The 72,089-nt window shown below is 37.6% G+C and overlaps 1 protein-coding gene across 1 annotated transcript; it reads right to left on the bottom strand.

Moving 5' to 3' along the window:
• Positions 1-32,236: 32,236 nt before the first annotated feature.
• On the bottom strand, positions 32,237-69,981 carry LOC122790350 (P2Y purinoceptor 4-like). Its single transcript, XM_044057866.1, has 2 exons — positions 69,889-69,981; positions 32,237-33,977 (listed from the first exon to the last, which is right to left on the bottom strand). Exon 2 carries the CDS (start codon positions 33,927-33,929, stop codon positions 32,967-32,969), a length of 963 nt encoding a protein of 320 aa, XP_043913801.1. The 5' UTR covers positions 33,930-33,977; positions 69,889-69,981; the 3' UTR covers positions 32,237-32,966.
• Positions 69,982-72,089: the final 2,108 nt, after the last annotated feature.

Below are 72,089 nucleotides of genomic sequence, written 5' to 3'. Positions count from 1 at the left end.
TGTGCAATAGTTATTCTTTTAAATTTGTGGTCCTGTGACAATAGCCAAATTACTGCAGGGGAAGTAATCATGGTAACAAGGAGGAAGCACATTAGGATGGTGTAGTCATCGCATATAATGTTACAAGTCACAAACAGAATGAAAACAGAAATGATATGAAAGTCACACAACATTATGAATCATGTGAACATTGTATTTGTATGTATTCATATTTAATACTGCAGCTTTTTAATTCATTTTTTATGCAACTATAGTTCACTTTTATTAGTGCTAATGAGTGAGTGCAAGTTTTAAGATGTGTGTTTACAGTCACGGTAACTTATTGAAGTTATGTTACTTTGACAAGTTTCAGCTGATGAAACCCTAGGTGCACAGCATAAACATTTCATTAATTCAGCAACATGTTGATGTCTCTTGTAATTAGATAAAGTCAGTCTTACTTATCTGCTGTAACTGTTGTCAGATGCTCTTCATTCTACATTGAAAAACACATTTCACACTTATTCAGGATATAACTTTGTTGGATTTGCCTCTGCAGACACCCCCACAAAAAATATGCAAGCAATAATGCCCAACAGGGTGTGTGTCCAGGAGTGTTATGAGGCCCAACGCTGCAGGTGGAGGGCCTCTACACCCCTGGGTGGGAGTTATTTGCAGAGTAACACACACTGGAGGGCATTATTGTGCTTAGAGGGCTGTCTGTAAAATTATGTTTTCTTTGCTTATTTTTTTATTACTATATTATTTTTTATATATATTTTTGATGTAAAACAGTTCCCCTGCCAAATGTTTCAAAGCTGCTGTAGTATATGTAAATGGTGCTGGAGGAAACATTTTATATCCAAACAATAATATATAATATATTTTTTAAATAATATCTAGATATTTACTTTATTTTTAGGGCCCTTACTCCTAAAAATGTGTTGTTTTTTGCCAGTCACTGGGGATTGAAGTCACTAAATAATAACAGATATTTGACTTGCAGGTTTTATTTCCTTCAGAAAATTAATTTTAATACAAATCCTGTTATTTAAGCTATTTTGTAATTTTATAAGAATAATATTTACACTATGTTCCTATTATTGAGCCTTTGTTCCCAGCTTTATCCAGATTTCTTGAGCTAAAAAATCGAGAGATATGGACACCCCTTTACTGCTGCTGTCACTGCTCAAGCGATGTCACTCTCTCTCTCATACATACAAACACTTGTACTTCAGAAAATGAATACTAACACCAGCCCTATTATTCAAGCAACTTGGTCATTTCTATGACAGCAATATTTAAAATATGTTCCTATTTTGAGCCTTCCTTCTCCCTTTATTTAGGCATTATCCAGATATCTTGAGCTAAGAGGTCGACAAGTATACAAACTTCTTAACTGCTGCTGTTTTCCCTCACATACACCTATTTTTCATGCAGACAAGCACATACACGCTTACACACAGACAGAAACATAAACACACATACTTTTTTCTGTTTCATTTAGTTTTTTTAACACTCGCTAAACAGCAAAAGTGCTGCTTTGCAAATGTAAAATATTAGCTCGATCGATCTTACTCTGACTCACATGCACGCATACACACACACACACACACACACACACACACACACACACACACACACACACATACTTTTTTTTATTTCTTTTACATTTGCTAAACAGCAAAAGTGAGCATAAAATAATGGCAATCATTAGGTTACTTTCAATCGGAGCACCACAGCAACATGATATGCCGCCATGAAGTGGGATACTCATTTCTCAGTGGGCATTACCTGTAGATTAACACTCTTCTGGAGAACATTCATTCTGCAGTCAGGGTGTCAATCTACAGGTCGCCAATTCTCTAAAAGTAATATAACCTATGGGAATAATACAGGTGCTAGAGTCCCCATGTGTTCAAAAAACTGTTTTGAAGCCAGGGACTCAAGCTCAAGTGCCTTGTAGTGCTTGTAGGCTGCTGCTTACACTCAAACCTGAATATGAATAGAGAGGGAGAAGGATTTTAAGCTTAGGGAATAGGAAACGAGTTTTAAGTTTAGAGAGCAATAAAAGGGTTTTAGGTTTGGGAATCAAGAAGGGCATTCCTCATTAGGAAGTGGAATGGGTAGTCTTAGGTTTAGGGACTGAGAAAGGTTTTAGGTTTAGGGAGTGTGAGGGTAGTTTTAGGTTTAGGGGGCAATTGGGGAATTTAGGGTTGTGGAGTGAAGATTTAGGGTAAGGGATCAAAGACTCAGGTTGAGAACTGGGTGGGAGTTTTAGCGCTAGAGTTTAGGTTCTGATATGGATATACAGTTGTATACATCATGTATGGGAAGGACTACATACAAACAGGAGATCAGGCTAGTGGGAGTTCAAGTACTTGCTTTAGACAAGTGGCAGTGAACTAGCATGCCGTGTACTACTAGCATGTGAGCACCTTTGGTAAACCTATAATCTACAATAAGTCAAGGACTATAAATGGTTATTGCTAGAAGTACCTAATCATCCTGACTGCTAACGATGCACTACACTTTCATTTTCAGAAAATGAAAACATTTAATGAGTATGATGTTTTTTTTCAAAACTGCATGAGCTTCTGAAAATGTCTGGTTATGTAGTAATGCAAAAATGATTCAAGAATCTTTTACAAAACAAAGAAACACACTTTTTAAACATCCAAACAGAATGGTAAGAATAAGCCAGATGGTATCCTAAATAAATTGTAGCAGCAAGTAGAGTTGGTAGCATTATTCCTAAACAATAGTAGTTGTTAAAAATTATCCACAAATAGCACATGCATTAAAAATGTTTACAGATGTGCATATAGCCTAAACCTGGCTAAGATTCCTTTTGCAGAAAATTTTTGATCAAGTTGTTTTCTTCTGCAAGGAGCTTCACCCCACTGACCCACACACACACAAACATACACTCCACAATATTTAAGGGCTGTAAACACTGCTTTTTATTGTAATCATCTCTGTGGAGACTAGGGTTGCCACCTTTTCAAGTACGTAAAGTGGGACTTGTTGTGGAAATGTAAGATTTTGCAGGACAAACTATACCTACAGCTGGTGCAAAGGACAGAACTTCACCTTTTTGCCAAAATAAAAGCTTATTCTTGTAGCATTTGAGTTGCTTATGCTGTTTCATATAATGCTTAGGTGTTTCAGATAGAAAATAATTGTGTTATGCAACTATTAGAGAAAACTTAGGAAATATTTTTGTCCTAAAATCTCAGGACATTTGCTATTTTTTAGTTTTTTTCCACAGGACTCAGCTGTCCAGATAGGAACTGTCCTGTGCAAAGAGAACAGGTGGTAACCCTACTGGTCACTGCTTCTCAGTGCATGAAGTAGAAAAAAAAATCAATTAGTTCAGTCCGGTGGCAAATTATTGGGCTACATTTCACCAATTTGCCATTTCCTGAATTTAGAATAGGGACATTCAACAGCTTTCCCCTTTAAGAAAACTAAAGGAATCTTGCTCTTGAAAACAATTAATACCTATAAACATTTGGTTAATGCTAGAACATGCTGAAAACAACAGTTTGTTACATATCAAATTAATATTTGCCTTTACGTTTTGTAGTATATGCTACTATGTTATATGTAGCCAAAGAAGCAGTTATGGAAAAAATGGAAACAAATACAATGAAATATTAAATGCATCATTCCCTGTTGATCTACCTATTAAAACTGTGGCATTATAACATATTCCTGTTTTTCTTTGTGGTAGTGGCACTTAAATCTCATTGGAAAAGCAAGAATGATTTTGGATATTTAGTTTAAAAGCATGATATAGGTCATTTAGTACAATTCCAATAGTCTTCTAAAATAGAGGTAAAAATCACCCTTTGAAAGACAGCACAGGCAAGTGTGCAATGAATATTACAGAATACAATGACATCTAGTGGACTATTCACTGAAAGCACATTTGACTGTCCACAATTCACTGAAAGCTCAATTCACTGAAAACACAATTCACTGAAAGTTATATATGGCCTTTTCCCCACTGTAGTGCGACCTTGTCCTTGTTACAGTACATGTTCAAAAGATGTATATATGGTTAAACTCATAATTTAATCTAGGTTTATACAAATCCACATACACAATAATTTACCATTTTTTTATTGAAGATATATATTTTTTTTAGATTTGAATAAGGATACATTTTATCAGTACCAGTAAAAGAGAAACTGAATAACTTTGTTACACTGATGTCTAGAAAATCCATCACAAACAAATAAGACTTGGCTGTAAATCCAACTCCATTAACAATTATTGTTAAGATATCAAAAAAAATCTTTAAATTAATCCAGGGGAACCTTCTGATACCAACTAGCAATTATCTAAGAAATAATGTCATTCTCTCTTTGGAATAAACATTTAGAAAGGAGTTCAAAATACAATTCTCTCTCAAAAAAAAACATAAAATATCTGCATCAATGAGGGCAAAAGATGCTCCCATGGCAGGTCCATTAACCTGATGGCTGTTTTTATTCTATCTTTCTATGTGCTGAGATAATGGGCAAAATATAATAGATTCACCCTTAAAAATGCAGCAGAGTTTAAAGAAGTGGGCCGGTAGCATAAGAAATGCAGTAGGTTTGCTTTCCTGATTGGTTGTGTTCACTGATACCTTTCTTCGATTGACAGTGCAGTCAAATCAAGCGGACTGATGATTTGTCTGTATACATATATCTACATACACATATAAGTGTCATATCCACATCTACATACATACAGCAGGCACCAATATACTGGAAACTGACATTGCCTGAAGAGCTACTTTTTCAAAAATGTAATCTTCTGAAATTAGCTGCATTTACTTTATTTCTTAAGGAAGAAAAAACTTACTTTAAATATATTTTTATGATAGAGCCGTGTCCCTCCTCCAATCAACAACCAAGCTTGTTATATGCTTTTTCCTTCTGTGCCGTACAACTATGAAGCCCTGATTCCATAGACCTTGAGCTTGATCTTGCTACATGGGATCCAACCTGCCTTCAATAGAGATAAATGGAGGAACTATCATTCAGTCAGTCAGTCATAGAGGAGCTCTTCCACCTGCATGATGTCAGGAAGGGCCTCACCATCCCCATGGGCCAAGGGGCACGCGTACTCCCAGACTGTTGATATATGAAGACCATACATTTTGCTCTCTCAGGCCAGAGGACAATGTACTAATCCCTCCCCCCATTAGCAGCCCATATCATGTCAGGTACAAGCTACAGAGGCATTTCTAAGGCTGATGTAAGCACTACATAACTCTGAGGTATTCTATGTCATCCTCTATGGATGTGCTCCCTCTGTCACACACACACACACACGATAACATTCCTGATCTGTGGTCAGCATGCTGGTCTCTGCTTGCTAGGGAGTAGTGGCTAACTGGGAACCACACCTCTTTTTCCTGTGATTAATGAACTGACTACATCTGCTCATCTCACCCCCTCCCTAAACCACCATTTGTCTCTTCCACTGCCTGAAAACATTCAAACTTGGGGCATGTGGGTAGTAGTCATAGCTTTATCTTCATATGCCAATTTGCCAGGTATTCATCAAACAAGAGTTTTACCTGGATTCTGGCCAGAATGTTGGAAAAGTTTTTACCAAGACTAATACACAAATTCCAACAGTTATTCTAAAAGAGGCAGGAAGGAGGAACTGATGTACTATTTATGGACTAATGTCCAGCAGATCTGCACTGAGCACAGTTCTCCAGTGGCAACAACCTTTACTGATTTTTGAAAGGTGTTCAGCTCCTTATCCTGGGACTATCTGTGAGGCACTGTAGAGAATTATGGGATTAATAGATGACAGCTACTATATGAGGACCCCTGGTGCAGGTAGACAGTTCTACTGCTCATTACCAATTCTAATTATTAACAGGTACATAGCAAGGCTGCCTCTTATCACCTTTACTTGTTATACTGTGATACTATTTATAGTGATAAAACTAAGAGATCAGCTGTATGTATGCTGGCATTGTCTTGGTTTGCCAATGATTTTTTGCTGTGGATTTTTAAGTTGGAGTTGCATATGATGAAAATCCTCACCACTGTTGAAGAGAGTTTAGTTGTAAACTGAGATAAAACAGTCATTTTCCACTTAACATCATCTAGTGTAAAGTCTACTGCAAACTTTGCTATTTAATGCAATGTGTAACATAAACTCTTAAGAATAGAGTTGACTTCAAATTTTGGTCAGATATTTGATTGGAATTTAGATTCCTTAATGGTGAAATGATTTAATTTCACCTTTCTGTCTTAAAGCTGCAGAAAGAAGAATGATTTCACTACCAAAATGTATTTTCCTTTGTCATCACCTTCCTAATTTTGCCAGTAATATATCAGTTACAAATGGTAATAAGTCATTTCTTATGAGAAGCAAGCTATTGTAGGTGCAGTCATTTCTAAACAGAACAGAAAACTATGGGTGGGGGTGGGGGTAAAGTTCAACTAGGAATTGATGGATTGAACCATGATTCACATATAGTAAAAATGTTGAGGCCATAAAGCTTGATCTCCCAGTGGGGAAGGTTCTGAGGTCTTGTGCAAATTCTGCAGCTGTGGGGCAAGTTTAATACTTGAATCAGGTGCCCACTTAAGGTCATTGGGGCCTGTATTTATAGTGTTAGTATGGGAACTGGTATATGTTGTCATAAGCTGAACACCTTGAACAGAAATTAAGATTCAGCATATTTACCCCACATTTGTGTAAACTCAAAGGTATTTTATATTAGTAAGGTGGTGAAGGGGCAACCACCATACTAGGATATTCTGGATACAGTCCCCCAAATTTCTTTATTTTACAACACCTACAAAAATTGAATCATGATTAGTCCATTTACGATGAGTCCAGCTTGCAGTAACCTGTCATAATTCCATTTGGGGGGGTGCGCTGGTTGTGTGATACCAGTGATGTGAGATGAAAGAGCAGATGAAATAATAGACCGGGTTTGACAGCAACTTACAGATGTTAATCTTTTGTCAGTAAATACAACATCTGCCTATATTAGTTGAATTGCAGCGCTGCAGGACATTTCAATTATGATTTGCTGGGAAGGGGTATCACTGCCTGTGTTGTACTAAGGCAGCCGGTAACAGGATGTGGAAACAGGTGAGGCTGGTATAGAGCATCTCTGTAAGTGACTCAACATACAGACAGGTGAGAAGTAATATCATGTAAATGAAGGTGTGCTTTTTAAAGCTATATTTGTGTCATACTTTTCTGTCATCCTACATTTTAAAAGATTTATAAGCATAGAAGCAGCTGAAATATATATTATTTAATTGGGAATGGAAGCGTGACAATATCAGTACTCCCGTCAGTTTAAAGCCATCACAGAGTTGTCATTTGAAAATACTGCAATGGCTGCTGTTGGGCTGTTGATAAAATCCATCGATGGGTTTCAATATATTTTGGACTATGCCACTAAATACCCTGAAGCTATCCCACTAGGTAAGGCTCGTGCTAAGTCTATATCCAGGGAGTTCATTTTGGTATTTTACAGGATGAGAATACTAAAGGATTTACTCACTGATCATGTAACCATGCCTCTCAACTTCTTCACTCAAGAATTTTTGACAAAGCCAAAAATAATAGTGGACAAGGGGACAAAATCAAGGACAGATTTTTAGTATTACTTTTACAAATTTAGACAGCTTGAAGAAGTCTGTGGAGATCAAAGCACTTGCTTTTATGGAATGAAGTGTGGTTTTATCAGCAATTTTATTGATTTTTTTATTTTCTTATTACTTGGATCAAGATGATCAGCCATTTTATTTTGGTTTTATAAACCTATTTTGTGGAAAACTTAGAAAGTTGTTAGAATAACAGGTTAGATTTATGTCTGGATTATTCAGTGACTGCAGTACTCAATAACTTGCCAGGAAATCACACATTTTATGAGGAACACAACAAAAATATGTGACAAAAATCTACATATTCTGTGAAATTCTGGTAGTTGAGAGATACACAAGGGACTTAATTTATGTCCTGAATAATGTATCAACTTTATCAGTGATTTAAAGTCAAGAAAGTAAAACCTTAGCAAAACTTCCCCAAATGGACAGATTGGTTGAACATTTCAAATGAATCCTAAAATTTATGCCAAGAAAAATTATTGAGGAAGATTGCAAAAACTGGAGCCATTTAACACCATACCCTCCTCTTCTCCATTTGCGAAGTACCACAATCCTCAAAAGAGTTCAACACATTTGAGTTATTATATTGTGTGTACCCTCCTGAACTATTAGATATTGCCAGAAAAAAACTTGTAATGATAAAAAAAAAAATTAAAGTGTCATAGGACACTATGCCAACATACAAGTTGGCTCAACATGGTGATACCCCAGTACTGGAACACAAGGAAACAGACAGATCTACACACCAAGGACTGCACAACAGAACCACAGTAACCAGATGATTTAACTCTAGAGACCAGTTTTATTCCCCTCAGCAGACATTTTTGAATAAATGAAGGGTTACATCTGAAATAGTACAGAAAATAAATGAGGTAAATTACAGAGTTATACAGATACAGAAGAGGAGACCTGAACAGATATACTATGTCAACATTCAAGACCTTGGAAGTGCAGGTCTATGTAATTCATTTAGCAGCAGAGGCTAGTAACTCTAAGAAAGAAAACTGACGTCTCTGCCTGCAGTTCAGACAGACAGCACACTATCTGAGCCACAGGAAGAAAAAGTAGAGAGAGTTTCTGTTAAGGAACAAATAAGTATTTTCAGAACTGCCAGACAGGAAAACTTTGATTCAAGACAATATTGAGACTAGTCCAGGAAAGAAAACTAGAAGGAAGAAGGCTAATACCGTGAGTCACAAAGAAAAGCAGTGTAAGGTGAAGTAAGAAAATGCATCAGCTTGAGGGTAATGAAGAGTCCAAAGGTGAGCGAAACCGCCCCATAGTGTTAGTCCCCAAACCTGATTGCACGATCAGATTCTCTAATGATTCTAGAGAGCTGAACAGCATTTCAAAAACTTGACAGCTACCCAGTGTCAAGGATAAATGAACTCATAGAAAGGGTGGGGAACACATGGTTCCTGTGTACATTAGAGCTAACAAAGGGATACTGCCAGATCCTTCTAATGGTAAAGCAAAAGAAAATCTGGATTTTTCAATACCAGAGAACTTATTCCAATATATTGTCCTTCCTTTTGGGCGACATGGTGCTGATGTGACCATTCAAGGATAAAGGGACAGAGTCAAATATTTTGCCGCTTGTAGGGCTCCCACCTATCTATCGTGCAAGCCATATTGGACTCTCTGAGGCAAACCTGGCTAACTGTCAATTCCTCTAAGAGCAAATTAGGCATGATATATGCATAAGAGAAGTAAAATATTTAGACTATGTAACTTGTAGTGAGATAATTAGGTCCAAGAAAGAAAAAATGTGAACCTGTGAAAAACTAGTGTATTCCAGGCAGTTAGAAGAAAATGAGAAGGTTATTGAGTTGCCTGGGTACTATCAAAAATGTGTACTCCATTTTGTATGAATATCATGTCCTCTCACAATCTGACAAAAGAAAAGAAATAAAGAGGACACTGAAGACAGATGGGGCAATGTTATCACAGACCTTTGATGGAATTGAATTTTCAACATGCTTCTCATTCATAAATTGAGCAGAGCAGAAACCAAGCATTCTACCACTGAAAGGGAATTCTTGACAATGGAGTGGGTGCTTTCTTTGTTAAGATATGACCCTTTCAGAAATCATTTGCAATGGTTACAGACCATGGTCTGTTGGTATGACTGAACATACAACATGATGGGAACACAGAGATATATAATGTGGTACCTACCTTGCAACTGTTAAAATTAATGGTGAAACACAGACCAGGCCCAATTCACTATAATGCAGATGGCACACCTATGGCTCATAGCCTATCTAGTAGGCCTGAAGTTGAGGGCTCGAAGCTTGGGGGGTCAGTGTAACACCATGTGGCAGTTCATACTAGAATACTCTCTCAAAACTATGCACATTTTTTGTATACAAATGTTGTAGCCAGAACTATGTTGCTTTACACACAATGTAAATATTGTGAGTAAAGGCTACAGAATGAACTGTTGCTTTCAGTAGTCAGGTACAATTGAGTATTAGGCATTGAGCAGTCAGGTACCATTGAGTACTAGGCACAGAGCAGTCAGTAACACTGAGTATTAGGCACAAAGTAGTCAGGTACCATTGAGTATTAGGCATAGAATAGTCAAGTACCATTGTGTATTAGGCATGGAGCAGACAGGTACCACTGAGTATTAGACATAGAGCAGTCAAGTACCAGTGAGTATTAGGCACAGAGTAGTCAGTAATACTGAGTATTAGGCACAGAGTAGTCAGGTACCACTGAGTATTAGGCAAAGAGTAGTCAGGTACCATTGAATATTAAGCATAGAGTGGTCAATATCACTGAGTATTAGGCATAGAGTAGTCAGGTACCATTGTGTATTAGTCATAAAGTAGTCAATACCAATGAGTATTAGGCATAGTGTAGTCAGGTACCATTGAGTATTAGGCATAGAATAGTCAGCTACCATTGAGTATTAGGCATAGAGCAGTCAGGTACCACTGAGTACTTGACATAGAGCAGTCAAGTACCATTGAGTATTAGGCACAGAGTAGTCAGTAACACTGAGTATTAGGCACAGAGTAGTCAGGTACCACTGAGTATTAGGCATAGAGTAGTCAGGTACCATAGAATATTAAGCATAGAGTAGTCAGGTACCACTGGGTATTATGCATAGAGGCTTTCTCCATGGTTCACTTAATAGAGCCAAGTATGCAGTAAAGTGATAAATAAGAATATTGCTATAGTCCTACCAATTCAAAGTAAAGTTGGCCTCTTGTAGAGGGGGATTGTATGCCTGGAAATATGGTTCTACATAATGTACTTCATTAAGAAGAATTGTTGTGGATTATACACAAGGAAACATGGACACCTTCCTGAAAAATACTTCAGAAAGAAGAGTTACTTGGAAGCAACTATGTACTGTGGGCATTAAGTCCTTACCCAGAAGGGAGTCTCAGGATTTTGTGTGAGATACTGCATCTCTTTGTTGTGACTGAGACATTGAAGCTTTACAAGAAAGAATTTTATTGTATGTTTTTTGTTTAGTTGTCATTTTAGAAAGCTAATTCCTTTGATGCACTGGTCTACATGAGAAGAGTTTCTACTAGTAACTACCATTTGTCTTTACAATAAAACTTTATTTTATGAACTTATAGACTTTGATGCATTAACATGTCACTATATACATATTTAGCAAGGGTACAGCTAGACATACACAGTGTATTTAAACAAGTATATTTTTGAGCATCTCTTGCAACCTTTATTACTCAAAGAGCACAGAATTTTTAGAACTGGTTTAACTAATACATTATACAGCTATATAAAACATGCTGCTTATGTGACAAAAAGGAAAAAAATTGCTGTTCAAGACCAAGAAGGAGCAGGTGCCCAATTGGAAGCAATGTCTCCTTAACCTGAACAAGCAAATAAGAGCACTAGTGAAATCCTCCAAAGCAAACTTCAAGTCCAAATTGGCCACGTCTACTAGAGACAATCATAAGGCCTTCTTCACATATGTCCGCAACCTCAAAGGAAGCACACAGATCTGTTCAGAACTGGTGGTCAAGGACACCACATATGCAAATGCCGTAGATACAGCAAACTTGCTGGCTGACAGAGTCAATGAAAACTTTACCCCTCTGTCCCCCCCATCAGTAAATCAAGACATCCCCAGTACCTGCCCCCTTCCCCTTATATCTAGGGAACAGGTCATCATTGCTCTCTCAAAGGCAAAAAAATACAGCCTCCATGGGACCTGATAACATCCCAGGCTGCATCCTAAGTGAACTCAGGCCGGAACTTGCAGCACCATTAGGCACCCTATTCAACCAAAGCCTGAGTACTGGCTTCATCCTAGCTGAGTGAAGAACAGGCACTGTCATCCCTTTACATAAAGGTGGAGCATCCACCGATCTGGGAAATTATAGACCCATCAGCCTAACTAGTCTGATCTGCAAGGCCATGGAACGGATTATGATGGACCTCATTAACATTGGCAACCTCCAAACACTTGATCCCATACAGTTTGGCTTCATCAAGGGGAGATCATGTCTGCTAAATTTGGTCGTCTTTTTTGAGACAGTCACCAAAGCCATGGACGAGGGGAAGATGGCCCACACTGCCTACCTTGACCTGGCCAAAGCCTTTGACACTATTCCCCACTCGGGCATAATAGATAAGCCCTCTCAACTAGGCATCAATCCATATGTTACCAGATGGGTAGCAAACTGGCTCACTGATAGAACCCACGTAATCAAGATATGGGAAGCCACCTCAAGCAGTAGACCCGTAACAAGCAGTCTACCCCAGGCTTCGGTCTGGGGCCTCTGTTATTTGGGATATACTTTTCTGAGGTCAGGTGCAGGCCAAATCTAGTGGGCCATGGCTGACCAAGTTTGCAGATGACTGCAAGTTGGCTGCTGTCATCAATTCCCCTAGTGATGTGGACATCCTCCAAGAGGGTCTCACTCAGACAAATGACTGGTGCCAGAAACATGGCCTCAAGCTGAATACCAAAAAATGCATCATCATGCCCTTTGGAGAGAGTGACATCCCCACAAATTATCACATTAATAACAACGTCCTAAGCACTCAATCAGTCGTGAGGGATTTGGGGACCCAGGTTGATAGCAGCCTGACTTTTGACAACCATGCTGCTTCCATGGTATGGAAAGCCTTCTACATGGCCCACCTCATAAGTAAGGGTATTTCATCCAGGGACAAGGAGGTCATAACATCCCTGTATTCTTCCCTTATAAGGCCCATTACTGAGTACAACATCCCATTCGGCATGTACCTCACAAAGCACATGTAGCAGCTGGAGAGACCACAGAGTTCCTCACCAGAAGAATCCAGGGCTTCAAACCATATACAGATAGGCTAAAAGCCCTATCCCTCTACTCAGTTTCATACAGACTCCTCAGAGGTGACCTCTGTCTGGCATACAAGGTGATCATGGACCCCACCTTGATGGGACTGCTGCATATCCTCACGTCAAGCTGCACTTGAGTAACCCACTTGCTCCACCTCAACCTGGTCTGTGACATCAACAAGACGTGTTGGCGGGACAGATTTGTGTCCCAGGGACTCCCTCATCTATGGAATGGACTCCCTCTCCACATCAAGCAGAGTACCTCTTTATCCCTTTTTAAGCACAACCTAGATAACGGGAAAGATACCCCTGTGATTCCACCCATGTCCCTGCTGGACAGGAGCATTGGGTGCTGATTTGTCAAAATATGGGCTAAACTCTTGGCTAGGCTTATAAGGGCCTCAGGGCCAATAGCATAGTAACCTCCTATGATCCTATAAGAATGCACCTTTAAAATATCTGTTTTTATGGTTATTAAGTTCCAGCAATTGAAATAAAGTGTCCCTTTCCTATGTACAAAGAGGCAAAACATTGTGGGTGGAGTACGCTTTATAAATGATAGTCAGGTGGGGGGGCAATAATATTAGGTCTGAACAAAAATATACAATTCTGGCTATACCATCTTCTAGAAAAGGTTTAATTTTATCTTATAATCATGATTTTTTTTCTCTTGCAACTTGACATAAGTAGCTGTCAATTAATTGTACTCTCTGTGCTGGTATATGATGTCTACAATCAATGATCTTACTAGTACAACATCATACAATCAATGATCTTACTAGTACAACATCATAAATCAATGGTCTTACTAGTACAACATCATACAATCAATGATCTTACTAGTACAACATCATATTTACCCAGTGGTTTGTCATTGCAGATTTTTAGAAAACATTCCCAAGCAGGTATTTTCATGTAGATTTGTGACTTAACCACATGATGGCACCATAAGTTTATAATTTGAATACAGATGCCTCACTTTTAATTTATTTTAAGTGTTAGCACAACAATGGGCTGAGCTGATTGTGAGCAATGTTACCTGCACAGAGGCTGAAGATAAAGCAAACCTACTGGCCAATAAATTTAGATCTAACTTTACCCATCTCTCCCATACTTATATCCTTCCAGATATAGCAGAAACCATCTCACCTTCAGTTATCTCACAAGATCAAGACCAAAAACCGCTATCAAAAGAAAATAATATTGCATTGATAGGGCCTGACAACATCGCTAGATGAATCTTAAATAGCATGAAGCATGATCTAGCCACACCCCTAACAACAATATTCAGTCACAACCTTCATACATGTTTTGTACCAAGTGTATGGATAACAGCTACAGTTATTCCCCTGCATAAGGGAAGACCTTCCACAGACCCAGGCAATTACAAACCCATAAGTCTGACCACCCAGATATGCACAGCCATGGAAAGAATTATCATGGGACTAATCAAGTAGGACATAGGAAACCTCCTAACATTGGATCAGTCTCAGTTAGGATTCATCAAGAGCTGGTCATGCTTATTCAGCCTGGTGGACTTTTGAAAAAGTCCCCAAAGCAATGGATGAAGGCAAAACAGTAAATACAGCATACTTCAACCTGACAAAAGCTTGACATGATTCCCCACTCACGCAAGTTTGTCCCAAACAAATAATTGGTGCAGTAATCATGAACTGAAACTAAATGCCAAAAAACTGCATTGTTGCATCCTTTGGGAAGTCATCCACCCCAGGGAACTACCACATTGACAATACACCCCTAAGAGTTTACCAAGTTGTTCAGGATTTGAGAACGTATGTGGATAGTATCTGCTATTGTAAGAAAGTTCTTCTATATTGCATAGCTTATAAACAAAGGGATTATGTCTAAATCTAGGAATGTTATTGTCCTCCTTTAATCAGCCTTCATTAGGCCAATAATTGAGTATAATGCCCCTTTGGCGTATATTTATCCAGACACATACAACAACCTGAGCATCCACAGAAATATCTTACTAAAAGGATACAAGGAATAAACAACATATCCCACACAGACCAACTGAAAGTCCTGTCACTATACTTGGTATCCTACAGACTCCTAAGTGGTGGTCTGTGTCTGACATACAAGGCATCCTCTGACCCAGTACTGATGGATGTACTGCTCATCAACAAGTCAAATGACATCAGAAATAATCTAGTGATCCAAATCTCTGATGCAACATCAACAGAATGGTGTGGAGGGACAGGTATATTTCATAGAGTATTAGGCATGGAACAGACTCCCCCATCCACATAAAGCAAACTTCATTCCTGTCCATATTCAAGAGCAATTTGGATATAAGGATAGGCAAGTAAATTTCCAGAATCAGATCAGTACAACTCTAGTAATAAATGTGTCGATGTAAATGGTTCAAAATTGTATATATTCCATGCAAAAATTGCAGGTTACCAAGCCCACCAGATCAGATTACAGGCCAGCTGAATTAAAGACAGTACTGTATGCCATAAAACAGTACGCTAAATATCAGTTTAATATTTTAGTGACAGTTTATGCAGTTACAGTTCTTACTATTTATCCATGACAATTGTAGACAGTAATGATAAATCCTTACAGTATTCAGTAGTCATCTTGTTCTCCTTTCAGCTGCTCCTATTAGGGGTCAGCACAGCAGACCACTGGTCTGCAGAATGAGTGGCAGTAGAGTTTTACAGTGTTGAGTTGCCAGCCCAGCATGCAACCTTCCTCAGAAGGCACACACATGCACACACTCACACTTAATTTAGAATTAGAGTTTAGAATGTCCAATCCATCCGCAGCATGTCTTGGGAATGTGGGAGGAAACCGGAGCACCTGGAAGAAACCCACGTGGACAGAGGGATAACATTCAGACTCCACACAGAAGGTACCCCACATGAGAATCGAACTGGAGAAACTCTTGCTATGAGGTGACAACGCTAACTGCTGTACCACTGTGATGCCCTCTGCAGTATTCAGTAGTACTGAAAATAATTAAATGATGTCAGCTAAAGGAATGGCTATGTTAAGACAGTGGGTGGAGATCTACACAGAGAACAGTATGTCAGGACTTGAGGGTCAAAGAATAAACGCAAAAAGTTCAACAGTTAAGATTAATTTTATAGAGGTGCAGAAAGTTCAACAGTGGTTAAGATTAATTTTATAGGGTGCAGAATGACAGAAAAAAATGCCACTGACATTTCTGTTTGATTTCATAATAAAGTTCCAGCCTTTCTATTTCATTGTAGTATGTTATCAGTTCATTTACAGATTTGCAAGAATGTATTTATTAGTAACATTAGTTTAGTTCACTACAGTACATTATCAGTTTGCCTAACGGCTTACAATAATTTATTAGTTGCATATGTTTATTTAATGCAGAAAAATGTAAATAAAGTCAGGGCAACAAAGCAATGTTATCAGTTTATAATTGTTAAAGCTGCAAATGTTATTTTAAGAACCTGATACTGTTTTTTGTATATTTTTTTTTTGTGCTTTGCAGAAATAATTTCCAGGTTAATTTTAAATACAGTCAAGAACATCAGTCACCCAGCCTTGCACAAGGAGTGGAAAAAGGGAGGTTTGGAAAGCCTAAGCAAACAGAAAAAGACATTTGAAAACAATCTCTATTACCTCAGCAGTGACTGGGACAATGCAGAGTAAGGCCTAAACTTGGCAAGAGCTGTGGCGCACATTTCAACTATCTACAGAAAATCTGTGTACAACAGATGTCCATTTATGTAAATTAGAGTTAAAGCAAGTATGTAAATGTTCTCCTGTTTTCAGACAGTCGTATAACAGTACTAGGTTTCAGTTTATGTTTTTATCTATGTTTAGACAATACAGACAGAAAAAGGTACTAACAGTGTTTCCAGAACATAACATTTATCAGATTTCAGTTATGCTTTTATGCTTTTTCTATTAGTTTGGTTAGTTTCCGAATATACACAGCAATTTTAGATATTCAGTATAAATATGTATCACTCTAATGTAAATTTCATTCAAGATTCAGAATATGATGGTCCTACTCAGTTATGAGTGTTCAGTAGAGTACATTTCAGTCAAATTTCAAAATATAACATTAGTACTCAGTTATACATTTCTAACAGCATTAGGTAAATTTCAGTCAAGTTTCAGAATATGAGATTCATACTCAGTTATGAGTTCAGTATAGTACATTTCAATGAGATTTCAGAATATAGCATTCATACTCAGTTACAACATGGAATTACATCACACTTCACATTATTCAGTCATTAGTTTAAGGATAAAGTGACAGAATTATTTGTGACAGGCTTATTAAAATGAGTTATTTAAAGAACAGGTAGTAATAGCTATTCAATATATTCAAGCATAACATGGCAGGCTTAAAATGTTACAGATTACAGTGCATTTTACATAATTATTGTACATAAGTTAAAAGGACACTGACAGGGTATGCAAAGGTATAGATCTGAAATACAGAAAACATAAATTGTAGTAAACTATTATAGCACATAAATATGTACAGGATATTTAAGACAGAAGGCAGATGTATTACAGCACATAGATTAACAAATTTAGCTGAAAATGTACAGACACAAGGTAATACAGTGCATGGTAATTATGCTTCAAGACAAATCATAAAGGTATCCCTCTAGTGCCAATTTCGGTCTTCAGAAAATAGACATCATGCTTGATAGACTCTATAATGAAAAATAAAAATGGACTAAACAGTACAATGTTTGAAAAATTAAATCTCTGGACAACATGGAAAGGTTTCATTCATACCTCTCAACCTGGAAGCATCAAAAATCTGGATAAAGGCCCATGAACAGAAGGTATGACTGGCCAAAAATCTGTACGCTGATTTACATAAAATTTGCATACATATTTATGTAGCCTCTCCCATGCCAATGGAATTGTCAGATACCAACATTCAAATGCAAATTAAAGAACAGTCTTCTTGTGTGCTTTGTACATTAACATCTCAGAAATATTAATACCTGCAACAAGGATTTGTACACTGTTCCTCATGATTACCAGAAAATAGACATTTATTAATTATTTTTTTATGGTTGTAGAGTTCAGCAACAAAAATACGATAAATTGCAAAATTGTACCATCAGGACTGATGCATACATTTTGGATGCAAGGTATGGTTACACTGCTTTCAACTAAAATCAGGGGAAAATCTGAAATGAAATAGTAACACATCAAGAAATAATGAGGGTCAGAGACACCTTTAAAACAGTAGTGCAATTAACATGAGATGTTGATAGAATAAGAGAATGAGAGTCAATAATCATCACTGATTTGCCAGAAAACCACACATTTTATGAGGAACAGACCAAAAATATGAGGCAAAGAATCTGGACATTCTGCAAAAATTTGGACTGTTGAGAGCTATGGTTAAACTGTAAAAGAGGATGGACTTTTCCTTTAATCAGTGATAATAACATACAACTTGCCCTCTGACCACTCTAATAATAAACTAGTTAATTAAATGGGCATGTGTTACTCTAGGTAGGCAAAGCTTTGGGCTGTGCTTACTACTGCACATCCTGTAGGGTAAATACATCCATATACAATCCTGTAAAAATGTATTAATTTGTACAGACGCCCAAAAGACTTGTACATCTAAAAAAAACTTTGCTCTCTGTATCTCAATAATTTGGGACTAATTCAACAATTAAACTGCATAAGCAGCTATACACAGCTAGTAGGTTTGATAGTGTAATGTGAATTGTACTGTGTCGCAATTATCCTACTTCCTTTTAATGGTTTAACTCTGTATTATGCTAAACGTGACTTCAACTAAAGCTTATACCACAAAAAGCCGTTCTAACTGTAAACGAAAGAAACCAAGGTAAACTATTGGGTCTTATGGATATTGCCAAAGCATGTCATTACTGAGCTAAAGCAGAACGCACTGCTCTAAACACAAATATCTACAACATCTAAAAAGAATATGCAATATGATCACTTAAACACAAACCTTCAGTTTCAAAATCTGCCTACATACAACCAGTAGAAAGTATATACTCACTAACAGGTGCAATTAAGGAGACATTCAGCACAATTAAATTATTCTCACTTGTCTAAGTTACCTTGCAAGAGAGATTGACAAAGACTAAGAAACACATTTAACAATAAAGCACATCTTAATTGCAGAAAAGGTGGGTATTCAATTCATTCAATTCCATCACAAACAGTGCAGCAAATTCCCTTATACATAACTGTAGAAGACATATTAGTCCCTTACTACTTCAGTTTCCACCAAAATCTATTATGCTTTTTTTTCACAGCAAGGGACATATACAAACAACATAATGTAAAAACAAAACAAATAAAAATCTTACACTGTAACACTTGTTCTGGAGAAATAGTTTTCTTTAACAACTTATTATAGATTTCATTGATCTCAGACAATATTAGAATTAGATGAATAAATTATGTGCAACAGTTCACTACCCGCTCATGGGCCAGGCGTCATTTGCTAATCTCACATTTGGAAGAGTTTCTTTTATTTTTATTTTACTAGTAGTAATTCTGGGAATGGTCAGATCATCGTCATTCCCAGACGAAAAAGCCATGGTTCCCAAAGATATTGAAAATAGATGATGGTGTGCTGTATACACAAGGCCAGACTAAGCAAACCACGATATTAAACTATGCTACTCTCTCATATAAAACAAAAAAAATCTAAAACTGAAACCAGGAATGTAAAACAATATACCAGGAAAAATATAATAATACTGTAACAGGACAGACTCTGCATTGCAGAAGTAGTTGGCAGAATGTAAGTAACGTTAAACTGTAACGTAAAGAGCTTCGCTCACTGCTGCTGCTATTCCAATTCCAAACAGGCACTTTAAACACAGTCCGAGTCTTTGACAGGCTGGCAGTCATCACTCATGCCCCTGCATGTTGATGATGTTGCGAGATATACTGGCGATACGTGACGACATCAGCTACAACTTCAAGTTGTAAAAAAAAAAAAAAAAGAAAGAAAAAAAAATTGGGAATTAAAGGGGCCACTCGGGAATTTGTTGCACCCCATTATTTTGCCCTCAAAACCAGTAAATACTGAGGAATTCAGTACAGTTGAGCAGTATGGTTTCATTTGCTATCAAAGAAAGACATCATGGTACAATAAGGCACTAGTTCATAAGGGAGAAAATATAGGCAATAGTCAGTGTAATTTTACCATTACAGCATACAGCAATAGGGAAGAAAAATAGGTGGGTTAGCAATTTGTAGTCTGTCTAACCTGAATGGAGACTCACAGAGATAAGTTGAGGATGTGTAGGGCATTTTCTTCAAGTTGTTTCTGGAACAGCAAGTTTGAAAGAATTAAACTACAGAATTAAAAGGCTCTGATTTTCAGAATAATGTGCAGTTTTTAGATACATCACAAGTGCATCACAACTTTAGATTGAAAAACTGTAAAGACTATTATTTATTTATTTGTTTAACATTTGTTTGTCGGGGAAGTCTGACTCGGAACAAAGCCAATTTTCAGCGGAGGCTTGGGGAGAAATGCTCCAGACACATCTTTGAAACGTGGGAGGAAACTGAGGCATCCAGAGGAAACCCACACAAATGCAGGGAGGACATACAGACTTTGCACAGAAGGCATTCCACTTGAGAATCGAACCAGAGAACCTCTTGCTGTGAGGTGACAACACTACCACTGCATCACTGCGCTGTCCAAATGAGGTAATCACTGGAGCAGGTATATTTCCTGCGTATGAAGCTGTTAAAGCTATTTGGAGTCAATAGTGCCTTTGAGATAATTTATTAGGACACATCTGCAGATCATGAGTGAGGTGGTATAAAGCCTATATATTCGAACCAGATTACAGTAGTTAGTAATACAGATATAGGTTCATAGGTTCATAGATTATTACTAGGCTAACTGCCCTTGTGGGCCATTTTCAGCCTAGCCAATTACTCCATGTGAGAATCAAACCCTGTACCTTATGTTTGTAAGGTAAACACCTTAATCATTATGCCAACCTCCCACCCTATGAGTTAACTACAAAAGAAGGTTGCTGTAAACTTTTGTCAGGGACCTCCGGGGGAGCTGTTCAACTGAGAGTTTCACTGTATTTTTAGCGAGTTCACTATAGTATATTAAGGTAGAATAACAGGCCTGAAAATATAGAGTCAGACTTGTGTTTTCATGTATCCATTCCATTTATGGGAAAGACAGTCAGTAGAAAGGAAAAGATAATCTTACTGGCTAAGTATGAGATCTGCAGAAATAACAGTTCTCAGGGAGAGCTACAGAATGTCCCTTTCTCAAGGGAAAGATATGTGTACTTGCAATGGAATGCCAGATAAAGAACAGACTATGAGGCACATGCAAGGCAAGCCTTAGAAACCAAGGCTAAAGAGGCATGCAAAACATTACAGGGTTTTGGTATTATTAGGAAATACTCCAGACACGGTTAGTTAAGTTAGCTTTTGGACTGATATGCAAAAGGTATTTGCAGTACAGACACTTTCAGTTTATATTATTCAGGAGAATCAGAATATAAGTGCAGAAACTTTGGATATTTATCAGCACTGTTACTGTTATCCAGCATTCCAGAATTTCTACAGACTGTTATTGTTTATCAGCACTCTTAATGGAGACAGTATTCAGATATTGTTAACATATAATAAAGCATTTTTAACTGAACTACAGCATGTGCAGAATTTATTCTGAAAAGTACAAAAAGACTTGGCCTATAAAGGAGAAACTGATACCTGTTCAGCACAAGTTTGGTAATTGCTAGATAAAGACATTCATTCCAGTCTCTTTTAAGTTGTTTCCAGTATATTACAGTCTTAGCAATTCTTTCAGCCACAATCAATCAATCTAATGAAGATTAATGTATATGGGTCTATGTCAGATGATCAAGTTTTCAGAAACCCAAAATTCATACGGTCGGGACCACATGATCAAGTTTCTGAAAACTCGAGCATAAAAAAAAAAAAATAGAAAAGAATACACAAATCTACCTTTTTTATGTTTTTCTCCACCATGGGGAAGTTTTCCCTTTTTCCCACTGTAGTGTGATCTCTGAGTTGCTATATTTAGTTACGGGTGGTGTGGGGGTGTAGCCTCCCACTTTAGTGGGTCTTACTTGCTTTGTTGTGTGTATTTTGTTCTGGTAGCAAAGTGGTTCTGTTCCCGGTTAACGTTTTTCATGGTTTGATGGTTCACAGATATGTGGTTTCGATATTGTCATCTCGATGATTTGAGTGAGTGGTCTTTCAATATTTTAAAGGAGACCCATATATATATATATATATATATATATATATATATATATATATATATATATATATACACACATATACGTACTTATACACACATACATAGCAAACACACACACACACACACACACACAGAATGCAAAAAAGCAGCCACTTCAAAAGACTGAAAAACCTTAACCAAAAATGCCAGTCACCAACAAAAAAAATGCTGACACTAGTAATAATGACACCTATTATTTCCCATAATGCACACCTATGAAAATTATAAAACAAAGCTGCAGCTCCCTAGACCTTGATCTTATATATAATCAGCTCCACAGTTACACAAACACAAAGTAGAGATAAATGTCCCAAAAGAAAGGAATTACTGCTGACGCCCAATTTGAAACCACACTGGCAGCAGTTTTGCGCTACAACACACTCACTACCATTCTTTTTCTTCTCACCTCTCCAAATAGAACTGCACGTATTAGACAACTCACCACCTGTTTGACCTTCTTATATCCCGAGGAGTGTACAATCGACATTTTCTGTAGAAGATATTTCTTGATTAACTAAAACCCAATTCACCAACTGAAATGTCACCATTGCCCAATAGTTGACATACCACTGCTTTGGCGTATGCTCCACTGGTGTTGGCACACTGAATACACACACAAAAAATATCAAAAGTAAACTAAAGCAAAGCTATTACTGTCCCAAAACTAAAGTATACAGCTGCATTTTGCAACTGGAAGGAAAAACCCAAAATGGTTGACCCTCCACTATACCAACTGGGGAGGGGGGCCGCCTGCTTCACCTAATGTTCATAAACTAATTCCAAAGTCACACAGCCACAAGAGAAATACATAGAGAGAAGCACATTTTTTTCTGTGATTTATGTTTTCTTCTTGCATCAAATAAAAAGTGCATCTGGTAGCTTCTGATGCCAAAACAAGCTGTGCATCCAGTGGACTACCCTGCTACTTTTAGGTTACTCATTTGTCAGCTAGGTTCATGTCAAACTTGAACTGCTCATAAATAAATGTATAGAAAAACTTTTTTGTAATGTCAGCATTGATCACATTTTTTTACTGATTCTGGAAAGTTATTAGAAACACAAAGAAAGTGGAGCACAGATCTGATATTAGACCTATATATATTTTGCAAATACTTGAAGCTTTTGGGTAAAGGGAGCAGATTCATGTTAATAGATAAAGACCACTTCCACTGAATCCCATATCAGTGAACCTTAAATTATTTATTTATTTTTTTTGCAGGGGTAAGCTCCCATGCACTCCCCATGTGGGAAACATCCCCACACCCTCGGGAACTTAAAAGAGAACTCCACCCAAATGTCAATCTTTTCTCTCCAAAAAGTGAACTTCCTTCCATGTAATCCAACACTAAACATGTCACATAAAGAAAAAAACATCATTTAATAATTATTCTGTTTGCTTTATGTCTAAACATATTTCAGTTTGTCTTTCTTTTCTGGGTTTGTCTTGTCATATGTTGCATCATGAAGACTAGGTGTGGCAAAGTAATTAGTTAAGTCAATTATTCCAACAACAGAACAGTTAACTAAATAATAGTTCTCAAACATTGGCATTTAAATGTGCCTTACCAGTCACAGATTTCCAGCACCACACCTCCGATAAATAATGCAAGCTGGCGCTAAAATTAAAAGTCAGACAAAAGCAAAGCTTTTAAGTTTGGTTTTCAGAAATAAATAAAAAAGAAAACTCCACTCACACATTAGTTTGATCTTTTTCTTATTACAAAATAGTTGTATTTCTCTTTAGTCAAGCTCTAAATGCCAAAAAGAAATAAAATATTTTCAGCTTTCTCTCTTAATTTTCTGCTAGTGTTTGATTTATCATTTTTCTACACTGTATTTCCTGTAAAAGTGCATGTTTCTTCTGATGTTTTGTTGCAACATTTTTGCATTCTATACAGTGTTTTGTTGAGACAAGTCAATGAGATGGAGGAGGGAAAACTAACATCTAATTCTAGCTACAGTATTAAAAACTGATTGCAACACAAACCAGTTCACCCCAAGTTAACACCTCAATCTTAGGGGCTAGATTTCTCACACTTGAACACTGCACTACAGTTTTTACTTTGTAAAGAGCAATTAACTCAGCTACATTTTCAAATATGTCATTCAAACATTCCTTAAAATGCTGCATCAAATAAGGCATCTAAGAAAAATCAAGGGAAACAAACTAATGAAAAATAGGGATTGATGTTGACAGACAAAATTAGGCAGGCATTTTACTGTTGTAAGCTAATTGGTGAGGAAACTACAGTAAATGATTCTCTCATAATAAGGTTTTCTCTCTTTTCCACTAGAATTACATCAGGGAGGTGAAAGCATCGACTGCAAAACAAAATCATACGGCATGGCATCCACCTTTCAGACCATTTTTGGGGTATAACAAATTAGAAATTAACAACAACCACTTATTTTGATACACAGGCATTAGTAATGCAAGCAGGAAAGTTCAAGATATGTTGAAAAGTATATGTTTATGGGGTTTTTTTTCAGTTTCTGGCCACATTTCTCCTTTAAATATACCTACTTGGATGTCACACAACAGTGGAGAAAAGGCAATTTTCAACTATCGCTAAAAGTGGGTTTGATGAAACATTTTCACTCAACTGGTTTTCAGCAAAAGTGGTGTCAACAGAACGACATATTCCCACATGAGCCTTTCATCTGGAGATATTAGCTATGTCTATGTTCCATTGATACTATTCACTACAGTGATTTATGGATATCATGAATGGTCAACATAGCAATCGACGCACAAAACATCAACATAAAATACAGAAAGAAAATATCGACAAAACGCACTGCAAAAACCTAGTACATCAAAAAATGAAACAAATTTCCTTTTCCAATATACTAACCATAACTGTACCAAACATTCAGCTTAGATTCTCTGAATAGCAGTAGTATGTATTTTTTTAGGTAAGGTGTATGGTTAGGGGCTGGGTTAGGATTAGACTACGGGTTTACTAATCTGTGCTAACCCTAACCAAATAGCTTCCAATAAAAAAAAAAAAAAAAAACTTTCTTTAACAGCCTGTACCATCACCATGTGCACATGTAAATTACATACACACAAAAAAAAACACAATCTATCCTCTTAACCAACTCCTGCTGTAACCCACACACAGTTGCACATACACTAAATGTAACCCTTTACCTAACACTTACACTCTCCCTAAACACACACACGTGCACGCGCGCGCACCCACGCATATGCACGCACACGCATACATACACACACATACAGTAAAATTATTCCCTTTCCTACCATCTACTCAACCCAAAAATGCAGAAACACAGACAAGTACCAAGCCCTACCAGAACGTCGCTTATGTTTGTTGACCAACTCAGAAGTCATCCAATGCAACATTCACGCAAACTAACCTTCACACAAAATGTAGTAAAGTTCACTTTGTCACACAAGTGTTTAACCAAGTGAATTGTAACTGATTTATGATACAGCAATTAGTGGATATTAATAAATGTATGTTCATTTACTACATACCCCCCCTACTTAAATATACCAACTCCAAGATTGCACTACAGCGGGGAAAAGGGAATATTCCCATTCCACACTGCAGTGTGACTGCCAAAGTCAATGTTCAAAGTTTCACTTCTTCGAAGAAGTGGACTCAGTGAAGTGGGTTCAAAGAATATATATATATATATATATATATATATATATATATATATATATATATATATATATATATATCACAAGAGCAAATGTTATAAGACTGAACTGGGAATATTGAAAACCCAGAAGGATGAAAAACAAAAAAAAATAAACACAACACCTGCATCTTTAAAGGGGAACAAGACCACCCCCCCTACAGTGGGGAACGGAGCACAACCCCTCCTCAATGAATGCACTATCTAAGATCAGGAACAACTTGATGGATCCTGATAATATCCGAGGATGTCTCCTACACAGCATGAAACATCACCTATTATTGCCACTAGAATCTCTGTTCAGCAACAGCCACTAGACAGGCTTTGTATCAAGTAAATGGATAATTGTAACTGTTATCACTCTGCACAAGGGGGGGGGGTGACATCTACAGACTAATAATTCTGACTAGTCTCATATACATAGCAATGCAAAGAATCATGGAAATTATAAACAATGACATAGGAAACCTACAGATATTGGATCCATCCCAGTTTAGTTTCATTAAAGGTAGGTCATTCCTACTCAATTTGGTGGACTTTTTTGAGAAGGTCACTAAAGTCATGGATGAGGGCAAAAGATGCACACTGCCTTCCTCAACCTGGCAAAAACATCTGACACAGTAAGTCACTCAGGCATTAAATATAAACTCACTAAATTAGGGATAAACTCATATGTCACGTGACAGATAGCTAGCTGTCTCACAGAAAGGAACAAGGTTCCTTTTGAAGAGGGCCAAGGAGGCGCTCTGCTTGACATGTATGGGCAGTCTATTCCAGAGTATGGGGAGTCTCTGAGTCAGGAAAAGAGAGTATAGGTAGCAAATTGTGTTTTAAGTCATATATGCACAGCAGCAAAATATAGCAATTCATAGATATTCATACAACCTAACCTAAACTGCCTAGCGAAAGTGTTAAATAGGCGAAGTTAATTTCACTGAGCATAAAATGTACAAATGCTGTTCAGCAAAACTAACTTCATCAACAGTGGTGTTTGCCTTTTTCTCTACTGTTGTACAACCACAGAGTTGGTATAGACAGATTCAGGGGATATGGGGGGTGTAGGGGGCTTTCTCTCTGCAAAGAAAAATTTTTCTTATCTTCAATGAAAGTAGTTTCAGCAAGAAGTTTTCAAACGTTTTTACCATTGCCAAAACTCTCTTTTGCAATCTGACATGATTCCATCTGCATATGTGCCATACAAACCTGTATAAATTGTGTTGTTTTAGAGGTATGCCAGCATTTTGTATGCTAAGATGCACAGACTTTGGAAACTGTGCTGGACATTTTGCAGCAGTGCTAGCAGATATAGCAGTAATTCCTGGGCTTATAGGATAGCAGTAATTCCTGGGTTTATAGGCAGTTCTGCAATAGGACAGAGTATTCTGAAAGGTGAGTTGTAGGCTCTTTTTGTCTTCCTACTAATGGATGTCCAGCCTTGCACATAGAATATGCTTTAGAAAAGGTTAGCAATATGAAGATATGTGCCTCATGTGTTTCTTCTTTCTGGATTGTACTGACAACAAAGTAGCCCATGTCCTCATATTTTCCTGTCACAGTTTTGTTTATATTATCTCCTATCTAATTATGTGCTGGCCTGTTTTGGTGCATGCAGCAATCCCATGTATGCACATAGCTTCCCCCACTGTACTAAGGTAGGTCTGTGTCACTGACATCTGCCCAGGTGTCCTTTCAAGTTGGCTGCACAGATGACTGCAATTCCCTATACATAAAATGCTAGTCCTAACAAACTTGATAAGCATTTTGGGAGTGTATATTTAGCTGTACATGGCATGTATACCTGCTTTATATATTCCCATTTTTGGTCTCTGCATCTATCGTATAGGATAAAACTATAGCAGTCTGTATGATGATAGTATCATACAACTGCATTTCCTCTTTGTCTGTAGCTGTTATCCTACCAGCCCAAATATTACACCATCTATATATTGGTGTCATGTATCCACAGGTGTCTGCATGTCCCTAAGATGAGAAAGATTAGTGAGGCTTGACAATTTCAGCCCTGCAGAAAATGACATCCAGCACAAGCACTTAGGACATATAGATGGCACGTGTTGTGGATGGGGGTGTTCACCAGACTTTACGGGAATGAGTATGGCCCACTGTGATCCATGATGTAGATGCCATTGGGGGGTCACAGTCACATATTACTGCTGCATTTTAAGCATATTACCAACATGCTACACTGTGCAATGGCAGAGGTACATTCCATAGCCATTGAGGGGTTGACCAGTGAGATATGCCACCAGGGAGCAGCAGTTGACAGATCTAGAGGAGTGTTTGGTGTCCCAAGACATTGACAATGATTCTATGATCATCCTTGGAGATATGGGGTCTGGTTTGAGGATGTACACACCCCCAGGCACCATAGTGAATGGTGCATAAAGTTAGTACCACATTCAGATGATTTCTGTATGGTAGCACTGCCCATACAGTCTTTAGGCTGGCCAAGGCATGTATTTCACCTGTGTGTTGTCATGGGAGCATCAGGTACCCAGTCACATCCTGATAGTAGCAGAAGTAGGTTAGGATTGTATCATATATCTTACAAGGATACCCTTATCATGCAAGTCACAAGGGGTAGAGTATTGGCACAGGTGCTCATGCCCACTTTAGTATGACTGTGTAGCCACAGGACAGACAACTGTTATAATGACAGCTTCAGAGGCTGGAGCAAGACAACACGCTGATGATGGTACTTATGCAGGAGCTGATTACTGTAATGTGACACATGTGCTCAAGTCAAAGACCTATGACTCCATCCTTGGTAGGCATTTACCTACTGTACAGGCTGAATGTATGGCCTCATCCATAGATGAACCTGAGTCTGCAAAATCTGACAGTTAACCATCAACACTGTTGGATGTGTCCCCTGAGGTTCCAACCAACAATGATGGTCCCACTTCCACTGTGACAGTGGCTGCGCACATTGCCTTTTATGTGGGTATACCCACCATATCACAGCCACACAAGGATGTTTGACAGCATCCTGCATCACAGTGAGTAACTGTCACATGGCACCACTTAGGATCAATCTAAATATATAATGCAGTATTTATGCACAATCTGCTACAATTGAGGGCAGCACAGACCAGATATCTGTGTTTTGTAGCATATTTAATGACAGGAAGTACTAGTACACTGTCCTTATTGGTCCTATGAGGTCTGTGCTGGCAAAACTACTTCCTGCTCTGCCTCCATGTGGAGGATTGCCAGCATCACCACCACTACTCAGACTTTCAGAGTTACTTGAAGTAGATGTAGGGTAAGTGCCAGCTGTGGCCATGGTGAGGGAGTCATTATGGTGCATACAGCTTTCACCTGAATCTGGATATATACACTGCTCTGCTACTATGACATTCAACCACCATCAACAGGGCATCTTATGACTGGAGTTTATCCAGGTCATGGTTGCATACCATTCCTGGGATGTGGAAACCCAAGTCTTAGAGAGCAGCAAGACAGACTACTGGCCACAGATCATAGTCATGTAGTGTCCCACTCACACCATCAAAGGAGGAAATTGCCTGTAACACTGAGTAACTGTCACCTCATGACTTCTGTGTCCGCCTCAGTCCATGGTAACATAGAGGCAGTCACATCCTATTGCCAGAAGGTCATTGTCTATGACACTGAATACCAATTACCTCTAGCCCCCCATCCCACCAACTGCAATGTATCTCTTTCCACTCTGTATACATAGACACTTGCTATTATGTGTCTAGCTACCTGTGCACATGACGACAGCTGTAATCTAGTCCACCTTCCCTCCTGTGTGATAAATGTGAGACTGGCTACTGCACAGTGTGACTCAACAGTACCCTGACAAGTATAACCTGATATGAACATTACATGCATCATGTTTGTTCTGTGTGCTCATCAGGACCAGTAAATCTACACCAGGTATTACTACTTTCCTGTGTTGCCATGACCTAGCTTATCACTATCTGGATGTGGTTGTGCAATAGCTAGTCACTTCTGTTATATAACAATTTCATCTGATAGTGATGAGGATGCGTCTTCCCTGCTGCACATGGGCACATGATCCCATCATAGCAGTATCCTGGGCCTGCACAACCTTTCTCCTCACCACAGTATCATGGAGCATACAACATACTGAGTACATGCTGCAGGCTGTAGCAGAATCACACTGTAGTGTCCTCCTAAGATATATAAATGCAATGAAAGTAGGCTATGAGCAGGACAAATGCATGCTCTACAGTATTCTAGAGTTTGTGCAAGTGCTGTGTTAGGGTGTTTACCCATGCTGTGTTGTTTCCGTATGGGTATTAAATGCCATGGTCCTACTGGGTATCAGTATCACCTGCAACACAATATTATGATTGAGAAGAGCTTAAAACATCTGCACTTACAAACTAGATGGCCTATGGAAATTCACTATGCAAAATTCTGCAGTGCAGATGAGAGGTGTGCTGTATATGTGACTCATAGCAACTGCCTGGGTGAATGCAACCACATGAGTTATGATCCCATGCGTATCATGAATTACTTGGTAGCTCAGAATGATAGCCCTTTCTGTTCATAAACCCCTGTGGCTGTGGTCCAGCCATGGTCTTTGTTACTGCATGCATACATTATATGTCACCTAGTACTGAGGGGAGTTGGGTGCTTCCGTAGAAAACATGCATGGCATTAGCTTTCCATTTTGGTGAGACAGAAAGCTACATGTAATAGTCTACTTGTAGATGCACTATGCTGTGGAGCTTGCTGAGTATTCCAGAAGCAGCAGTCAGTGAAATACCCAATGCATCTCCAGACAATCTCTGAAAGGTCCATGTAGTTAGAATAGAAAGAGCTAGACATACCATCGTCTGTCCGGGTAAGGCAGGACCACACATTCCTACTGACTGCGCATGTCAATGTCACATTTCAGCCAAAGCATGGACAATATCCACATCAATTCTCTTGAATGGTAAAATTATGGTAGGGCACCTGCTAACAGTAGCATTTCTTTGAGGGTCAGATGCCAACTTGCACATACTGGTGGAAACTGGTACTGCTAAGAACTACAGTATGCTGTTGAAAGACCAGTCCTGCTGCTTCAAGCATGCTTGCTGTCTGCAACTTTTGATATTTTTTTGTCATGTTTTGCTCTGTTATAATCAGGTGCACATCATACCTCTCAGCCTCTTAGTGCAAGAAATCTGGACAAAGCCCAACAAAATGGGGGACAAAGGCCCAAAAATAGGTATGTATTTTAAATATTGCTCTTATAAAATTAGAAGGCTGCAAGAGTAACAGAGTTTGTTTTAACATATACTTTCGTAAAAATTTGAAGTCTGAAACTCAAATGTATGTCATTATTTAGTGACTTCAGTCCTCAGATCATCCCAGTGATTTGCCAGTAAACCGCAAATGTTATGAAGTACAGACCAAAAATATGAAATAAATATCTGGACATTCTGCGAAAATCTGGATGGTTGAGAGGTATAGTGGACACTGACATACCACATACCATTTCCCACACATACAACTATGAATCATGACAATGTTTATTTAGTATAGATTTGTATATCATTAGGACTTATTTTTCCCAAACTTGTTTTCATTCACATGTCATTATGTGCACATTTGTATTTATCTTCAGTTGTGCATTTGGGCACACTGCACTAGAGTGAAGCACAGAGCTATGAATTATAACAGACCTGCACTGTTCTGCATGTTAAAACATTTGAAAGCTGGAAATATGCAACCTGGAGCATAGTTCTGCACATTGCCAACTCAAGTGCAAATGGACACTGCATACTGAGTAACATGAATCCTGGTTCTGATGTTTCTTTAGTTATTCCCTTAATAAATATCTCAGTTTGAAGATAATTTTAAGGATAGTTCTTCGGTATAATGTATGTACATGTTTAAATGACTTCATATGTTGTAAATCAGTCTTGCGTTAATTTTTCAACTTCGTAGTTATCTCAGTTAAATTCAAAAGCTGTAGCAAAGTTTTAAATGTTACAATGCATGCGATACATTTTTCAGAACACTAGCTCAAATGCTGTGATTTTATTTTTTAAATTAATATTATGCTATTTTTCCTAACTATATTTTATCACACAAAAATTCTGATTTAGAAAAAAAATACATTTCTTGCTCAGTAATTTTACAAATAGTTTTCAAAACATGAGTTTCATAAAATTGTTTCATCTTTAAACTATGCAACTTATTTTGAAAATGCACATCTATAAAGGTTCACATTTTATAATTATAATTTATCTCAAGATGATCATTTTTAAGTTATGCACTGTATACTTAAAAGTGGTATAAAATAAAGAAATAGAATATTTACTCTAAAAGTGAGAAATAAACTTTTATTACGTTTTCAACTGTCAAGCATACCTTTTTTTGTTTTCAAATAATAAAAAGATATAAGTCCAGTTTTATACAGAGCAGCATATAAACAAATGTGTAATGTATAAGGCAATTATGAAACAGAACACCACAAGAATATAATTGAGTAAGAAATATACTCTGTGTAGAAAACTTGTAAATGCAAGGACACTGCTGTATCTCATATTCATCCTTCATTACCATACTCTTTATTCATTTAATAAGCACAATAATAAAATGCCTGATAATCATGTGACGGCTTAAAAGCGTTTTCTGGTAGTAGGACCACTTCACATTTGGTTAGGTGCCTTACTTACACCCTCTCAGTAATTAGAATTTGTACAGTCTTTTATTAGTGACATAAAACATTTAAAAAATGTTTCAACACTATGTTCTACTTTCATAAAAGGCAGTAAGAAACAGAAAATATCTACCATTAAGACTTGTGATTTCATTTTCAGATGCTAGCAGTGTATATGATAAATGTGCACAAAATTAAGAAGCCATTAGGAAACGTAGCACTGTTGGAAAAGTGGGCCATTGGGTATTGCCCAGAGGTTTTTTTTTACCTTACTTCTGGCAGAGAATACATTTATTGTTGACAAAACAGACAAAACCTCTCAAAAACAATGCAGTAAAATATTCACTTAATTGTACTTTAGCTTCATTTGAAAAAAATGGAGTGTATTTGTTTTTTTTTTTGACATCACTTTTTTCTTCTTTTCTTTATATTTTTAAGTGAGGTTCTGAACTGTGCACTAAATGTTTCTGAAGCAAAGCAGTAGAGAATTGGATCGAGGCAGCAGTTTGCTGCAGTCAGTGTCCAGGAGATATAATAGCCCATCTCTACTTTCAACAGTACTTCACAAAAAGAAGGGAACCACATCTTTATGACGACACCAACAGTTCGTGTAATACTCAAAGGTGCAAAACAGATTAGGAAAATAATAAGGGAGACGGTTATCATTTGTAGAGACTTTGTATGCACTGCTTTGTCTTTAACAGGTTTCTTCTTGCAAATAAAGCATCCCAGTATACTGTAACAGACTAGCGAAACAAGAAATGGAAACAAAAAGCTGGGAAGCAGAAATAGAGTATTATATATGAAAAACAATGTGGTCATTTCATTCTGGTGGATGTTAAGGCATTTTATACTGTTATTAATCATAGATGTTTTAAGGAAGATGAACAGGGGGAGACCCTGAACAAAGAGGACTGTCCAGACTACAATGCAAATCCTCTTGATGGCTACAGGGTCCTTCAGTATCGACTTTTTCTTGTAACGGACTACAACAACATATCTGTGCATGCTAATGAGCATTAGGAAGTATATGCTTCCATACAGGTGGGTACTCATTAGGAAAACTTTGAGCTGGCAAAAGATTTGTGGGAAAGGCCAGTGGCCATCTAGCATGAAATAAACAATCATGAAAGGAGCTGCTGGCATCATTATTGCATCTGTTAGAGCCAGGTTAAACTGTAGGATAACCCCTGTTTTCCATTTCTTGATTCGAAAGAAAAATATCCAGAGACTAACGCTGTTGAGAATGCATCCTGCCACAAGGATGGCTATGAGTGAACAGGGCACAGAGATGTGCATTGAATTAGAGCTGCAGTCTGAGATGTTGCCGGTACGATTCATCTTCACTTCTGTATGGTTAGACTCCATCGCTGGAAAGTACGACAGAAAGCGCACGGTTGCGTTGCTGATTCTTCTCTAAATAAAAATAAATGATGTTAGCAAGCAGGACTATGACCACACAATTCTCCTCTCGGCCTCTCTGTTTCTTGTTTCTCTCTCTCTCTGTCTCACTTACACATCTCTTTCAGTACTCTTCTCTCATTCTTTGTCTCTCTGTCCAACTTATTTTCCTTGTTTCGTTCTTACCAATAACCGATATGCTTTTTTACACAGCTATGATTACTAATCTTGAAACGCATAAAGAAGTGACCGTGTACCCCTGAGGTACACAGAGCAATAGCCCTGCATTTTCTGGAATAAGGGTTATGAAAGATCATTGGTGCTTTTCTCTAATAAGTAAACTGTGAGTTTCGTTCTATCATTTCCGTAAGCAAATCTATAAGAATATAAGAGGAGTCAAACATGCATGTTCTAACAATCTGTGCCTGAATGGGTGGCAATTAAAGCACAAGTTGGTCATGGAGGGGAAAAATCCCCATTGCTCTGAGGTACAATAATCTGAGTTGATCAAATAACTAGCTGTAATACAGGGAGCGAAACACCTGAATGTATTTGTGTGGGTGGAGGGGCTTTACTCCCCCCCAGTCCACACACAGTAAAAATCAAAATTAATTTTTCTGATTTTTTTTTTTACAAGAAGTGACATTCTACAAAACAGCTGCTGCACAAAAGTTATATATCTGGATAAAAGAACGTGTCATTCTCTTATTCGACTGTTCTTTATTTCTTATGAGGCTAATACAAGTTTATCACTACTGAAGTTTATGCTGAGGTTGTCTATGTATGTGAGGGTGCAGAGGGATGTACCAGTGCTTTCATACCTTACTGCCCATTTCTTTACTCTTTCTATCTGCCATCTTATGTTGAAACATGTATCTTTACAAATATTTGTCTGTTGCACTAAAGTGTAACTAGATACTGAGAAGTGGAACACATACTTGCAGCAGTCTGGTATAGTTGTCATAGTGCCAAAACCTTAAAGCATCAGTAGTCTAACGTTAATACATTAAAATAAGATGTTAACATGAAATAATTTCATACTATTTTGAAATGTTTTCCTTCTTGCTACATTCTATCCATCTTTTAATTTTTTTAATTGGGCAGCACATTGGTGCAGTAGTTAACGTCACCTCACAGCAAGTGGTTTTCAAGTTCAATTCATGGCTAAGGTGCCTTCTGTGCAGAGTCAGCATGTCGTCCCTGCCTTCAGGTGGGTTTCCTCCTGGTGCTCTGGTTTCCTCCCACATTCCAAAGACATGTGTCTGGAGTGTTTCTCCCCAGGCCTCCACTGAAAATAGGCTCTGGCCTAGTCAGACGTCCCGATCAACAAATGTTACATAAATAAATAAACAAACATTGGGCAATTATACAACAATGTACTAGAATGACCACTGCTAGCCTTTGTGTTATTTCTATGACAGCCATCCTCTGTTTGTAGAATGGCATGAAACTGTATGTATGCATTTATATCCATTTGTTGACCAAGAATAATCAAACTGAGCTAAAAGCCATTTTCAGTTCAGGCCCTGGGAGAAAAGCTCCACAGTTACATAACAGAAGTAACAAAAATCAACTGTACATGGATTTTCTTAAGTGCATATACAAAACTATTACAAAATATATATGTACATAAACAGAAATATCAATAATGAAGGTTACAGGTTAGTACACTGACAGGATATGGCAACAGTTAAATAAATGGTTAATAATGTAACTAATATAGTTAAAGGAGGAAGGGAAGAAGTTGGGATGGATAGGGGTTGGAAAACAATGCATGTAGATGAAATTCAAGTACAAAGACAAGTCCAAGATAAAGGTAGATAGGCGTTTAGGTTGCACTGAAATGTTTTATGCTTACTTTCATGTGTAAGATCTGGGGGAATGGAATTCCACAGCTTGGCTCCACAAACAGAGTATAAAGAGTTACCAAAGTGGTTGTTTGATATTACAGCTTCTATGAGGTTTTGGGTTTAAGATCTTAGGTCTCTGCGAGGCATAGATTTTGGAAGTAAGTTACAGATGGGTGGGCATCTGCTGGGTTCATATAGAAGTTTGTGTGGGTTTTATAACTGATTATATGTTAAAAAGTGTCTTAGCTCCAGCCAATTAATCACATGAAGCACGTTAGAGTGATGGGTTTTCTTGGGGGGCATTAGCACCATATTTTGCAATTTTATTGTATATTTGCTATGTTCTTGTTTGACAAGATGCTTGCATCCCACCTTCTACCTCTTAATCTCTTATTATGGTCCATTCCACTACTCTTTTTATTTTAATCTTACTTAAACAAGCCTTTGATCAGCTGCTGTTATAAATTGGAGTGAAGTATTGCCCTGAACTGTTCACTGTGAATATAATAATTTATTTTCAGCTTAGCATTGCAGTCTTGTACTTTTTTACTAAGAAGCTCCATTGGTAAGTTGCCTGGTCATGGATTTAGTGTTGCAATTGTCATTTCCACCTTCCTTGTCCTAGACAGGGCATGCTTACTTCTGCATATTTTGTTCTTTATCAAATATTTTTATTCCCATCTATAAATACTCTTCTACAACTACCGTTCATTTTGCAAACCTTAACAGAAGCCTTTCCACCCTTTGTTTCCAGTGACTTGGACCTGTCTGCTGTCTAAAATAAAGAACATTACTGAACGCTTCCCAATCAAAACAAAAATTCTTACCCACTTTCTGAACGAGTTTGAGTGTAAATGCTTTAGAGATAGTGGTTAATCAGTATACTAGTTACTTTTTAGTACCACCTCTGCCGATCTCCACTATGAAAATTATATACTCCCTTCCTCTTTTTCCTTTCCACACATCTTCCCATTTTTATAGGTAAATCTCCTCCTATATAATTCACCTGGCCAAGTATTGGTTCATACATTAGTCCTCTTTACTAATTCCGATCTCTCCCTTTACTCATCGGCTTCATTCTCCATAACAAGTTTTACTCAACTCAGAGTTCATTCCTTCATTTCTCTGGGTTAAACATTTCACAGCCTGGCTACTTCAGATCTCTTGTTCTAGTTTTCATCCCCTGCCACTAGGTCTTCCAGATGGCCTACCTGGCCATTTTTAGCCAGGGTCTAATCACTGCATTCATTCTTCTCTCCCTACCTATACCTAGTTAAGACTTTTCTTTCATTTCTTTGTGCTGTTCTTCTCAGTTTACACTTTTCTTTGTGAAAACCTTTTCTCTACCTACATCTCTCTTCCCATATTGCATAGCAGTATCTGCATGCTGTTGGTTATAGTTGCCTTAATATGTATAAAGTTGTTCATTGCCTGTTACTGACCTTTGTCAATATGCTTTCCCCTATAATGTATTGGCTTGATCAATATTTGAAGATGTGCATGTCACAGAACAACACAGTGACTTAATCTACACGTAAAATTGTACAATTATGATTTACCTTACATATGCCTTTGACCAGAATAGTAAAGATTTTGCCTGACTCTGGCCTGGATCATACAGAAAAGGATTCTTATACGCTTCTCATTTCAATCAGTCAATGAACAAACAAACAAATTAATTAAATAAGCAGATAAATAAATATTTGCATTTATTGCTTTTCAAAAAACATTTGTCATTGCAAGGATTGTAGCTGCAACATGCTGAGCAAGATAAACTAGACCTCCCTAGTCCTGGCATCAGTTTCCATCTTACTCTGCAGAATCACTAGGTCCTCAAAGGCACACTGAGACATATAGCCTGTGTTGTTTCTCCTTCCTTTTTCTAATGGTGGTGCCTCACGCACCTTCCATGAAAGTCATCTTTAAAGTACCTTCATAATTTATCCAAGCCACATCACCTGATTCCAGCCAACCCAAGAGGGGCAGCATATTTCCTATGAGATTCTTAAAGGCTGCTGAGTTCCTCACACTCTCACAGAAAATGAGGTCAGCAACTGTCCAAAGAAATCACATTTTTTTCACTTATATTCTCTGCTGCATCTTATTCACTATGCAAAGCTTGCTACCATAGGTGATAATGTGGATCTAGACTGACCAGTAAACTGAGAGTGTTGTGCTATAAATCAGTTCTTGTTTTATCACAACTGTCCAATAAAATGTGAGCTGAAATGCTGCTACACCTTACAGTGATAGATTGCCAGATCTCCTTCATGTGACTCACTAACAAGACTCCAAGATATTTAATCTCCTCTCCTTCTAGTAAGCTGACACACACACACGCAGGAATGATTTATTCTTTTCCTGAACAGAACTATAGCCTCAGGTCGGAGGTGCTGATATTTGCCACAGACATTTCACAGCTAGAAACAAACCTCTCCAGTGCACACAATAGATGGCTGACAGTTGAGGTTAAGAGGATAGCATTCCCTACAAATAAAAAATGCATTTTTATGTCCACAAACTGTGTAGTCCCCAAACTCAGATTACCTTGATATCCTGTCTGCAAAAAAACAGACACAATGGGACATACATTTTACAGCTTTGCAGAGCCCTGAGCCCATACTGAAGATATTGAAGATATAACAACACTGGGAATGTGAAAAAAAAACTTCTGCTCCTGAAATACAGGGATGGAATGAAAGGCAGCAATAGCCCTAGGACCCCATAGTGTTGGACCACCTCCCACAAGGCATTCCAGGGTACACGATTGCATGCCTTCTGTAGTTCCATAAAGAACATGTAGACAGTACTGACAAACTCTCAAGATCCTTCTGATATATGTATATCTCTGCAAGGACAGATCCATTGTTCCATGGTCATGATGGATGCTGTATAGCTACTTATGCAAAAGATCAGAGGCTGATCTATTGCTCTCTCATTTCTTGGACAAGCTCTTCATTCCAGTACTCTGGCATAAGCTGTTCCGGGGGGGGGGGGGCTAAGGATTGTGATCCCTCTCCTTTTGGAACAGATGTTTCTGTCCTCTTTTTTGAAAATATAGAGTATCACTGCACTATGCTTGACTTGACTTGACTTTCTGTCTCCACCTTTTGTGCAACACTGAAAACCAGCTTTATATCCAACTCCTTCAGCACTTTTATCTGAATTTATACACTCTCATACTGTTGCCACCAGAGAACTCTGTAATTATCAAATTCAGCTCATCTAACAAATTGATCTCGCTTCCGCCAGCTGCTTTTGGCACTGTTTTTTCCAAGTAGAGCATGTCTACTTCAGTAGTTCCACAAAATATTTCCTCCACTTCCAAACAACATGCACAAATGAGATGAGTTTTTATCCAGTTACCGAGAACATTATGGACAATGTCCCAACCTACTCAGAGTCAGTGGATGGCTTGCAAAAACCTCTGTGATGTCACCTCAAAATCCTATCCTAGGGCTCCACCGGACTCCTACTGTTTTAGGCCTTCACTTCAGTGACTGTCACAACTGCTGCCTTCATAACCTGTCAGTATCCATCAGTTAAATCAATAGACACCCCACCCTTCTCAAATGAGCACTGCATGGAAAGACACTTTCTTTAACTTAATGGTTTCCCTCACTGCTGGTGATAACCAGTGGGTTCTGCTTGTCCTGTCATCCTAGGTGCTGTCCACTTTTAAGCTGTAGCTCCTTTTTACTGCCACAGTATTTCAGATCTTGAGCAGTGCCTGTTTTTACAGAGTTCTCTTTATCCCCTCCACCAAATGGGGTAAAATCTGAGAAGGCAGTTCAACTGATCTTGCAGAACCTTCACTACATATAGGTTTCCTGCATCTGTCCAGATGCTGTCTTGGTCATCTGACCCAAATTGCCACCAAGTGGTGATATTATGACAGCTCAGCACTTATCTTGATAGAAATGCCCATAACTTATAGCCTCAGGTCTGATGACATGACAGCAGAGTTGATCATCAGTCTTTGGTCCAAGGTGCTAGTATTAAGTAGATGTCTGGGTATCCTTGTTTTCAGACATGGTATTTGTTATATATGATCCACGACCAGCACAAAAGTCCAGGAAACACTTCTCTACTCAAGTTCAGATCAGACAAGCCATTTTTTCCAGATATGTCACACTAGACAATTTCATTATTTTGACTTCAGTAGAGGTAAAGTCTTCTGCATGGACAAGAGTGTCATCAGGTGGAGCTCTACCAATATTGTATAGTTGCCAAGAAGGCTAAAATACTCTAAATAGCAGTTAGGTTCATATTCACCAGCAAGAACCTGAGTTTTCCTTTCTGCAACTTGTAGTAACATTGTGACGACCCTCTGATTTAATGGCACAAACTACAATTGTAGAGAACTGAGTTAGAGCTTGTGAACATTCTGCCATCTGCCTAGGGCCTCCCGCAAGTGCAATTCTAGAGCAGAAGTTAGAAATTATCCCTAAATCAAGAAGTCTGTCTCCAGAAACAGTGCTTGAACAGAGATATAACCAACTATATCTAGCTAGTACTTTCAACACCCTCCCCCAGAAGCTATGGCATCTTCCCAACATTAAAGTGATATTCTATGCTCCAATAATCAGTGTCTATTGTGATGGTCTGAGCCATCCTAATCTTGTCCAGATCTGCCTGATTGCTATTTGACTGGCATCATATCAGACCTCCAACCTTTTCCTTGTGTTTGTGGTAAACACACATACAGACTCTTTGCAGTTGTTTTGGAGTGAACCTGTTTGGCCTATATGGGGCACCTAGCCACCATGTACTTGGTAAAAAACACCCTCATGTTTGGCTATAGCCAAAAATCCTGGTATTTATGATTTTGCTCAACGTCTCTGAGTCTTTAAATGAACCATCACATGGATCACATTTTAGATCTTTCTTTGATTCCTAATGTTTGACCAACTTGGCAAGGATGTCCCTACCATGAACACAAAGCTCCAGACAACATAGCTAAGAGGATCACAGCCATGTAAGACCCTCTAGCAGTACAAGGTTACAATACCAGAAGGAGTGTGGTATCTCACATTGTCTGACACTCTTCTCATACCAATTTGGGAGGGACTCTATAATAGACACAACACTCCAGACAACATTACTCGAACAACCAAAGGGGCATCAAACCTTTCAGTATAACAAGGTCATGATCCTTGTTGGGTTGAGTCAAGATCTCAGGAGTGGTGCTACAATTTCAGAAGGAAAATCATGATCCTGGAAGACTGGGGGTGTCACCTGCTAAGGAAGGAATTTTCTTGGCTTGCTTTTGTTTGCCTTACTTCAGTCCCCACTTTCTAGTACTGTCTGCTTGTTGTCATTTTTGCCTGTGGTGAGTCATGCAGTACCATAGTCTCTGATAGCCAGGGGTGCTTTTACTTCTACCTTATGACCACCTTCATACTTTCTAGATATGATGCTAAGTATTTTACCCTTCATTGTACTTTCCAATATGAGCAGAGTGAAGCCATCTTCATTTAGTACACCTATGTTCTCATGTTATTTCCCAAGTTTAGATGCAAGAATGTCATTGTCTGATTTTCAGAGACTAAAGTTTCTGAATAGCACAGCTTTACTTTTTTTGCCTGAAGATTTTTTTGTGTATCACTCTTTGTTCATCTCTCAATCAGTATATTGCACCCCCCCCACACACACACACACATCTCACCCTTCTTTTCCTCTCTTGATTGTTAGGCTGCTAACATTTGAGGGCTCTTGAGGACTCCCTCATCACTGTATTATTTCTGTATCATTAACCACCTGACATTTCACTCTACACCTAACAAAAAGAGCTGTTTCCTCCCCCTATATCTGCTTCCTTTCTTCTGTCTAAACAACTCACATTTCAAGATTCCTATGCCCCAGCTGCTTCTTTTATTTATCCTGGTTCCTGTTACACCTGCACTGCTGCTTCACCATCACATTACTATTTGAAGCCCCACTGTGCTCCATCCTAAACTCCTGGCATCATTTAGCATAACCATGTCCTCTTATTGCCAGATTCACCTGTTCATTTGTTTTTTTGTCCTTCCCGCATCCCTCTCACTCTTCATAGTTTCTAGCTCATACCCTTTGACCCAGTTGTTCACATTCATGCCCTTTAACCCAGTTGCTCACACTCATGCCCTTTGACCCAGTTGTTCACACTCTTGTCTCTTGCACTTTCATTATCTGCCTTTATTCATGACTTCATTACTTTCCTGCCTGCTGCCATTTGTGTCTGTTTAACCTAGTCTCACTTCTGCCCTTTATTTAGCCTCAGTACCCTGGATCTATATTAGTTAATTGAAAGACATCTTCATTGACACCAAACTATCGAAATTCACTTTCGCGATTTTCAGAATTTTACCCAGGGCAATGAAACAATTGTCCCATAGCACAATGGATCACAGAATGCACTAAATCAAACCCACCCAAGTGGAGGCTTTGCCCCCCCCACCCCCCTAACTACATATACCAACTCTGAGATTGCACTACAGTGGGGAAAAAGGACAAAGTTGTGGAGTTGGCCAGCTGCTTCCTTACCCTGGCAAAAATTCTGTGAATTGCGGAAGTGAATTTCGGCGGTTTGGTGTCAATGGAGAGGAGTTCGATGGAGATGTCTTTCGATGAGCTAATACAGACTCCAGTACCCCTTATTCCTTCCACCTTAAGTTTAAAGGTATAATGATCTTGCTGTACCATGTTGTTCCAGGTTTTTACAAAGCTGTCCTACCTGCTGCAAGATGAACTACACTGATGGTATAGAAGTACTCCATTTGAAGTACGTCTCTCCCATTCACCGTAAGTCCAGATACATATGCTTTGGTTCATTTTTTTAAGTTAGGAATTGTAATTCCTGATCTCATTCTTCCATGTTGTGAAATGGGCATTGATATCATCTTTTAAAAGACTACTGTCCACTGCATCTGCTGGCATGTATGCAGCTACCAGTACAAAGGCATTAGTACTCACATGTCCTACATTGTGTGAACACCTCCTACCATTTATCATGTCTCCTGGCCTATCCCACAAACCTCTGTCCGTGGGTAGTTCTCACTGTCACTTGATTAGTCCATTCTAACTTTCCAGCCTACCTGACAGTCTCTGTGATCCAGCCTTCAGTCACTGGTGCTATCTTTCCTTCCTCACCTTTTATCACTGCCACAGTTCTGTCGAGGCTGCTTAGCCTTCTTCACCTACTATCCTCACTGCAGTTTTGTTTAAGCTGCCTGTGTGTACTGTCCAGCTTCTTAAGGTATCCCCTACCTGTCTGCAGCACTTGTGAAGCTGCCTGTTTTCCTAGCTTTGATCTTCTCTTCAAATATGTATGGCAATCTAATACACCCTGCCTCTTTTACCTCCATGCTGTTTTTGCCTCTCCTGCTCCTCCTTCTACTAGTAATACCCTTCACATCTATTGCAGTCTTTCCCTACAGTGTCACATATGGCATTTCCCCCCCCCCTCCCTCTTTAATGTCTTTCTTGTGTTTTGCTCACTTTCTGGACTCCTCTAGCTTCGGTCTCCATCTGTTTTTACTCCCCTTACTTCCACATTCTCTGTCCTGGCTCTGTGCTTTAGCCTAATCTACTTTTTATCTCCTGCCACTCCGTATGCCCAGGCTCTGTTATCTCCTCGCCTACCAGCCTTCAGCTAACTAACACAAGCATTGAATTCCCCTGTTATCCCCATTAGCTGAACTATCTCTCCATTTAGCATCCTCAAGACCCTCATTTAGTCTCATCTTGAAATTGTATAACTAGGGAACTAACATTCAGGTTTGGTACAAGGTTTTATCTGCTTTGAGAAATATTCAACAAATTCTTTAGCTTCTCTGGCACTAACTATTATAAACTGGCTGTCATGGTAAGTGAAATAAAAGCACCAAGTTTCTTTATCCTTGAAATATGATTTATTTATTTCTAAGCACTCTTTGGGTTTTCAAGGACAAAAGTGTTCCTTCGATTAAAAGAAATTCTGCTTTAATTTTGAACTTTTACTTAGCAATTTGTACATTCATTGTTCAGTTCATGCAGTGCATTGGTTCAGGACTTTATAGACCTACCAAGCAGGCCCTTTACTCACACCAAAGGTATTCTTAAGCTCAGAATTTAGCCATGGAACAGTTTGGGCTCTGGCTCTTTTTGTAAAGAGGTGATGATAACTGTCTTGAAGGTACAGAATAGTAGTTAATATTGCTTCTAGGGTTGTGTTACAGTTTGTCTGCATAGCGACAGGTGGTGATATATGTGTTTCCTCTACGTGTTAAAATTGGATGGAATTTGTCAATCCAGTTTAGTCAAACCCTAGCTCTGTTGAACAGCATGCAATGTTTTGAGTGAGATAGCATAATTATGGAAATATGCGAGGTAAGGAATTTTCTTCTTAATCTTACAGATGCATGATACTGCAGTTAGTGCATTTAAGATCCAGGGTATGAAGAATGTTGGTGTTAGGGGTTGCTCTGCTGCAAAATCTGTGTGTGTGTGTGTGTGTGTGTGTGTGTGTGTGTGTGTGTGTGTGTGTGTGTGTGTGTGTGTGTGTGCGTGTGTGCGTGTGTGCGTGTGTGTGTGTGTGAACCTCACCTTTATCCACTCAGTCAGCATTAGTCAGATCAAGGAATTACTATGAATCCTAACAAAAGATCAGTATCTAGTGATAAATGCAGTGAGGAAAGCAAGTTGTTTGTCTTTAATATGTTATGTACTGTGACTGACAATGCTACATTCCTATAAATGTCATTCCACTCTTTCAGTATCCATTTAATGAAGAAGTACTTCCTTATGTTCCCCTAAACAACAAATTTCCCTTAAATCCTAAGCCCTGTGTCTTGAGATAACTTGTTACTTCCATGCCTAGTTCTTTTCATTGTATTTGTAGGAAATATTGTAGGGGTTCTGGAATGTTACGTTATGCTACTGTACTCTCTGTATTCCTGCAAAGCAGAACTGGATACCGCATTCTAGGTGCCAGGTCTCCAATTATTTACAAAGAAAGACAACAATTTCCTCTTCTCTTTCAGGGGGAGTTCATTTGTATCATTCATTTGCAATCAAAACAATTAGTTACAGTGTGTGTAATTGTCACTGTACACAAATTTTTCTGATTTATACTAGGCTGGCATGAAATGGCCCATATGGATTAGTGCTGTACTCTAGTTAAAAAAAAACTTACATAAAACAAATTCTCAACTGTAAAGAACAACTGAAGCAAACAGTCAGTCAAACATTAGCTAATTTTATGACTGGCCTACAAGTGAACTCTACAACGATGGGGAAATGGATTGCTCCATAGCTGAAGAGTATGAAAGAAATACCTTACACTAATAAAGGTGGTACATGGGTAAATAACAAGGAACAAAATAAAATGAATCCTGTTACCACCGCCACGGCTATAACTGTTAAAACCACTCCATTGACCAAAGGGATATAAACGCTGCTGAACCATAAAACAAATTTAGTCATCCCTTTTCAAACATTTGAAAAGGGTCGACTAATTTTGTTTTATGGTTCAGCAACGTTTTATATTTCTTTGGTGAATAAAGTGGTTTTAACAGTTATAGCCATGGTGGTGGTAACAGGATTCATTTTATTTTGTTCATAGTTGAAGAGTAGGTCACATAGGGTCATGTGAGAGATGTAAATAGGTAAGAGGTTAAACATGAGTTGTAGCGCTGCCAATTTAATCAGCTCTACTTTCAGACTGCCCACCGTTGTAAAAAACAAGACCATCTGGCATGCATTGAAACTATGAATGAGGCTAAATATGTTAATTACCAAAAAAACACAAAGACATATTAACATCTTCCTTTTTCAAAAACAAAAGATTTTTCCTCTTGAAGTAAATTATTAAACAATTATATATAACCAAGTCTCATATAACAACTTTAATATTATACACTTTAAATGTCACTTCAATAACTGATCAGTAAACAGTCCTTCAATTTCAGTTCAATAACCTTTTGTATAGTTAATTGGTTTTGCGTTCAGTTTTTGAAAAAAAAAAAAAGTAAGGTGGTTTATAGAGCTAATGTCACTATACTAAGTTTATTCATCTATTGACTGTTTTCACAGGTCATCTGCACTCTAATTTTGTTCAGGAAATGTTTCCTTGAATACCACCTATGGTACAGGAAATGTTTCCTTGGATGCCACCTATGGTACAGGAAATGTTTCCTTGGATACCACCTATGGTATTTTTGTGCTCACTTCTATGGATACCTCAGGAGTTAGATGGCATCACAAACCCTCTCTGGTTTTCTGACAGTCATTTTCCGGCACATTCATTCTGATGCCTCCTGTTCCCTCTAAACAAATTTCTGTCAGCAATTTGAATTTCAAATGACCTTAGTGTCTCATAATGATTCAGAGCAGCAACTTCTGGTTATTTCGGCCTGAATATCTTCTAAATTATTACTTTATTTCCTTCTTGTCTGCGGACGAACATCTAACATACTGATCATAAAATGCCTTTTGTAATTGAATTACAGTCTCTCCAGGTCCTGGATTTGTTTTTTGAGGTTAGCTAATAAGGAGGAATTAAAATGTTTCCCTTAAACCAGTAAGTTAATTATTTTTTGGTCCCTTCCACAACTGACTTTCACAGAGCTAGAGAAGGGGACAACACTAATGCAGCCAGAAATAAACCTTCTCTGAGAGACGGGCATGCAATGAAAGATCATACAGGTCACAGATGCATCATATGTATGCTCCCACAACTGAAACTAAGCAGCATTTTTATGACAGTGGCACCATCCTCCAACTTCCACTAGAAGTGTCTGGATACTGTAGCCCTCCCAAGAAGGAGAGTGAATGTCAACTACTCACTCCTTCTTTTCCCAGTCAGTCATCAGGAATTCTTCATTTTACTATATGATCCATAAGTAAATGAGAAGGTAACAAGACAATGTCTTGCAGTGGAGTACTTCTAAAGTCCAAAAAAGCTAAGTAGTAATCCACATAACATGCACTGTTAGTGCTTCATTATTTCCTCATGTAGGTCTTGACAGACCGCATTACTATCTAGAATTGCCCACTAGACTGTATATAATTTAGACTAAAGATAATCTACTGAAATTCCCATTGTTCCAAAAAATGTTAAACTTTCTGTTTGCATACTGTGATACATTACTTGACACAACCACTTCTGGAATACCATGCCTTGAAAATATGCCATCCATTTCATTGATGTATAGCATAGTTTACTGTCATGACCTTTGGAAACTTCAAGTAAGTGAAATAACAGATCAAATATCCACAGTTGTCATCATGAACTGTATATACTCCAGTCTCACTTCATATTCCGCCTAGAAATGAATACAAAATCATTTCTTCTCTTGGATTATTGTTGTGATAAGCTTAATGCACAGTGTAGTTTTGAACCTCCTGTTGTACCTTTACAGATACCTGGTCAAAATAACATATCACAGCATCTTTATTTGTACTTCACAGCTCCCACATGAGACTCATGTATCCAGGAGCAGCCTTAGGTCAACTGGTGACCTAGGCAAAAGGGCCCCATGGCGCCCCCCACCACACCACCTGGTGCCCCCATCCTGATCTACCCACACCAACTAAAAGCTGGAAAAGCGCCCCTGCTAGAGTGGCACCCTAGGCGGCCACCTAGTTGGTCTATCCCTAAAGCCAGCTATGCATGTATCCCTGTCCACATTAACATCTTTAACTAACTTGGACCTATCAGTCCATAAGTTTAAAACACTAAGCCTTTTACGCCTCTACTCTTTCTTTACATCAAAGCAATGTCTGTTATTTCCTCATGGCATTCTTTTATTCTGGTCATTCTTTCATTACCACTTCTTGTAGAATTTGGATTTTAGGATCACCCTCAATATATTTCAGAACCTCCTTTAATTTTCCTCATCCGCTAACATTTGTGAAATTATTCATTTAACACAACATTTCTTCTCCAACTAAATCTTCTTGGTACTCTGGCAAATGTGCAACACTCGGCATTTTTGTATTATATATTTCTTTTCTTGGCTTGTACGACATATAAACTTCTGATAACAGTGCAGGCTCTATCTGAATATGATTAATTCCTGGCAAACATCCCAGGCCTGTAGAATATATCTAATGAAGCAAAGTATTACTCTGCAAGCTTGCATTACATTTTTTACTAGTCTGAATACTTACATTACAATTTCCTTTCACTATGCTAAGCTTTTGGCAGATTAAAGGAACCAAAATGGCTAAAGCTTCTATTCTGTCTGAAAATTAATCTTACAGATTTTGTTTCATATTCAGAAGTAAATACTTTCTGATTCAATGGTTTTATATGATAATGACTTTAAGTCGGCAATTTGTTCATAGATGGCTTCAGTGGACCTTTGCTAAAATAGGTTCTGCCTATTTGGACCTCCCAATTAATTAGGATAAACAAGCAAATTAATAAATAAGCAAAAAAAAAAAAAAACAGAAAACTAGGAATAAATGATACCACTCTGGGACCCTGTCAAAGACTATCCAACTTTTGATTAGCGTCTTGTCAAATACCATATCAGCTTGATGAATAAGTCTGAGTAGGCTTCATACACAAACTCTTCCTTGTCAACTTCTCTGGATACCTGAGCAAAAAGCTTTACTACATTCATCTGATGTGACTAACTTGCTTTGAATCCATGCTTCCTTAGGTCACTCACTTGATTTGAATCCATGCTTCCTTAGGTGACTCACTTGATTTGAATCCATGCTTCCTTAGGTGACTGTCTTGCTTTGAATCCATGCTTCCTTAGGTGACTCACTTGCTTTGAATCCATGCTTCCTTAGGTGACTCACTTGCTTTGAATCCATGTTTCCTTAGGTGACTTTCTTGCTTTGAATCCATGCTTCCTTAGGTGACTGTCTTGCTTTGAATCCATGTGTCTTTAGGTGACTGCCTTGCTTTGAATCCATGCTTCCTTAGGTGACTGTCTTGCTTTGAATCCATGCTACCTTAGGTGACTGTCTTGCTTTGAATCCATGCTTCCTTAGGTGACTCACTTGCTTTGAATCCATGCTTCCTTAGGTGACTGTCTTGCTTTGAATCCATACTTCCTTAGGTGACTGTCTTGCTTTGAATCCATGCTTCCTTAGGTGACTGTTTTGCTTTGAATCCATGCTTCCTTAGGTGACTCACTTGCTTTGAATCCATGTTTCCTTAGGTGACTGTCTTGCTTTGAATCCATGCTACCTTAGGTGACTGTCTTGCTTTGAATCTTGCTTTGAATCCATGCTTCCTTAGGTGACTCACTTGCTTTGAATCCATGTTTCCTTAGGTGACTGTCTTGCTTTGAATCCATACTTCCTTAGGTGACTGTCTTGCTTTGAATCCATGCTTCCTTAGGTGACTGTTTTGCTTTGAATCCATGCTTCCTTAGGTGACTCACTTGCTTTGAATCCATGTTTCCTTAGGTGACTGTCTTGCTTTGAATCCATGCTTCCTTAGGTGACTGTTTTGCTTTGAATCCATGCTTCCTTAGGTGACTCACTTGCTTTGAATCCATGCTTCCTTAGGTATTGAGCTACAGTGGCTTGCAAATGTGCAAACATTCTTTGCTGCCAAAGTGATTCCACGATTTCTCAACTACTGAGGTCAAACTGACTCTGTCTTGTTCCCACTTACGTGAAAGTAAACTGTATCTGCCCTCTTCTGATGCATTTTAACCACCAGGAGATTACTAAAAGGGGAGTTACTTCTGTAATTAATTCTGCCTTCAGGTAATAAAGGGCAGTTACTTATGTCACTAATTTTCTCTTTGGTTCTCAAACTGTTTTTGGGTGAATTGCACCAGTCTTCATGGCCTTGTGCATCATTTGCTTACTACTTTTTAAACTTTTTTAAAAATTCCATTCTGCATGTTTATAAGATCATAGACTCTTTTTCCCTTATATGAACAGACACAGTTTCACCTGTTCATATGTGAATATTACCAACTCTACCTCTCTACCTAATTTAAAAATGGCCCCTTGCGAATGAACAAGGATTTGCCACCATTTATCAAGTACTACTTTCCAAACCTAGTAAAATTACTGCAGTTCATTATTAACTTTCATCTAGTCAGCTAAACAGAAAATTATGGAGGGTTTCAAAACCATTCCGTTATTATTAACCAGTTGTAACTCCCACTCAGTGCTTAAAAGGTCTGAATTGCTAAATTCTAGACAAATTACAGCATTCTGTGGATAAGATTCCCCCTTATATAAACAATGTCCAGAATATTATTACGTCTCTCTTCAGAGACAAATTACAGCATTCGGTGGATAAGATTCCCCCTTATATAAACAATGTCCAGAATATTATTACGTCTCTCTTCAAAGACAAATTACAGCATTCAGAGGATAAGATTCCCCCTTATATAAAAAATGTCCAGAATATTATTACGTCTCTCTTTGGTTGACCTACTGTTTGCCTATAGCCAGTGATTAATGCTTTACCCAAAATATTTTATCCAAAATGCTTGATGAACAATAAGGTACCCAACAGACATTTGGTAAGTTTAGGTCCCCAGCTAGAACAGCAACTCCTTTGTGAGATAACTCATATAAACTTATTGATAATATTGTTACAAGCATCACCAGCTAATCTTACACTTTTATAGAATATTTTCCAGTGGTAACGTTAACACACATAATCTCTAACATTTAATTTTCTCTTAGTATGTAATGGAAAACTTCCTCCACATAAACTGACATCCCACCTGATTGTTTGTTCCTAAGATTATGGAAACCTTGGAATTCTGTCAGGAACACTGGAGACTTTGTCTGGCTAAACTATGTTTTGATAATAACAATTCCATCATGTTTATTAACATGAGTTCAGTATTAATCATTCTGGTGACATAAAGGGACTCAGCCCTGGTGACTCATGTATGATTAGCGGCTTGGGTGACTGATGGAATGGCAGGAAGGGAGGGGTGAGCATGGCCATCATGGGTGGGAGGGAACTTGTCAATGATGCTTCCTAAGGGGAGGTGTGGTCCAAAGAGGGGAGTTGCCTTTGGATGTATTTTACAAGCATGGGGGGGGGGGGTTGGCAGGGAAAAGTAATGAAAAAAAAAAAACAGACACAGATGACTAAGCTTCCAAGATGCCCTTTGGATCCTTGACCAGATCCAGAAATACCAAAGTAAGACTGGTGTGGAGTAGGAGGTTGGCCGTCTGGTAGACCTGGAGTGGATGAGGGGTACTGGGGTCTGGACTGGAAGAAAAAGTTCTTTGAGGAACAAAAACAAAACAAAACAAAAAAAAACACAAGTCCTGTACTAAAGTCTAAGACAATCTTATTAAGGCTTCTTCCATTAGTAGGTGAGAAATGAACCAAATGAACAGCAATACTACGAACTAAAGAAAACAAATACCGGGAGGTAGTAGCTCACAGAAACACCACAGTTCAGTGGAAATAAATCCAATAGTTCTTGATGAGTAAAGTCTAAACGCAACTTTATTACTGAAAAATAAAAGCGTTTTCGCTACGAAAAATAAACATGTAGCTTCTTCAGAGACAATGAATAATGCGTATCAGAGAAGTTCGCGCCAAATGATACATTTAAATTCAGGGAGGAGATTGTTTAATTACGTCATTTCCTCCCTGGCGCTCTGCATCTCTCTCTAAGTACTTTAATTACAAAGTCCATCAAGTCTTAAACACTGCATAACAACAATTAATTATTAATCATCACATAATCAAATCTTATATATATAAAAAATATTATATCTTAAAATGTTTAAAAATGTTTAAAAATACTGAATAAATTTGACATGGTGAGACAAAATACTAAAAAATGTGTATGGATAAACATAAGCATATTAATTCACTATTTATTTAGTATACCCTCTCATTTTTAACACAACTGAAATATTACAGTTGTCATTCAACCCAGGGCTATGGAATGCGTTAAGTTTAATTTGCCATTCTAATTCATAAAGCTCGAGAAGTAGTGATAGGGGCCCTCCTCTGATATTCATGGGAATATGATCGATTCCCATGAAGTAAAACTTATGATCAGGAAAATTCAGTACATGCGTAGCTAAAGCGTTTTCTTGTTTCTTAGTCTTCATGGCATAGGCATGCTCGTATATGCGCTGACGCAATTTACGATCTGTCTTGCCAATGTAGAAGGCAGAACATGAGTCACACAATGCTATATAAATTACTGATTTAGTATTGCAGTTAATTGTATGTTTGATAGTGTATTTAATATCATTAACATAAAAATATATGCCAACTTTAACGAGGTGGCACCAGTTACAGGTACCACAAGTTGTGGACCCTTTACATTTGGTAAAGTGTTGCTTTTGTTTACATTGTAATATTTCTTTTAAGTTCATACCTTTTTTGAAAACTACTCTAGGAAAAGAACCTAATTTCTCAAACAAAAAAGGATCACTTCTAATAAATTGCCAATTCTTGGTTAAGATATTGCAGATACTTCCTGCATCATTACTGAATGTTGTAATAAAACTGCTAGACATTCAAACTAATATGAAAAAAGACTTTACTATTTATAATTATTCTAATGTTTTATTACCACCTGAGCTTATTGAAATTCTGTCACGAGGCAACACCTTTGTACCTAGCTCAAATTTTGACCTCACCAAAACTATTATTGACCTCAAATGTTATGTGAGGAAATTGAACTTAGATGTGTTATTCAATAATTCTACTAGATTGCCTCACTCTGATTTGAAAAATCCAAGTACTTTTAACCCGCCTTTGCATGCTAGTTTGAATGTTTTTGAAAATGTCTGCGAATTAGACCTCAGAAACCTGAGAAACATTAATAGGTCTAAGAATGTTCTAAATATGACTAAAGAGCAGAGAACAGCTTTGTCTGACTTTAAACTTTTGCCAGTCAGAGCAATAAAACCAGATAAAGGGGGTGGTTTAGTCATCTTAGATAACAGTATGTACTTGGATAAAATGTCTTCAGTCTTGGATTCAACAGCATACTGTCCCTCATCTATTAATGAAATGAATGTAACACACAGGAGGATCAGGGGGTACCTTCGAGACATGTTTTTGGAAGGAAGAATCGATATAGATTTATACAATTTTCTAGACATTTCCTTTCCAAAAGTACCTGTTATGTTTGGTATCCCCAAGATTCACAAGAATCTTGAAAATCCCCCCATGAGAGCACTAATAGATGGGAGGTTTTCCATGACTTATAATAGTGCAAAATTAATTGACCACATCTTGCTTAAATATTTAAAGTCCATACCGTCCATCTGTAAAGATTCATGGACATTTCTTAGTAATTTAAGCGAAGTTCCTTTTAATCCAGCTTACAACTTCCTCACCATAGATGTGGTGGATTTATATACCTCAATCCCACACCAAGAGGCCACTGAGTGGGTTGAGATGAAATTACATGATCTAGGTGCAACTAATAACGAAATTAGCATCGTGACTGAATTACTTGGTATAGTCTTGGAATCCAACTTTTTCATATTTAATGACAAAATCTTTTTACAAAAACAAGGGGTAGCCATGGGCTCCCCCTGTGGAGCCAGTGTTGCCAACTTGTTTATGGCATTTTGGGAATACAAATTTATTCTCTCAAATCCCACATTTAGTGACCAGTTGCGCCTCTATACACGTTACCTTGATGACATTTTCATTCTATTCAAAGGTAACGCAACAGAGGCGCATGTTCTTGTGGATTTCATGAATCAAACGACTAATTTCCTCAAATTCACATATTGCTTCTCTTTTCAGGAGACTGAGTACTTAGACGTCCATTTGAGTAAAGATGATTCTATGGGAGTGTATTTGTCTAAGGTGTACAGGAAAACAACTTATTGCAATTCTATATTACATTTTACGAGTCAGCACCCTTTTAAACAGAAAAAAGCTATTATTAAAGGCCAACTTGTTAGAGCGGTGCGTATGTGTAATACAACTTCCTCTTTCAGTCAGGAATGTACTTTCCTTAGAAATCAATTCTTGAATAGAGGATACCCAGATACACTATTAGATGAGGTTATTATAGAAATTGAGGAGAAGAGAATGGTTGGTTTTTATAAACCATTACTCAAAACATCTAATGAACAAATAATGGTCTCCATTGATCCCGACTTATGTGAAGGGAAGTCGCCCCAACAAGCCAGCATTGGGAACAACAACCACTTTCAAGTTGCAAAAACTAACCTCTCTAGCAGTTTTATTACAACATTCAGTAATGATGCAGGAAGTATCTGCAATATCTTAACCAAGAATTGGCAATTTATTAGAAGTGATCCTTTTTTGTTTGAGAAATTAGGTTCTTTTCCTAGAGTAGTTTTCAAAAAAGGTATGAACTTAAAAGAAATATTACAATGTAAACAAAAGCAACACTTTACCAAATGTAAAGGGTCCACAACTTGTGGTACCTGTAACTGGTGCCACCTCGTTAAAGTTGGCATATATTTTTATGTTAATGATATTAAATACACTATCAAACATACAATTAACTGCAATACTAAATCAGTAATTTATATAGCATTGTGTGACTCATGTTCTGCCTTCTACATTGGCAAGACAGATCGTAAATTAAGGCGCATATACGAGCATGCCTATGCCATGAAGACTAAGAAACAAGAAAATGCTTTAGCTAAGCATGTACTGAATTTTCCTGATCATAAGTTTTACTTCATGGGAATCGATCATATTCCCATGAATATCAGAGGAGGGCCCCTATCACTACTTCTCGAGCTTTATGAATTAGAATGGCAAATTAAACTTAACGCATTCCATAGCCCTGGGTTGAATGACAACTGTAATATTTCAGTTGTGTTAAAAATGAGAGGGTATACTAAATAAATAGTGAATTAATATGCTTATGTTTATCCATACACATTTTTTAGTATTTTGTCTCACCATGTCAAATTTATTCAGTATTTTTAAACATTTTTAAACATTTTAAGATATAATATTTTTATATATATATAAGATTTGATTATGTGATGATTAATAATTAATTGTTGTTATGCAGTGTTTAAGACTTGATGGACTTTGTAATTAAAGTACTTAGAGAGAGATGCAGAGCGCCAGGGAGGAAATGACATAATTAAACAATCTCCTCCCTGAATTTAAATGTATCATTTGGCGCGAACTTCTCTGATACGCATTATTCATTGTCTCTGAAGAAGCTACATGTTTATTTTTCGTAGCGAAAATGCTTTTATTTTTCAGTAATAAAGTTGCATTTAGACTTTACTCATCAAGAACTATTGGATTTATTTCCACTGAACTGTGGTGTTTCTGTGAGCTACTACCTCCCGGTATTTGTTTTCTTTAGGTGAGAAATGAGCCCACTTATTTTACTTACAATAAATCAAGAATTATGAAAGGACATTATAAAAAGTTTCCAGGATTTTAGCAACATATTGGCATAAAATGTGTTAATATAGTGTCCAAGATGACACTCTAAATTGGCCCTAGGTGTGAGTGTGGGCATGTGTGTGTCTTCTGTGGAAGATTGGGCGCCGGGCTGGCAACTCAACACCGTAAAACTCCACTGCCAATCACGAGCGGACAAGGTGATCCTCTGTGGTGACCCCTAACCGGGAAAAGCCGGAAGAAGAAGAAGATAGTGTCCAAGATGAAAATAATTCCTTAAAAAGTGTGTTTTTATATTAAGCTGTTCCTCCAAGTAAATATTTTCCATTCCATTGTGCAGATAGCAATACCATAACTCATTATTCAAATGGATGCTCTGCTTTGTTTTCATCTTGAGAGACCTGGGGGCAGTAAATATCACAGAACATCAATTGTATTCCCTTTCTAACAGTTTAATTGAGAAACTCACATAATATAAACAAATCAAGACAATGTGCATCATTTAAAATGGGAATAGGGGAGTAGGAGCATAAGCTAGCTTGATGGATCCTATAGATGCCTTGTATACCTTTGCAAAAGAGCTTCCTGCTTTTATTCACACTGCCTACTAGTGCTCACATGAGTGGATATAAGCCTTTAAACTGTTTCCTACTGACCTGAAAATGACAGGCTGCTTACCCATTTTGCACTGCCTTTACCTGGAATCTTGCTTCAGAACACTTCACAGCCCTGTCTATAAAGGAATGCTTTCTGTTATACTACCTATTTATCCCCTTGCATCCCCTATTTTTATGCCTACCAGTACGCTGATTACACTTGGCAAAAAATACACTGCAGTATGCAACTTATTTATCTTATAAATGCTAATGTTTGACTCATATTTTCAATCATCATTTTTTGTTTAGTATGTACTTGACTCAGTGTGGTGCAACAGTAAGCACACTCACATTTGGTGCAAATGTTTGTGGGTTCTATTCCCACACCAGATAGTTAGAATGCTGACACTGCAGTGCAGCATGGGGGAGGGGGTGCTGCACTTCTGAATGTGGTGTCCTTCAGATCTGGTGTTAAACAGGTAGCTGCTCAGGTAGATGTAAAAGATTCCATGGCACCTACTGAAAAGAGTAAAGGAAGTTCCCCAATGCCCTGACCAAAATTCCCCTAGTAGTATAAAATACCACTCCGGGTTCCCCCTGAAAAGAGGCCACTAGCCTAGTGGGACTAACCCAGTCAACAAAGGATAAATAAGTGAATAAAATAAAATGTTAAGGTCCTATAATACTTCGGTATATGCTTGTCACAGAAAGCTCTTTGAGTGACTCATACCTATACATTTTGTGGTTGCTCACATCCACAAACAATAATACTAGTGGATGAAGAAAAAATGATGTAACAGTTTCACTATCAGAACATTCTTTGCACTTTCAGGTTCGTAAATGACTGACTTCCCTCATTTAATATTAAATGAAATAATTCAGTTTATAAGAAGTAAGTTATAAGATGTTAAAAGTGTACTGTCAGTACACAATTCAGCAGTCTAGGCAGATTAGTAATGACAAGCATAAAATAGGAGTATAAATTGCTAAGTGTGGACATAGTAGGGATTTAGCTCTCTAATTTAATTGGACTGGAGCTTTTCAGTCCAGTGAATGAGCTGGTAAGTAGCAGTTAATGGAGACATCTTCTCTTAGTTCTAGTTTCAATATTTTTAGCTGCTGTTTTTGGGTGGAAAGAACATGTGTGAGCATTGAATATTTCACAGGGTGGGCAACCTAAAAGAATGGCCATAGTCAGTCAGGCCAGGCAGCCATTTTGGCTATAGTGATAATGTAGAGGAGATCTCATTTGTTTCTAATGTTTACGATGAAGCCTTAAAAGAGTGGGTAGATGGTTACAGCAGGGTTTCCAGTAGTGTAACTGCTTACAGCAGGATTCTTCATAGTGCAGAAATAATGACTTCTATATAGATAAACGTGTTCAGTACCTTAATTTTGCCTCATATTTTTGTCCTGCCCTTAATACATTTTTTTTGATTTTTCTGGTAATTTACTGAAGGTTACAGTAAGCCAGCAGGACCAAACATCAGTTTCATACTTCTCAGTGTTTAGAAAATGCATGCTAATGAACAACCAGTTGTTTCAGTAACTTGTTAAATGAATCACAGTAATATTTAAACTTTATCCCTGACTTTGCCCCCCTTTGTTGTCCCCGCCCCCATTTTGTTTTTGACTTTGTTCAGACTTCTTCAGAAAAGAAGTTGAGGGGTATGCCTGTCTGTCTCATTTATTTATTTTCTTTTATTATATTGTTTACCAGGGTAGTCCACTGATCTCAGTGGACCATTTGCAGGCAGAGCCCGGATGAATAGGATTAAATAAGAAATGAACAAACATATTTACAGATACAACGATATGCTACAAAACATATACATATTTACAGATGCAAAAATATGCTACGATGTTTAGTTCAAGAAGCAGTTCACAAAGTCAAAACGTGGATGGAAAAATGTAGAGGAGATCTCATTTGTTTCTAATGTTTACGATGAAGCCTTAAAAGAGTGGGTAGATGGTTACAGCAGGGTTTCCAGTAGTGTAACTGCTTACAGCAGGGTTCTTCATAGTGCAGAAATAATGACTTCTATATAGATAGACGTGTTCAGTACCTTAATTTTGCCTCATATTTTTGTCCTGCCCTTAATACATTTTTTTGATTTTTCTGGTAATTTACTGAGGGTTACTGTAAGCCAACAGGACCAAACACTAGTTTCATACTTCTCAGTGTTTAGAAAATGCATGCTAATGAACAACCAGTTGTTTCAGTAACTTGTTAAATGAATTACAGTAATATTTAAACTTTATCCCTGACTTTGCCCCCCTTTGTTGTCCCCGCCCCCATTTTGTTTTTGACTTTGTTCAGACTTCTTCAGAAAAGAAGTTGAGGGGTATGCCTGTCTGTCTCATTTATTTATTTTATTTTATTATATTGTTTACCAGGGTAGTGCACTGATCTCAGTGGACCATTTGCAGGCAGAGCCCGGATGAATAGGATTACATAAGAAATGAACAAACATATTTACAGATACAACGATATGTTACAAAACATATACATATTTACATATGCAAAAATATGCTACGATGTTTAGTTCAAGAAGCAGTTCACAAAGTCAAAACGTGGATGGAAAAATGGAATTATGCTTAGCATAGCTTTTTGGGTAAGATGTAGCCACAAAGACTGAGATGGCTTACGGTATGAAGATATTAGAATACGCAAGTGAGAATAGCTGCAGTTAATAATGAACAGGCAGATTTTAGTGGAGATGGTTTGCAAATCAGTGGCATTTTTCTTGAGATAACAGCTATTATGGGTAGTCCATATTCAAGTTGAGGTAAGAGTATTCCTATGCTTATGGCAAATTTGGCTGGATTAGACAAAAGAGATGTTAGCTTGTTTGCCAAGAACAGCAGTACACTGATCTTTTTGCATGTATTTTGAATGTGTAGTTGAAAGTTAAGACTGGTCAAGCCAAATACAAAGGTATTTGAAGGATGTGGTAGCTTCTATGCTCATTGTGCTAATCATAATCAGTTCACCAGAACTAGACATTGTATTCTCAGTGAGGTCTTATCAACTTAATATAAAGAGAGACAACAACCTTGTGTTTTACTACTGGTGTTTCTTATTACATATCTCAGTATTTTATATGTCAGCCATTAACAATTACATCTTGCTTAACTGGCACAAGATTATTTGATCCCAAAACATCAGAGCACTCCCAAGGTTACAAAACACAAAAAGCAGTTTTTGCAGTTAGACAAGCCCTCATGCACTTCTGAACTATATACACATGTGTGTGTGTGTGTGTGTGTGTGTGTGTGTGTGTGTGTGTGTGTGTGTGTGTGTGTGTGTGTGTGTGTGTGTATATGCATATCTATCTATCTATCTATCTATCTGTAGCAATTCTGAGGTCACACGAACTTGGACAAGATGGAGAAAGTGCTGAAAGTATGAAAAACACAATCATCACCTTCTTACTCTTCTCTGAGTCTGGCTGTCATAGGAGAACACTGGCAAATTTAATAGGTTTGACTGTTGGTCAACAATTTGGTGACAAACAATAGGGCCCTATTATTTTAATAACCATCCTAGCTCCTTTTCACATTAATTACTTATTTTTTTTTAGATTATCATGGCTAGAAATTAATGGATGAATCTCACCCTTTTGACTGACTTGTGCATGTTCACTTTTTTCATTTCTTTCAGGAGACTTTCTAATAAGAATGTACTATGATCTCCCCCTTTTCCGAACACTTTTATTTGCTGTTTGTATAATCCCCCTTCCCTTTACTTCCCTTCTCTTCCATTCTTTTATTTGCTGTTTGTATAACCCCCCTTCCCTTTACTTCCCTTCTCTTCCATTGTTTTATTTGCTGTTTGTATAATCCCCCTTCCCTTTACTTCCCTTCTCTTCCATTCTTTTATTTGCTGTTTGTATAACCCCCCTTCCCTTTACTTCCCTTCTCTTCCATTGTTTTATTTGCTGTTTGTATAATCCCCCTTCCCTTTACTTCCCTTCTCTTCCATTCTTTTATTTGCTGTTTGTATAACCCCCTTCCTTTACTTCCCTTCTCTTCCATTGTTTTATTTGCTGTTTGTATAATCCCCCTTCCCTTTACTTCCTTCTCTTCCATTGTTTTATTTGCTGTTTGTATAATCCCCCTTCCCTTTACTTCCCTTCTCTTCCATTGTTTTATTTGCTGTTTGTATAATCCCCTTCCCTTTACTTCCCTTCTCTTCCATTGTTTTATTTGCTGTTTGTATAATCCCCCTTCCCTTTACTTCCCTTCTCTTCCATTGTTTTATTTGCTGTTTGTATAATCCCCCTTCCCTTTACTTCCCTTCTCTTCCATTGTTTTATTTGCTGTTTGTATAATCCCCCTTCCCTTTACTTCCCTTCTCTTCCATTGTTTTATTTGCTGTTTGTATAACCCCCCTTCCCTTTACTTCCCTTCTCTTCCATTGTTTTATTTGCTGTTTGTATAATCCCCCTTCCCTTTACTTCCCTTCTCTTCCATTGTTTTATTTGCTGTTTGTATAATCCCCCTTCTCTTCCATTGTTGTTAGTAAGCAAAAGTACTTATTTCTGAATACTGCAGTTTTCTGACCAACCACAACCATATATTTCAGTACTCATCTTTCTCCCTTTGTGATATTATCTTGCTTTTCTTATGCACCTGTAAGATGTCACCTTTCTTGATGGAAGTAGCTAGCTTTACCTTTACTTGACTTTACGTTGTGCACATCATTGTCACCTTTCTCCTTTGTTTCCTTACACTTCCTAAATAAACATTTTTTTTCAATAACCCACCTCATTTAAGAATCACAGCATGTCTTTCATTTTTAACATGTACATTTTAGTTTCTCACCAGGCCTCATGTTTCTGTGATGGAAGTTTAAAAGCAGTCCATTGTTCTTGCAGACCACTCTAATGCCTGCTATTGTTCTTCTGAAGTATTGCCACATTTTATTGAGGTCTCTTGCCCTGTTGTCCAAAAAAAATATATAGAGCAAAATGATGTAAATACTGTGATCCCTGATAACTGTATAATGCAGAATACAAAAGGACTTTTGCATTTTACCCTGAAGTGGATGGTAACTTTTGGAATGCTAAGGCTTTCACCACGTATAAAATCCTTATGAAATGTAGTTTTGCAGACGTTGATCATTTGCCACTTAGTCTGCTCTTTTGTATCACAACATACCCATACAGAACTGTCAGGAGTTATCTTATTTCATTGCCTTAAATTTATGTTTAACCTAAAAGTGAAGCACAATATTTGGTATCACTTACTCCCAAATAGCTATCCACCTATAAGTCTGAGATGGTCTGTCACTTTCTACTTGACAATACCAGGTTCAACACGGCCCTTTCTCCTGTACAGGATCTCTGAGGTCTACCCTTGATAGTTCATTAAAAGTAACCCCATTTTCTAATGTACATTCAGGATGATCCAGTTTAGATTCTTCTCTCCACTTTCTCTCTCTCTGTAAATAAATAGATTTAAAGACAGACAGATGTTTTATTTACATATTCTCTTAACTTTGTATTTAGACTCTTTAATTGCTGGGCTGAAGCTGAAAATGGTCGTTCTGGATCAGTGTTCTTCTCCATTTAACAAATGGTAAATAATTAAATAAATGTTGTCTCTAAAAATTGCACACAATACATCAGCTGTGGTCACACTGGCATCTTGTAAACTGATATCCCTAAACCTGGAGTTAACTTCCCAAATATATTACAATATTTTATTTGTTTTATCTACCACCTTTCACACTGCTCAAGATGACTGTTTGTCACGAGAATTAATATTCGCTGATTTTTTTCCTAGATAAGTTCCTAAATGTTTACTGTCTTATACTGTATGTGACATTGTACATTTCTTTCACTAAACTTTAACTGACAGCAGTCAGATAAGACAAGAAGCCTCTCCAAATCCCTTCTCGGGCAAGTGATCCCTACCTACTACAACACCCCAGAATTTACTGTTACCTGCAGATAAGTTAACCTTGGCTTACATTGCCAGTGTAACGTCAGACAGATGCACATTAAACAGTGTGAGCCCCAACAACAATCCTGCAGTACCCTATTAGTTATACTTATTTAGTTGGATAGTATGTGTCAATCACCATTTTATGTATCTCAAGAATGTAGTTATTTATTTATTTATTTAATTGAATTTGTTGACTGTGGTAGAGCACTGATATATATGACATGTGCTATGTCCTAGATGGTCCAACTCAAAGCCCTGTGACTATACTCAGTATCCTACAGACTGCTAAGAGGTGACCTATTTGCCTGGTGTACAAGGCATCTTACAACCCAATACTGATGGACCTACTGTACAATAGGTAAGGCCAATCTAACACCAAATGGGATAGGTTAATTAAACATCAAAAGGGAAACTGGCTAGGCTTAAAATGGCTGGCAAGGGCAGCTAGCCTAGTACTTATTTACAAACCTATAAACCTATGGTCAATTTCTGTCTCAGCCCAGGAAAAAAAAAGATATAAAATAATGCAGTTGCACAAAAAGTGCAGGAAGTAATAAACTTATAAAGTTTCATTTAATACAGCAATATTCCAAACCATTATATACAAAGCAATTGTACATATACCAGGGAAGACAACAGTGTATGTATAGACAAAACATTAGTTATAGAGCTGTTAGACAAAAATTAAGCTGACAGAGGGTTGCAGTGCTGAGATATTGTAGTGAAGATATGTGTTAGAAAAGGCATGGTGAAGTTATGTTATCTGATTAGTGGTACGGCATTCGCAATTTGCTGTTTTCTAGAGATGGGATTTTTCACTGTGCCTAGAATTTTGGGTAGAAGGGTGTTTCTTTAGGGGGATAGATTCCAAAGTTTAGGACCTAGTATGGAGAAGCAGTGATCTGTACATTGGAGTTTTGTTCTAAGGTCTTGCAGTAAAGGTGCCAAGTGGTCCAGATTCCTGAAGCTGTAAGGTGGGGGATCTCTCATTAATTTAGCTGATAGGGGGAAAAAGTATGGTTACATAAAAACTAAAAAAAAAACAAAAAACAAAAAAACAATCACATGGAAGGCAAAATCATACACAGAATAAAAATATTAAAAGTAGAATATAACTGTACAATTGCACAAAACTGCAAGAATGCCAAATAAATATTGTAAAACTTAAAAATTGTATTTAACTCAAAAAAACTTTAACTAGAAATTACTTGGGAATGAAGGTATGTGCCTCATCCATTTACAAATGTATTTATACAATCTCTTCATACTGGAATAACAAAAATTAAAAAACTCAAAAAAATACCACAGCAAAGCCACTCATAGAATAGAAAAAAAATGTTTGAGTTAAATACATATTTTAAGTTTTAGCATTCTTGTAGTTTTGTGTCACTGTATAGTTAATTTCTAATTTAAATAGTTTTGTAAAAGGTTGAATAGAAGTGGGCATAGAAGAAGGTCAACTCTTTGTTTGACTGGTAGCTGAATTGGTTTATGTAGTGTTTTGCAGTGATGTTCCTTTTTTTGAAAGAGAGAGTAGTGAATCTGCAGATGCTACTGTTGATGTTTTGAATCAGTGTTAAGTTTCTCTTCCAGGTATAAGCAGTAAATGGACGGCCATATTCTAGCTGGTAGAGGGGGGGTGTTTTTTCCTACTGTTGTTCTGGAAGCTTTTGAAAGGAAGGGAGAGATTTAATTGAAGCACAATAGATGTTGGTTTATCTCCTTTGTGTGCAGTCTAGGGAGAGGGCAAAAATAAGTGTTGGTTCTAAACACAGGTCTTTATATCTGAATGATGTAATGTCATTTTGCCCAATTATTGTTTGTTTTTTGAAAAGTCTAGATTTTGTTTTGGATGAGTTGAGTAGTAGTTTTTTGTTGTTGACCCAGAGGATTAGGGTGAGAAAATCAGATTGTACTAGTTTCTAAAGTAGTGAGAGAAAATGATTTGAGTAAAATAGGACCATGTCGTAAGCATAAAGTAGGTGACGGAGGAGGCGGAGATCAAAGGGAAGTTTGTTGAAGTAGATGATGAAAAGAAGTGGGGTTAGAATGAAACTGATTAATTTCAAATAGCTACCTGTGAGAGTAAGGAATAGAGTTTGACACACAAGTGCTGATTTGAAAGTTAGGTTCTCAATCATGGCAGGGTGTCAGACTAATGCCTTTGACTTGCAAGTATTTAATAGCATACTGTGGTTGACTAGGCCAAATACATGGGTAAGATAAATACAAATAGCTCCAATAAGCTGCCTTTTATCCATCCCTAGTAGGATTTCATTGATAAAGGCCCATAAAGCAGTAAGCATACTACAGTCTGATCAGAAATCCATGTTGTTTGTTAAACAGAAAATTGGCGTTGGTTATATATTGTGCAATTTATATGTAGATGATTTTGTCTCAGATTTTACCAAGAATAGAGAGAGAGAGAGCGAGAGAGAGAATGGAGATCAGCTGGTAATGGGTGGGTTTGGAGGAGTGGATTGTTTTGTAGTGGTTTGACTATGGCAACTTTCCAATATGTCTGGCACAGTGTTTGTGTCAAGGTTACATATTTGTTTCAGAGGGATTAATATGTGCACCCTTCAGAGGTAAATGAGTGAGAGATGGATCCCATCTACTCCAGGTGGACTGTTGATTTTTATTTGTTTGAGCACTGGTTGTAGATGTTTGATTGTAATATGCTTAAAGTAAAATTGGGGAATATATAGGGTACATTCATGGATGGTGGTGGTATTTCAGATATTGGAAGAAAGTGAAGGAAGGATTTTGAATTCTGAGATGAAGTCTGAGGGTAGAATGTGGGAGTATTTGGACTGGTGGGATGTTTGCTTCCTACTAGCCTGTTTACTTTTCTTCATAATTGTTTGGATTTGCTAAATACCGAGTTTTTTTTTACTTCTTGAATTGTGTTTTGTGTTGCCTAGTACATTACTTTGAGAGATTCCTGAGTTGCAGTAACTATAACCTCGTTATCAGTAATAGAGTTAGCTTTGCAAGTAAGCCAGGCTTCGTCTCTAAGTTTAACACTGTTTATCAGGTCATTCTCTTTGGGTATAGCCTAGAGATCCATGGAAACTTTGTATCTTGGAGTTGTAATTATAACCCACACCTGTGCCCCAACCTTCTTCTTCATTGTTCTGTACAACAATGAGTCAAAGGTGGCCTTGTTGAAATTATTCCCTCTCCTACATTTGCCTTATGTCCTGGCAATATATAGGATTAGACCCCTACCACAGTAAAATTAAAAACAGATAAATCCAAAAGCAGTATATCCATTAGAATATCTCTGTCTACCATACTAGCTACTCAGTCATACAACTGTGCCCAATCAGTTTTCGATCAGTCTGACAGGACATCTTAATATAAATCCTGTATATCGTAACATAAATCCCAGTTGGCAATAATTTTCAAGCCTATGATTGACTAAAAATGAATTTTCTGTCTCAGGAGTTTCTTCATGGCATTCCTCACTAGATGTATCACACTGGCTGGCCTACCTTTCTCCTGCCATGCACAGCAGCGCTACAGTTCTCCCTGGGTCTTCTCACACAGTGACTCTAGAGTCCTTCCAGGGTCCCTGCCCATAGACTGTGGTAGTACTACAGAAGTGTTGGAGTACCCCTCCCTTATTCATTGATCTCTATAAACTGTACTGTAAGAGAATCAAAATATAGGGTCTATATTATAACAACGAATGATCAGATGATCGAATGTTGTTATACTGACCCCTAAACCATGAAAAAACAAAACAGTGAACAACCAGAACAGCAATTTTTTTCCCAGGGAAAAAAAATCGCTGTTCCCCAAAACAATAAAAAATAAAAAAAAATAAAAAAACACTAAACACTAAATAATGTGGGGGTGGGGGCTGTGCCCCACACACACCCCTACTTAAATATACCAACTCCAAGATCGCACTACAGTAGAAGAAATGGCACAACCCGGACGGACGGCCCAGCGATTTCTTTCCCTGGAAAAAAAATCACTGTTCTGGCCATTCGCTATTGTCCCGGTTCGACATTTAGTGTTCGCACTAACAGCGTTCGATCATCTGATCATTCGCTGTTATAAAGTAGACCCAAAATATACCCCACCTGAATGCTTATGAATTCTGGAAAGTATGTCAACCTGCTATCATGTTTTTTCCTCCCTCATTGTCCTGACTCACTCTTCAACTTTTCCACTGTTAAATATTCCACATATCACCTTATATTATGCATTTCATCTCACTACACATTCACTTATTTCCTTATGTCTAGAAGGGCTAACTCTAGACTGGGCCGAATACTTAAAATAAATGATAGATACGTTTCACAATGCCTTCCAAGACTATAGAAGAAGCTTCCCCTTATGATAAGAAGACAGGCATTGATTTTCTTAAACACCTTATACACACACACACACACACACACACACACACACACACACACACACACACACACACACACACACACAAATATATAAATACATAAGGCAGAAATTATCAATAAAGTGTGAAGCTCTTTAAGATCAGTAGGTTGGAACCATGGTAATCAAATCTAAGAATCTAAATCCCTTTACCTCCTTCATCGTTTCATTTATTTCAGGCCTTACCTGTCTTTTTTAACTGTCTTAAGTATCTGCTGAAGAATATTTGTTTCCCTTATGCTAGCTGTCATCTTCCATTCTAATTTTGCTTTAATGCACCATGACCTGGGGTAAACCTTGGTGCTAGATGATTATCACTGTTGAAATGACATCCCAACCCATATGTAAAAATGGGAAAAGGAGGTTGTGGTTAGATGAATGGATGGATGGACCTAAACTCCTCAGGGAATTACACAATGGACACAGTGCTTTGACATGATCATTAGCCTTCCTTTTCTGATCTCTGTGTACCATATATCGTCTTTATTTTCCCTTCAGTAAGTTTCCAAACTTCTCTTGTATCAACTGATGGCTGTTTCCTCTTCACCTTTCTAAAACCTACAAACCCATTTCTATCCTCAAATATTTAAATAAAGTGTCTTTAATAGAAACATTGTTTAAAGCATGTTAATTAAGTAAAACATTAATTAAACATAAGGCACATTCTGCATTAGTTTTCTTTCTTTCTCATACACATACATATAAATATATATATGAGTTGTGCGTGTCTATATATATATATATATATATATATATATATATATATATATATATACACAGTGGATATAAAAAGTTTACACACCCCTGTTAAAATGCCAGTTTTTTGTAATATAAAAAATTGAGACCACAATAAATCATTTCAAAATTTTTACCAAGTTTAATGTGACCTATAACCTGTACAATTCAACTGAAAAACAAACAAATCCGTTAGGGGAAAAATATAAAAAATAAAACTGTACAATACGCTGGTTGCATAAGTGTGCACACCCTTAAAATAATACTTTGTTGTGTGTGCACACCTTTTGATTTAATTACAGCATTCAGTCTTCTTGGGTACACACCCGCCATCGATTAAAGAGACTTTGATTAACCCCAAATAAAGTTCAGCTGTCCTAGTAGGATATTCCTGACATTTACTCAGTTGCCTGCTACAGCAAAAGCCATGGTTCTCAGAGAGCTTACAAAGCATCAAAGGGATCTCATTGTTGAAAGGTATCAGTCAGGAGAAAGGTACAAAAACATTTCCACAGTATTGGATATACCATGGAACACAGTGAAGACAGTCATCAAAAAGTGGAGAAAATATGGGACAACAGTGACGCTGCAAAGAACTGGACGTCCCTCCAAAACTGATGAAAAGACAGGATGTAAACTGATCAGGGAGGCTGCCAAGAGACCAGCAGCAACACTGAAGGAGCTGCAGGAATTTCTGGCAAGTACTGGTTGTATACTACATGTGACAACAATCTCGCATATTCTCCATATGTCTGGACTATCGGTTAGGGTTGCAAGACGGAAGTCTTTTCTTACATAGAAAAACATCCAGGCCCGGCTAAAATATGCAAAACAATACATCAGGTTTCCCAAAAGCATGTGGGAAAATGTGTTATGGTCTGATGAGACCAAGGCTGAACTTTTTGGCAGAATTCTGAAAGGTACGTTTGGCACAAAAACAACACTTCACATCACCAAAAGAACACCATCCCCACGATGAAGCATGGTGGTGGCAGTATCATGCTTTGGGGTTGCTTTTCTTCAGCTAGAACTGGGACTTTAATCAAGGTGGAGGGAATTATGAACAGTTCTGAATACCAGTCATTATTGGCCCAAAACCTTCAGGTGTCTGCTAGAAAGATGAAGAGGAAGAGGAATTTCACCTTTCAACACAACAATGATCCCAAGCATGCATCCAAATCAACAAAAGAATGCCTTCACCAGAAGAAAATTAAAGTTTTGGAATGGCCCAGCCAGAGCCCGGACCTAAATCCAAAAGAAAATCTGTGGGGTGACCTGAAGAGGGCTGTGCACAAGAGATGCCCCCAGAATCTGACAGATTTGGAGTGCTTTTGCAAGGAAGAGTGGGCAAAAAATTGCCAAGTCAAGATGTGCCATGCTGATAGACTCCTACCCAAGAAGACTGAATGCTGTAATTAAATCCAAAGGTGCTTCAACAAAGTATTAGTTTAAGGGTGTGCACACTTATGAAACCAGCTTATTGTACATTTTTTATTTTTTATATTTTTCCCCTAACAGATTTGTTTGTTTTTCAACTGAATTCTACAGGTTATAGGTCACATTAAAGGTGGGAAAAGTTTTGAAATTATTTATTGTGGTTTCATTTTTTATATTACAAATAACTGGCATTTTAACAGCTGTGTGTAAACTTTTTATATCCACTAAAAGCAAAAAGTAATATAAGCATTTTTTGATTTATTTAATTTGAGTTTGGATATACTTATGAAACTGACCTTAGTCTTTAAAAAGTATCTAAGAGTAATTTATTGCTGACTTATTTTTCACAGTTTCTTTCCTGACAAAAATGTCTGACTGACTCAAAAGAATCCACAAAGTCCAAACAGATATATACTAAAAATGAGACAGAGACTGAGATGTGAAGAATAGGAGACAATAGACCAGATGGAGACATCAAGGAAGATATAAGAACGTATTTTTCACAGAAAATGTGGTAAATGACAAGAACAGCCTTCCTTAAGATGCTATACATTCCAGAACATGTGAGCGGTTGAAAAAATGGATATGAAAACATGATGCATTTCCTATGAAGAAATGTATGAAATTAAAAGAATAACATAAAATAAACTGTTAATCGTGTTATCTAGTAGTTATATCAGTAAGCAGACCTATTCTGCCTTCAGAATGTATGTTTTTTTGAGTTTTACATCTTAAGCATCTGAAAACCATACGCAGAAGAATTTAGAAAGCTAAACAGCTGAATTAAATGATTGCAGTCTGGACAGTTGCTATACACTGGCAAATAAATGCTGAATGTTTAACATAAAATGTAAGCTGCATCTAAACATTTCCTCTTTTGCCACTTTCCTATCTTTCATTCTTTTTTCTTTCTATCTCTCATGCATACTCATGCAGTCTTTTCTTCCTGTACTGAACATGCAGTTATTTTATTTTTTGACTACATTTGGTAAGCTGGTAAATGTACTGTCCCAAATTAACATTTTGGCCGTGATCCAGACAAAGTAACAGAACAAAGATGCAAAAATATAGAAATAAGCAAGAACTATACCAAATGTTCAGTCTTCTTTGAAAGATAGCAGCACCAGAATCTATGGAATAACATCACTACAACACCAGAATAAGTGCATATTGCACAAAATATAAGAAGCATTTATAAGCCAAATCCATTTAGAGTGACTTAAACTTTTGCATGCCAGATATCTCATTGCTAAGTAATACAGTAAACAAAGGATATGTATAAACCTATGTATGCATTTTGGTTTCTGAGTGATAGTGGGCAGGTTGTTTCACCTGCCCAAATCTAACTTTCTATAACAAAAAGTATTTGGCAAATGCATTCTTAAAAAAAACACACTGATCTTGTACACCATCTGACTTTATCTCCCTGGTAGCAGACTACCTCAGTGACCTTTTAGAATATGGCCACAAAACCTTGGGTTTTCTCCATAAGATGTTGCATTTTCCACAATACATCAAATAACTGTGCCCATTAGATCACTCAGCAATCAGATATCAAACATGATACCCTACCGGTCCATCATACACAAGTAACACTCATTCATTCGGTTGGGTGCTTCAGAAAAAAATCATCCTCTTCTTCAGAGACTCACCTGTTTTGTGTAATAGTATTACATATTATCTGGATGTTCCATTATTAAAGGTGACAATTTTAAGGAGCGTATGCACTTGCTGTTGTTTCCACTTGCTTGTGAAAGTCAAATAAAGCGATCAGTTGTAAACACTTGTTTTTTTTATTTTAAACAGAGAAATGAAACTCTTAGAGGTCAGTGGGCTTCCTAGCTCTTGTGGCTATCTAAAGCACTTGGAACACATCCATTTTCTTCATTAATAAAATTGAAACTAACATACTAGGAACAGGCTGCTGGTCTACTGCACATATTTAGGCTGAACAATTTATAATCAGTAAAAAAAAAGTATGTTAATAGCATGCAGTGCACTAATGCACAGTTTGGGCCTTTTATTTACAACCACATATCTTCTCACATTTCACTAGTTATGTCAGATTGGTAGATGTCATTTTATTTGTTTGTTTGTTTGTTGGCAGACATAGTCCATTTGAGCAATAGCCATTGGCAATGGGGTATTGACAAGGAAAAACTCTACTGGGTAACACAAAGCAAGTACAGTTTACAACATAAAAGAAAAATAAGACATTTTTGAATGACTCATAAAGATATTAAAGCTATTTTTCCTAACAATAAATACAGAAGTGCAGTAATAAGTATAAACGTTATGTTACTTACACAGATACATTTTATTTATGAATATTTAGAAGCATTCATAGAAACATGAGTTAGGTTTGTATATTAACCAGTTACATACACAGTGGCATAGAGTACGTGTCCAAAAGTGATGAATGGAATATGTTGAGAGACATGGTGAGTGAAGTCATCCCACTCTTATGGAGATCTGTCTCAAGTGTGCACCTTATATAAAAATTTAAGGACATGTTCATTTTTTTCTATGCAGAGCAGGGAGGAGAGAGCAGCAAAGTACAGGTGAAATTAGCTGCAAAGTAAGAAAGCACTGTTTGCATTTTATTTCAACTTCCTAAACTCAATGTTTGCATTTTTATACAAATACACTCCAATTATGACTACCCTACAAGCTGGCATTCAGGATAGCTTCCCCATTTGCTCCACCCTTCCTACAGTTTTGTGGGAAGTTCACAGTGACTAAATACGTGGCTGATGCATCACAAAGGTCTTTTGTACAATTACTGGGGTAAGAAATCAGACAGTCTACCTTATGACCTTACATTTAACTATTAAATACCACCCTAGCTACTGGGACAGCCCATTCAGATTGAATATCAAACCAGGCCAGTGAGACTTCTCTTGTTTGCAAAGATGCCTTGTGTCTAGAAGAAGCAGTCTGGAATTTGTAGCATCTACACATATTTGGTGATATCACTGCACATGTGAGGCTGTAAGCTATCACTTTGTTTTGTATGTTTTCTGTCCCACCAAGGGGCTCCATTTAGCTCATTATGTCCACAGGAGAGTATATTTCTCGTTTACTCAAAATGCACTGCACACTGGAATCTTTGGGAAGTGTTACCAGTCATTCCCAGGAAACCATATGATAACACAGACATGTCCCTTTAATTACTCTTGGCCTTATGGTCACAGTTGTTTCTTAGAGCACTTTTAGGAATGCTGTTTGTATCATCTTCCTGCTGCATTCTTACCAAGTCAAAATTAGGTCTGTCACTATAAAAGTATAAGACATGTTCCATTCCTGCCTTTTTTCCTGATAAGTAATTACATTTGCCTTTGTTTTGCCATGTGCAAAATCCTAGGTCTCCCTCAATATGAGGGGCAACTACCCTAGGCGCAAAGTTTTAGGGGGCATAATTGGCCATGATCTGATCCTTCATCCTGATTTCAGATCACTCTTTAGTACAACAGTGTTTTTAAACAAACAATACTGTACTTGTGGCCAAACCTGAGCACTATACTGCTCCAGTTGTGGTCTAAACTGTAGCAACTGCAAGCTGCATTATAGCAAGTGGTTTGCTACAGCTTAAAAGTAACAGTTTTTTTATCTGAAACCTAAGCACTGTAGTGCTCAGTTCAGGGTATAATCTGTAGCAAAGTTTTCTTAAAAAAATAAATAAATAAAAGAGAGAAAGAAAGGAAACTCTTTTTTTAAATGGAAGCTGTGGGGGGTGTTACAAATACTCACTACAGTTTAAAAGAAATATATATATATTTTTTTTTTACTAAAAAGTAACAAATGAGGGTCCAGCTGGGTGGAGAAATAGGACCTGGTTGACTCCCACATTTAA

Source organism: Protopterus annectens, chromosome 16.part0, assembly GCF_019279795.1.
Source record: "Protopterus annectens isolate FY-2018-M chromosome 16.part0, PAN1.0, whole genome shotgun sequence".
In the NCBI taxonomy this organism is placed as follows: Eukaryota; Metazoa; Chordata; order Ceratodontiformes; family Protopteridae; genus Protopterus; species Protopterus annectens.
Note: the sequence above shows the minus strand (reverse complement) of the source record. Positions and strands in the feature narration are given on the sequence as shown.

Coding starts and splice junctions, on each gene's coding strand:
- LOC122790350 (XM_044057866.1), bottom strand. CDS start 33,929: ATGGAGTCTAACCATACAGAAGTGAAGATGAATCGTACCGGCAACATC.